This window comes from Neoarius graeffei, chromosome 5 (assembly GCF_027579695.1).
Source record: "Neoarius graeffei isolate fNeoGra1 chromosome 5, fNeoGra1.pri, whole genome shotgun sequence".
NCBI lineage: Eukaryota > Metazoa > Chordata > Actinopteri > Siluriformes > Ariidae > Neoarius > Neoarius graeffei.
This window is the reverse complement of record NC_083573.1, coordinates 94,257,947-94,330,035: the sequence shown is the minus strand read 5'-3', so window position 1 is coordinate 94,330,035 and position 72,089 is coordinate 94,257,947. Positions and strand designations below refer to the sequence as shown.

At 41.5% G+C, this 72,089-nt stretch overlaps 1 protein-coding gene across 1 annotated transcript; it reads right to left on the bottom strand.

The window, feature by feature from the left end:
- Positions 1–16,844: 16,844 nt before the first annotated feature.
- On the bottom strand, positions 16,845–66,576 carry si:ch73-206p6.1 (phospholipid scramblase 2). The gene is made up of 7 exons (XM_060920734.1): positions 66,444–66,576; positions 55,008–55,088; positions 53,288–53,330; positions 37,767–37,987; positions 31,034–31,195; positions 26,191–26,349; positions 16,845–17,097 (listed from the first exon to the last, which is right to left on the bottom strand). Exons 2-7 carry the CDS (start codon positions 55,077–55,079, stop codon positions 17,068–17,070), a joined length of 687 nt encoding a protein of 228 aa, XP_060776717.1. The 5' UTR covers positions 55,080–55,088; positions 66,444–66,576; the 3' UTR covers positions 16,845–17,067.
- Positions 66,577–72,089: the final 5,513 nt, after the last annotated feature.

Sequence of the window (72,089 nt, the reverse complement as noted above, 5' to 3'; positions counted from 1 at the left end):
CTTCTACCCGGCGTGAAGCACTGACAGTCATGTGGTTGTGACGTCATCGTAAACAAATCTGTTCTACTCATCCAGACACCGTCGCAACGGTGCCATTGCCAGATTTTTCCACTCTGGAACCCGTTCTCAAAAGATTTCGTTTTGGGGCACCCAAAACGCCGGTGCCGTGTGGACGCCAGGCCGAAACGATTAACAATTTTATCAGATTCACCTGAATTCGTTGCCGTGTGGACAGGGCCTTAGATGCTCTTTTTATACCCAGTCATGGTAATGACCTATTGCCAATTGACCTAATGAGTTGCAATTTGGTTCTCCAGCTGTTCCTTTTTTGTACCTTTAACTTTTCCAGTCTCTTATTGCCCCTGTCCCAACTTTTTTGAGATGTGTTGCTGTCATGAAATTTCCAATGAGCCAATATTTGGCATGAAATTTCAAAATGTCTCACTTTCGACATTTGATATGTTGTCTATGTTCTATTGTGAATACGATATCAGTTTTTGAGATTTGTAAATTATTGCATTCCGTTTTTATTTACAATTTGTACTTTGTCCCAACTTTTTTGGAATCGGGGTTGTATATAATTTTAAAGAACTCAAGTCGGTTCCCTGGTGCTGTGCTGTTTGTGGTTATGTGGTTCTTTAGCTGCTAAGCAGAGGTGCAATTGAATAGACCTCTGAACAGTTTTTCCCCCTCACTTCTAAAATGATGGCTGTGCCCCCTGCATATAATGCATCTCGTTGAATATCGCGGGAATCACATTATCAAATTCAATAGATGCGGCCACATTATCGCCCATTTAAACACGTGTTTTTGTTGTTGTTTACATCTACATCTGCCAAAGCTACGTTGTGATGTGATGAATTAAACTCGCACATTAAAACAGACCACTCGAAAATTGGAACGTAAATGGTGTCAAACAAAATTGGTAGTGTTCAAATTAGCATGGAAGGAGAGCTTCCTGAAGTATAGAAAAGCTCTTAGTGCTGCTAGATCAACATATCTCTCCTCCCTAATAGAAGATAACAAAAATAATCCTAGATTCCTATTTAATACTGTAGCAAAATTAACCAGGAATAAGTCCACTATAGACACATGCATACCTGTAGTATGTAGTCGTAACGATTTCATGATTTTTTTTTAATGACAAAATTGAGAATATCCGACAAAAAATTCAAACTACTAATTGAAGGTCAGACAATGCAAGTGACCCTGTAGTTAACAATATAACTATCAGATCATCAATTAGAATGTTTTACTCCCCTAAAAGAAACTGAATTACTTTCATTAATTTTGGCATCAAAAGCCTCAACTTGCGTACTAGATCCCTTACCTACACATCTATTCAAACAGATAATACCTGAAGTAATTGAACCGCTTCTAAAAATAATACATTATTCTCTTACGATTGGCTATGTACCCAAATCCTTTAAACTAGCAGTTATCAAACTCCTGATTAAAAAAACCTGACCTTGATCCCTGTCAGCTGTCCAATTATCGGCCAATATCAAACCTCCCCTTTATCTCCAAGATCCTTGAAAAAGCTGTGGCACAGCAGTTATGCTTATATTTACATAGGAATAACATCCATGAAATGTATCAGTCAGGATTTAGACCTAATCACAGCACAGAGACAGCACTGGTTAAAGTAGTAAACGACCTACTGTTGGCATCTGATTAGGGCTGTGTCTCGCTACTTGTGTTGCTTGACCTTAGTGCAGCATTTGATACCATTGATCATTCCATTCTTCTGGATAGACTAGAAAATGTTGTGGGAGTTAAGGGAACGGCCCTCTCTTGGCTCAGCTCTTATTTAACTGATCGTTATCAGTATGTTGATATAAATGGTGATATTTCTATACATACTGAGGTAAAGTTTGGTGTTCCACAAGGTTCTGTCTTGGGTCCACTGCTTTTTTCTCTATATATGTTACCTCTGGGTGATATTATTCGTAAACATTGTATTAGTTTCCACTGTTATGGCGATGACACACAGTTGTATGTTTCTGCAAAACCTGATGAGAGACACCAGCTTAATAGAATTGAGGAATGTGTGAAGGATATTAAGCACTGGATGCTTATTAATTTCCTTCTACTTAACTCTGACAAGACTGAAGTACTTGTACTAGGACCACATGCAGCTAGAAGTAAGTTTTCTGATTACACAGTAACTCTGGATGGCCTTTCTGTTTCTTCATGTGCAGCAGTAAAAGACCTCTGAGTTATTACTGACCCCAGTCATTCATTTGAAACTCACATTGATAACATTACCTGGATAGCTTTGTTTCATCTCAGAAATATTGCTAAGATAAGAAATTTAATGTCACTACATGACGCGGAAAAACTAGTTCATGCTTTCGTTACCTCCAGGTTGGATTATTGTAATGCCTTACTGTCTGGATGTTCCAATAAGTGCATAAACAAGCTCCAGTAAGTTCAAAATGCAGCAGCAAGAGTCCTTACTAGAACTAGAAAATATGACCACATCACCCCTGTCTTATCCACACTGCATTGGCCTCCAATCAAATTTCGTATTGATTATAAAATACTACTATTGACCTTTAAAGCACTGAATGGTCTCGCACCACAGTACCTGAGTGAACTTCTGGTCCTCTATGACCCGCCACGCCTACTTAGATCAAAAGGTGCAGGCTATCTGCTGGTACCTCGTATAGTGAAGGCTACATCAGGGGGCAGAGCCTTTTCTTACAAAGCCCCACAGTTATGGAACAGCCTTCCAAGTAGTGTTTGGGAATCAGACACAGTCTCAGCGTTTAAGTCTAGGCTGAAAACATATCTGTTTAGTCAAGCCTTTTGTTAATGGTGTTTATGAGGTAAAGGTGTACCGGTAGATCTGGAGGGTCCTCAGACAGAGTGTTTTGGTAAACTGGGATGCTGTCAGTCCCCACTCGCTTGCTCACTCGAGTTTGTTGACGGTGTAGTGGCTGCTGCTTTATGTCCTGGGGCTCCCTCATGCCCGTGTTACCTTCTGGCTCTCCCCTTTTAGTTATGCTGTCATAGTTAGTTGCCGGAGTCCCTGCTTGTACTCAGTGCAACATGTATACTGTTCCTACTTATTCAGGTGACATTGGGCATACCTAACAACCTGTGTTTTCTCTCCCTCTCTTTCTCCCCCCTCCCCCAAATCTGTCCCACTGAGTTACATGTTGGTCCTGGGATCAAGATGCTGACCTCTTCTGCTCCTCAGACCTGCCTGATCCATCCTGGTGCCCTGTGTCTGGTTGGAGCCTCATCGCATCGCTCCTGTGGAGGACGGCCCCATGAGGACAGTTGAAAGTCACACTTGGAGGATGCTCTGAACTCTTACAGTCATGCTTTTATGGCTGAGGACTGCAGTTGTCATGAACAGTTTAGCACTCACATTTCCATCAATTAAGAGTTTATACCATCAACAAAACTGACTTCTTGTTAAAACTGTTAATGTTATAGTCATGTTGTCTGTTGTTGCCCAAATGAGATGGGTTCCCTTTTGAGTCTGGTTCCTCCCGAGGTTTCTTCCTCATGTCATCTGAAGGAGTTTTTCCTTGCCACCACCGCCATAGGCTTGCTCACTGGGGATAGATTAGGGATAAAATTAGCTCATGTTTTAAGTTGTTCAAATTCTGTAAAGCTGCTTTGTGACAATGTTTATTGTTAAAAGTGCTATACAAATAAACTTGACTTGACCTTGAGCAGATAGCCCTCAAAATGTTGGCGGTTCCATCTGAGACCAATGCCCATCTGTCCTGAAAGTTTCTGTCCTGAAGACTGATCGAGCCATTTTTCCGTAATATCATTTACAAACAAACAAACCCGACCATGTCAGCCCTGCGATGACCTGGCAACTTGTCCAGGGTGTACCCCACCTTTCGCCCGCAGTCAGCTGGGATAGGCTCCAGCTTGCCTGCGACCCTGTAGAACAGGATAAAGCAGCTAGAGATAATGAGATGAGACGAGACGAGACAAACCCAACCAAAAACAATACCTCGCCCCCGGTGGACTCCGTCCCGGGTGAGGTAAAAAGCCACAGAGCCATAAAGACCTTAAACCCTTTGGTGACTGACCCCTTGAAAATGGTTCCTCCAGGAACGATGACATTTCAGTTGTCAAGACAACGGAAAAACTAAAATACAAGAGCATTTTGTTTTGTGCACAAGAGCATTGTGACGTATCTTTCTGTTTTTGTATTTTAGTTTTTCCGTTGTCTTGACAACTGAAAAGTCATCGTTCCTGGAGGAACCATTTTCAAGGGGTCAGTCACCAAAGGGTTAAACATCCTTGTCAGTACAATCAGTTCAATAGTACAGTATGCAGGGTGAAAGTTCATTTAATCTGCAAGATTTCACAACACACTCTCAGACTCTTGGTAATGAAGAGAAAAGTTGGGAGTCACTTGAAGAGTTGCATGATGACTTGAAAGCAGCAGGAACACCAGTTACACCAATAACAATAAGCAATAAACTGCAGCTCCATCATCTCCATTCCTCCACCTCATACAAAACTCTTCCTAAAAAAAAGAAGCACAGGGGCGCACAGCTAAAATTTAGACAAGACATTTCAACAAATCAGAATTAGAAATGAAGGAAAAATAGAACTTAAACACATCTTTGGCAATAATTCAGCTTTTCATGTTTGGAGAAAGAAGGGCTTGGACATATGATCCCAAAAACACCATACTCGCAGTGAAGCATGGTGGTGGAAGCATCATGATATGTTTGGAGCTGCTTGTCTGCAAACGACACCGGGGCATGACATGTCAGTTATCGAAGGAAACATGCTGGAGTGACGTACTAGGATATAGAGGAGAATTTAATCTCTTCAGACAAGAAACTAAATCTGAGGAAATGAAGTATCTGCTGAGGATTTTAAAATTGTGAGTTGAACTTCGGGACCCCTGGGGAATTGTGTACCTTTGGAGAATTTTTAGAAGTACTTGTACAAAGTCAAATTCAGTGAATATACAGTATGCACTGGGTACATGAAATAAAGTGCCTGAATATTTATTTTCACTCATTGTGCATTACAGTTTCAGGATAGTTATAGCATGTTTGTTTTGGCTTCATGGTTCATTTCAAATTATATACACTCGCTGGCCACTTTAAGAGGAACTTGTTGATTCTAATGGCGTATTCACACCTACGTTGTTTGGTCCGGACCAAACAACCAAACGAACCAAATTTCCCTTGGTCCGGACCTTTTGGGTTGGTCTGAATACAAACCACCGAACTCTGGTCCGGACCAAACAAGCGGACCGAGACCGAGCTGCAAGGTCGGACTCGGTCCGGACCAAAGGAACCCTGGTGCGGATCTTTTGGAGGTGTGAAAGCAGACCGGACCTAATCCGACAGTTTTGCTTTTTTGTACCTCGGGAGCTTCCGTCGTTTGTCGAGCATTATGGGAAACAGAGTCTTGACACTCCACCGCAAAGTGCAAACACTGTTTCGGTTGTCAAGGGAACCTTAGAACAGTCGTTCAGTCATTCAGACCAGTGGTAGGCTAGACTACAGAGTACAAAAAATGAGTAGGGGGCAAACGTGGGCCGAGGAAGAAATGCGCACCCTTGTGGATATATGGGCAGATGTCCACATATCTGAGCTTTTGGAGAGAACACACAAAAATGCCGACGTGTTTGCTGTATTCAGTGAGAAAATGAAGAAGGGGTTCACGCGCTCCCCAGAACAATGTCGGCTAAAAGTGAAGAAACTCCGTCAGACCTACATTAAAATCAGGGACATTCTTTCAAAAAATGGCAGTACTAGTGATGCAAAAAAGAAATTCATCTATTGCGTGAAGAGCCAGAACGGTCACAACATGATGTGCGCTCATCAGCGCTATCCTCCGTAGCCGCCTTGCCCTTTGTCGTCGTCGTTGATAAATTACTTGTACAACAGCATAGTAATCGCACAATTGTGAAAACAGTAAAAACTGGAAAAAACATATAGCTTTGATGACATTAAAAAGAATAACAGCATGGAAAGCCTCCATGACTACTTTTGAACTTAACGCTTTGTGCACGTGTCGTCTCTGACCAATAGCTGAACGACCTCAGGGCGCGTGGCTTTGTTGACAGATTTTGGTCCGCTTACTAAAATGTACAGTGTGAAAGCAAACCGCACCAAAATGAAAAAATAAAAAAAACATTTGGTTCGGACCAAAGCAAGTGAACTATCGAACTATCCTGGTCTGAATACACCCCAAGACTCCTGTTCTTGGCTGCAGGAGTGGAACCCAATGTGGTCTTCTGTTCCACTGTTGCATGCGGAGATGCTTTTCTGCTCACCACAGTGTAAAGAGTGATATGAGTTACTATATCCTTCCTGGCAAAAAAAAAAAAAAAAAAAAAAAAAAAAAAAAAAAGCTCGAACCAATCTGTGCTGAGTTTCCCAAAAGCATCGGAGGACAAAGATCATTGTTAAATGGTAGCGCGAGCAGTACAATGCACACTCTCTCCCCTAGTTAAGATGCTCTTCGCGTTAAGAGGCTTTTGGGAAACCCACCCCTGGCCATTTTCCTCTGACCTCTCTTATCAACAAGGCGTTTGTTTCCACCCACAGAACGGTCACTCACTCGATGATGTTTTTTGTTTTTCGCACCATTCTATCTGTGTAAACTCCAGAGACTGTTGTGTGTGAAAACCCCAGGAGATCAGCGGTTTCTGAAATACCAGTCCATCTGGCTCAAACCAAACACCCACGCCACAGTGAAAGAAAGTCACACTTTGAGATCACAACTTTTCCCATTCTGATGTTTGAACATTGTGAACATTAACTGAAGCTCTTGATTTGTATCTGCATGATTTGATGCATTGTGTGGCTGTCAAGGGATCGGCTGATTAGAGAACTGCACAAAACTGCAGGTGGTTGTATGGGTGTTCCTAATAAAGTGGCCAGTGAATGTATTCTTCTCGCAAATCAAATCAATACAGCTGTGATGGGTGAAATTAGCTGCGGTCAGAGGTGGACAAAGTACCCAACTTCATTGCTCGAGTCAAAGTACAGATCCCACTGGTCAAATGTGATTCCGATACAAGTGAAAGTTGTACAGTCATTTTTTTTTTTTACTGAAGTTAAAGTACTGAAGTACTTGCTTTTAAAAATACTTAAGTATTAAAAGTGGCGGCACGGTGGTGTAGTGGTTAGCGCTGTCGCCTCACAGCAAGAAGGTCCGGGTTCGAGCCCCGTGGCCGGCGAGGGCCTTTCTGTGTGGAGTTTGCATGTTCTCCCCGTGTCCACATGGGTTTCCTCCGGGTGCTCCAGTTTCCCCCACAGTCCAAAGACATGCAGGTTAGGTTAACTGGTGACTAAATTGACCGTAGGTGTGAATGAGAGTGTGAATGGTTGTCTGTGTCTATGTGTCAGCCCTGTGATGACCTGGCGACTTGTCCAGGGTGTACCCCGCCTTTCGCCCGTAGTCGGCTGGGATAGGCTCCAGCTTGCCTGCGACCCTGTAGAACAGGATAAAGCGGCTAGAGATAATGAGACGAGATGAGATTAAAAGTATATTTTCTGTCAACGCCTCATTGTATTATTGCCACAACGCTTACAAAACCTAATGCTGTTACCAAAGACAGAAATGTGAATTCACAAAATGAACACATGCTGTGCATCATGGTGGTTTAATGCGAAACTCCACCTGACATGCTAGCGTAGCAAACTCTTTTCAAACTCGAAATCATATTGGGTAGCTAATGCTACTAGAAAAGAAAAATTTCTATATTGTTTATTTGGCAAGATTATGCTAAAACATTCCTGAAAGGAATTCAGATAAGTTAACATTATTCATGTTGGTGTAACTCCGTGTTTACATGCTAACTGTGTCCAAGTTAACTAGCTACGTGTTAACGTTAGCCGTGGACAAGGCTACGGCAACTTGGCAGGCAAATCCATAGAAAGTCATTTGATGAACCAGACTGCATAGCTATTGCAACGTTATCGCTAGCTCTAAAAGCACAGACAACTTTGTTGAAAACTTTCTCTTGGAATAAAATGTTTATATACCTCAATATGGACGGCGAATTTTTGTAGGCCGTGATGTCGTTCATTTTTGGTAAACAAAGCAAACATTTAAACCGAAACAAATCTTTAATCCTTTCAGAAAACTGAAATATGGGTTCATGGGCCATGAGTGCGTGCATTCTTCAGAGGAACTGCCTCCTTCCGTTCTGCCATCAACTGATCGTGTTCAAATAATGCTGTGGAGAAATAACTGAACTTGATTTTATACAGTCTATGGACGTGACGTGACCCTAGTGATTACTGATCAGCTGGCTCAGTGTCACCTGCGAAAAAACCAATCACGTTTTAGAAAAGAAAAGAATAAAAACATCCACTTTCAAAGCTGCTTCATAGTAACGAGTAATGAGGACGTTGATAGAAATGTAGTGGAGTGAAAAGTACGATATTTGCCTTTCAAATGTAATGAAGTTAAAGTCATAAGTTTAAAAAAAATAATCAATCAAGTAAAGTACAGATACTCAAAAAGTGTACTTAAGTACAGCACTCAAGTAAATGTACTTCATGACTGTCCATCTCTAGCTGCTGTTAAGGAAGTCTTACTGAAGTGGTGCAGATGTCAGGGTGCAAGTGATGGATGGACCTGGATTATTACTGTAAAACTTTTCTGGCGGTTTCAACTGGATCATTCAACATTACACAAACAATCTGCTTACTTCCATCTTTCCATCCTCTGTGGAGTGTATTAGTCCAGCATTTTGAAGCTGGAACAGCACTCACGGATCAGTCTTTAGAAAAATCAATCAATCAATCAATTACGGATCACGGTTATTTTTGCTATTTTTCTACCTGCCATTCTTCAGTGACTTTCTTCATGCCAGCTCTTTGACTATTAGTAACTGATCAGTCCAAGTAATTTCAGAGAAATCTAGGAGACAGTTCGGAAAATAAAGGGTACTTCGCAAATAAAGGCTATTTCTCAGTATTGTGGTGGTAAATATCAAGGGTACACTTTCGTCATTTATAGTACATCTTGTATCTGGGAAAAAAAAAATTTATATATATATTTCCAGCTGGGAGGTCCGTATCATGAAATACCGTGACCGAGGTCTTGAAAGTACTGAGCGAGGCCCTCTGGGCCGAGGTCAGCATTTAAGGCCGAGGTCACAGTATTTCACCACACGGACCGACCTTAAGCTGATAAATAATATATTTATTTTTCTCTTTACCAAATTCTAACAGAAAACAAGAGCGCCTGAAAGGGAAAACCGAGCCGAGCCGCCATTTTGAATCCTCATTCACGGCTGTAATGCAAATGGCTTCCTCCTCGGTATACAAGTGCACTTCCATGGCAGGGGAAAAAAAAAAAAAAAACCTACATTTTGCTGCCTATGTAGTCCCCTATTTATACAAATAGGAGTCATTCAGGATTCAGCCATGTTTTTGCTCAACCTTAGCAAGTTACAGATATTTAGCTTTGTCCTGAAATGTTTTCTTTTATTTCTTCTTCCTCAGGGTAGTAAAACTAGCTTTTGCTGTGAACACTGTCATTATCGCTATCCATGCTGTAAAATTAATGCTATTCTCCTGAGAAATGCAAAAATAAATGTTGACAAAAATTGCTACTATGTTTGTTGTTGTGAACGAGCGAGCCGCCAGAGATCCGTAACCAGAGTCCGTACCGTAGGATACAGATCTGCTCGCCAGCCAATCAGAGCGCAGGATTTGGACCGCGAAAAAAATAATTAACAGTTATTCCATGAAATCAAGTCGTGCATGAGCTGATGAGGCACGTAGCACTGAGCTGGCTATCAACCACGTACAACGAGATTGAGTGGAATAACTTTGATTCTATCCACATTCACTGGATTTTGCAAAATGGAGCATTTTTACTTTTTGTAAATTTGACAAATAGAAACTGTATACAAAACGTTTTATTTACATTTCACAGATATTCAGTGCAATTAAATTATTAAATGTTGTTACAGTTGCACTAAAAGTCCAAAGGGTGGTGGTAAATGCCTACAGAATAAGCCTTTTTCCCAGTAGTTAAGGGAGAACAGAGAAGGGTGGAGGGTAGTACGAGGTAGTATGAAGCAGAAGATGGAGTCCAGCATGTACATTGAGCTAGCAAGAGAAAAAAGAGGAAAACTTATTTTTAGTCGATGAAGTTCTGTGTTAATATTGTTCAGGAGATACTTGCCCTTTTCCAGGACGTTTTGGTTGCCGAGGGATAAGAGGAGGATCAATATTTGAAGTAGTTAAATTCTCCAGTGAGTGTAATTTTCTTTTTTTTGGCGTTAGCTAATGCTAACTTCACGCGTGTGTATGGAAAAAAATAAATAAATCGGAGAAGCGTGTATGACTGAAACAGAGGCACTGTAAAGCGTTGAATGATGTGAATTTCAGGAAATGTTGGGGTTTTTGTTTGTCACTTTCTGAAGAGGACGACAACAAGGATTTCCAGGGAGTGGGAGGTTTGCCTAGGATCCCTGCCATCACGTTTGGAGAGAGAGAGAGTCAAGCGGTGGTTCTGGGATGCTCTGGATCTCTACTTAAAGAATTAGATAAGCTCGAGAAAAAAAAATAATAAAAAGATAAAAAGGGGCCCCTAACTAAACTGAATCTGACTAGTCAACTTATATATATATATATATATATATATATATATATATATATATATATATATATATAAAAAGAGACATATTGGCCTGACTTAACAAAACTGGACTTCCAGGAAAGAAAAAAAAAAAGAATTATCTAAAAAGAGTGAATAAAGGACTATAAAGGGAACTGAATGCGATACTACCTAAAGAAAGAACTGAACAGGTGGACACTTAATTTTTTAATTACTTTGATCTAATATTGAATCGAAAATGTAATATTGAAATTGAAAAACTGCAAAGAAAGTAAAACGTTTCAGTTGGTTTATTTTAGTTTAAGTGAATCTAAGTTAACATCCAAAAAGAAAAAAAAAAAGAAAAGAAAGGAAAAATCTTGGTTTATTTATTTATTCTTTTGTGTAATAAATTTATCTTTCCTACTCCCACTAAATTGCATTTGTGTTTTGCTTACCATCCTCCTCATCGGGTGTACATATGTGACATCTATGTAATTTACTTAACAATTTGCCAATCTCATTACAAATAATGGTTACACGATGATAATTCTTGAAAAATAATAAAACAAACAAACAAAAAATCTTACCATCAAATACTTTCATTCCATATTTTGTTGTTTTTTTTTTTTGGTGGTTGGCAAACCAACTTAAAAGATGCATTACCACCACCTACTGGGCTGGAGTGTGGAACAGGTGATACTGGGGGTGGTGACTATTCTTTTAAATACTTAATAGCAATTTTCGGGGTTATGTTTTCGAGTAGAGTGTTTATTTCGTCCTCAGTTGGTTCAGCAACATGTGCCGCCATTTTGTTTTTTCTCTACTCACTGAAAACGAGCTGATATCCTAGTAGTAGAGTAGCCAATCAGAGCACGTGATTGCCCATATCCAGTGAATGTGGATAGACTGTGAATTACTCTTAAACGCTAATTCACAAACATTACTCCTTAAGGTCCAAAGTTGTACCTTAAATTATGCAAAAGTTTCACTTAACTTGTAAAAAGGCACACACTAAGAAGTACTCTTGTAGCTACCACTACTGACAAAAAAACCTCTCGTTTAGTACTGTACTTTTCCCACCTCCCCCTGTACAGATGTGTCCTGATGCTGTGCTTCTACTAGGAATGTTCTGGACTTGTGGATCGCTTTATTAAATGTTGTCAAAGGTTCAACCTTCTTGGTTCTTTAAAAAAAAAAAAAAAAAGTGTTTTTTTTAAGGAAACAGTTTAATTTCGAGTAATACTACCTACTAAAAACATTTTAAAACATACATTTTATTTCTGAATTAAAATGCATACATGGGCATTAAATTTACATTCATCTTTGGAACAAAGTTCAGTCATAAGCCTTTATCAAAATCTAAAAGAAAAATCATTTTGGCTTTGACTGGAAATCTACATACATATTTATTGACGCTAAACCATCCTAGACGGAATTTTCCATCAGTGGAATAATTACAGCTATATTTAGTGAGCTGAACATTGTCTATATTTAAACAGCTAGTTACACATTATCAGTAATCAGGCCCGCCGACAGGGGGGGACAAACGGGTATGTTGTCCCGGGCCCAGGAATGGGGGGGGGGGCCCAGAACTGGTCTCTCATGAAGTTGCGATTATTCTCATCTCATCTCATCTCATTATCTCTAGCCGCTTTATCCTGTTCTACAGGGTCGCAGGCAAGCTGGAGCCTATCCCAGCTGACTACGGGCGAAAGGCGGGGTACACCCTGGACAAGTCGCCAGGTCATCACAGGGCTGACACATAGACACAGACAACCATTCACACTCTCATTCACACCTACGGTCAATTTAGAGTCACCAGTTAACCTAACCTGCATGTCTTTGGACTGTGGGGGAAACCGGAGCACCCGGAGGAAACCCACGCGGACACGGGGAGAACATGCAAACTCCGCACAGAAAGGCCCTCGCCGGCCACTGGGCTCGAATCCGGACCCTCTTGCTGTGAGGTGACAGTGCTAACCACTACACCACCGTGCCGCCCAGGTGTAAAGTCTCAGAACATAATTAACTTAAGGCTTAATTGGTTCATTAGGATTTGATTCTCTGGTCAAGGAATAATACTTCGAGTGTAATCCTGACTCTGAACAGTGTGTTCACATTCAACAACCATGGATGGATGGATGGATGGATGCACGCATACATACATAACCCTTGAACATACTGGTAAACATTATTAGATCCATAATTAAAACCTGGAAAGAATGTGCTACTACTGCAACTCTGCCAAGATGAGAAAGTCCACCAAGTCAGTGAACGAGTAAAATGAGAGATGTAGCAAAGAAACAATTTCATTTCAAAAGGTGTGTGTGTCCATGTATAGGGACAAACAGACAATCTACTTGTTGCCTATAGACAGACACTCGGTTTGCATTCTCTCCAAATCATTACATTTAAAGAACCTAGCTGTTTTGTTGTGCTTTAATTAAACTATGTGAACAAAATAAAACGAACATAACCAGAGGGGAACAGTCATGGCCTTCTAGACCTTCAGAGAAGGCCCAAACATATCAGCATTTCAAATGTTCTATTTAATTTCTTTATAATTATTCTCTTCTAATTTGGCCTCATTTTCTATCAAATTTGCTTCAGAAATGAAAGGGTTACTGTCCTGAAAACATTAAAATCGAGTTATCCAATGAGGGTTTTTTTGTTTGCTATCTCTAGGCTGAGAAGAGTTTAGAGCTGCTCACTCATTGGTTAGGACTTCATTGTCGGGACAGAAGGCCATGGCAGTGCATGTTTATGTAGGAAGCGACAGATGACCGATTAACCAATCAGATTTTGATTTATAGTGGGAGGGACTAAAAATGTAAATCACTCTCAGCCTCCTCGAAGGCCAACATGAGCTTAACCGTGAGTCGGTGCCGTCAGTGCAGCCTTCCAGCCGGTGTAGTATTCATCCTATGTTAGCGAATGCTAATAAAGCGGTCAAGCCAGTGCTATCTATCGAGAGCAAGTAGCACAGGCTAACAACCGAGAAACTAAGATTTCTGTCTCCAGACTCTTCTTCCACACTGCACACTTGCTACAGTATTTTTCACTCTGACTTAAGTATTCATTTCACTGTGTAATTTACAGAGTTACTTTTAAAATCAACATCGACAACTACACACAACGGTGCGACCTGGCAGCCTGCCGCTAATCGCTTACAAAATCATCTGCTCTATTGCCATTTTGGTGTGTCTGGTTAAGTTTTGGCTGAGCTCAAGTCCCAGCTCTAATAGCAATGGTTTGCCACTGCATGTAACCCATTTCTTCCTTCCCATCAGAGTGCCAGCATTCAAACACCCCTGTCCATATTTACCTACACCAACTGTGTTGATGTTTTCGCCTTTTTTTTTTTTTTCTGTTCCCAATGCAACTCAAAAAGCAGTGAACGGATTTTGATGAAATTTGGTGTACAGCTTCAGTATTATCCTAGGTTCGAGTGATTTTGATAATGTGTTGCTTGGTGGAGGTATCGACTTTACCAAGTACACTTGTAGTTTAATAACTGATCTGACAACCACTGCAGCACTTTTTGCCATCACCACCACCGGACAAAAGTCTCAAAGACGTCTGAAAGTTGAAAATAAATTACTTTTTTAATAAAAACCTCTAGAACAGTGCGTAGGTAGTGCATGGACTACATTCTTTAAATCAACAAACACAACAGGGATCAATTGAACTACAGCTTCACAGACAAAAAGGACTTTTTTTTTTTTTTTTTAAGTATAAGCACAAGTTGCATGCATGTGTACCTGAGGTGAGAAAAAGCACTGTTGTACATTTGCACATGTATTTATTTTATTTTACAAGAAGAAGAAAAAAAAAAAAAGAACAAAAAGTGTAAAGGTGCACAGGGCAAAACAGGCTGCTGTTGCCCTCTACTGCAAATGTTTGGTACTTTAAAAAAAAAATCGTGTTTTGAATAAAGAGCTTGATGTTAATGCTAATTTAATGCTGATGTTAAACATTAACACAGACATGGTCAAATCCTAACCCACAGACACCAAATAAATGAAACATCAATACAGAAACAGATTTAAAATATCAGTTTTGTACGCACTGGATGGATAAATGGCTTTCCATTGATGTAGGATGATCAAAATAGAAATACATTTTAAAATAAATAATAATAATAAAAAAAACAACACACAACTGGATAATGTACATAAATGTTAAATATTTCAGTCTCAACAGCCAAGCGGAGTTCCTCTTACCTGCCTGAAGTTGATTATTTTCCAATAACAGCAACAGCACAGAAGTGATTCCTCTTCTACCAGAGCAGCTAGCCAATGATTACAATTTGTATTCAGTAAAGAACATGCCATGCTTTTTACATTTAAAAACGTTGAACATTTTTCACTTCCAGCTTGACCGCAAAGTGTAAACTTCTATCATGAAAACGCTGTTGGAAAATTTGCTGACGCTACAGACCTCTTCTACGGAAGCCGAGAGAGGCCCTTCATATAATCTTTTTTTTATTTCACCTTGTTATCCCGAGATAACGACATAATTAATTCGAGATCTCGAGAAAACAAAATTATTTCATGATCTCAGCTGGATCACTGTATCTCCGTCGGTAGAGACGAAGCTGGGCCAGTCTTCTGCGGAGGTGCCAAGACTTAATGCAATCTTTCCCTGTGTTAACCCCTGATCAAAATATTGCCTTATTAGGTGATCGATTATTCCAGACATTCTAATGAACAAAGTTGCGTCTATACAGAATGAGAAATAGCCCCAAAGTCAGCATATCACAAGTCTCTTGGCGCACCTGAATGAACCATTTCTCAGCTGTTTACTCGAGGTCATGAAATAATTGTTTTGTTTTCTCGAGATCACGGAATAACGGTTTTGTTTTCTCGAGATCTCGAATTAGTTGTGTTGTTTTCTTGAGATCTCAAATTAATTATGCCGTTATCTCAGGATCTCATCTCATCTCATTATCTGTAGCCGCTTTATCCTTCTACAGGGTTGCAGGCAAGCTGGAGCCTATCCCAGCTGACTACGGGTGAAAGGCGGGGTACACCCTGGACAAGTCGCCAGGTCATCACAGGGCTGACACAGACACAGACAACCATTCACACTCACAATCACTTCAATCACAATCAATTTAGAGTCACCAGTTAACCTAACCTGCATGTCTTTGGACTGTGGGGGAAACCGGAGCACCCGGAGGAAACCCACGCGGACACGGGGAGAACATGCAAACTCCACACAGAAAGGCCCTCGCCGGCCACGGGGCTCGAACCCGGACCGTCTTGCTGTGAGGCAACAGCGCTAACCACTACACCACCGTGCCACCCACTTATCTCGGGATAACAAGGTGAATAAAAAAAGATTATATGAAGGGCCTCTCTCGGCTTCCGTACTCTTCCATAAACATCTCCTTACAGAAAGCTTCACAACACACCATCAACAATTCCAAGTGGTTTCTTTGTTAAATCGCAGAACATTCAAGTTAATTTGCTGATACGACTCTCAGAGCTGCTGTTAAAGAAAATTAATCAAATCGCTTCAACAAGGCTGTGGTATAATAAAAGAATAAAGTCTAGTCATGTACTTTTAGTCAGTCGTATCAGCATTAGAGCAAACCTGTACTAGATATGTTAAAGCGTCGTCCGTCATAACTATTCCATTTTACAGTGTAGGTTGCATTTGGAGATTTTCTGTTAAGCAACAATACAAACCAAAGTCACTACACGTCACAATACACACGAGTTTTGGATATCTACAAGTAGTTCAGTCTGAGGCAGGCAGGGTGTTTGAGTTAGCTCAAAAGCATCATTGCACATAGACTAGGATGGAGGTTAGTGAAATCCCTTAACCTTCAATGGCTCTAGTTGAGAACAGAGAGAGTCAGGACATCTCAGGGGGATCTAGTCCAATGTATACTGGCTTTTCAAAAAAAAAAAATCCTATGATTCACGTTTGATCAGTGTTGTAAAAATGCTGTTTTTCACCAAATGTCTTCTTGACACAGCATCTTTTCACACGGGGGAAAAAATAACCCACAAACATCCTTTGAGATGCCCATCTTAAACCTCACAATCTAATAAAACTTTCACGTGTTAATTTTGTGCACGGGCCTTAACTTCTTTCCATTAAACACGAATTGGATACATTTTTAGACCTAAAATATGATCAGAAAAGTAACCCTGCCTGACTTGAAATTAAATTTGTTGCCAAGCACATTTAATTTTACCAAGGTTTAAACTAATCCTTAATCATAAATACTGAATGCAATAAAGCTACAGATCCTGGATTTTTTTTTTTTTTGATGCAAAATGCATCTTTTGTTTTGTTGATCAGAATCCCCACCTTCACATTTTCACGATCGTGACCAAGCGGACACATGATCATCAGGATTAGCTGATCTGTTTATTTGTAATCAATAAACCTCCTGGTACAATATTTAACACGTTCATCCCAGTCCTCTTTCTGGAAAAGACCCTTACTCTTGTCCTTTCGGCTTCTTTCTGTTTCTCTCAGCCGCTAGTTGTTCGCCTCGAAAAACATGAAGTCCTGTAAAAAGAAGTATGAGAAACACAAATTACAGAATTAGATAAAAAGCACGTGACCCATCATAATTACGGAAGCTGAGAGAGGCCCTTCATATAATCCTTTTTTTTTTTATTCACCTTGTTATCCTGAGATAACGACATAATTAATTCAGGATCTCGAGAAAACACCACAACTAATTCGAGATCTCGAGAAAACAAAACCGTTATTTCGAGATCTCGAGAAAACAAAACAATTATTCCGTGATCTCGAGAAAACAGCTGAGATTTCCAGCAGAGCTGCGCCCCCTGTGGGTCACACAATGAAGATTTAGAAATTGGTGGACATGTAACGGAGCAGAAATGGCTTTTTATGATGCCTTGAGAGAGAGAGAGGGGCCAGTCTTCTGCGGAGGTGCCGCAGACTAATTTTGAAATTATCCCTTATTAAAAGACTTAATGCAATCTCTCCCTGTGTCAACCCCTGATCAAAATATTGCCTTATTAGGTGATCGATTATTCCAAACATTCTAATGACCAAAGTTGCGTCTATACAGAATGAGAAATAGCCCCAAAGTCAGCATATCACAAGTCTCTTGGCGCACCTGAATGAACCATTTCTCAGCTGTTTACTCGAGATCATGAAATAATTGTTCTGTTTTCTCGATCACGGAATAATTGTTTTGCTTTCTCGAGATCTCGAAATAACGGTTTTGTTTTCTCGAGATCTCGAATTAGTTGTGTTGTTTTCTTGAGATCCTGAATTAATTATGTCGTTATCTCGGGATAACAAGGTGAATTAAAAAAAAAGGATTATATGAAGGGCCTCTCTCGGCTTCTGTACATAATGCAAGTGACAGCTTAGTTATTATTTTCGATTAAACTAGTTTGTTGATGTATGTAAAGCAGAGGTGGACAGTAACAAAGTACGTTTACTTCAGTACTGTACTTGTGTACACTGAGTATCTGTACTTAAAGTGCCATTCCACCATTGGATGTATTCTTTGGCATAAAATACAATATATTTTGACAACATATATAAATGGTATCACTAGATAGAGAAATCTTTTAGCTTCAAAATGATATATCAAACATAATTTTTTGACAACGACAAGTATATTAATTTTGCGACCAAAGTCACCTACCCTTTTAATTTCCGCGCGTGATGTCATCGGCAGGTTCCCCTTCTTGTGTACCACGTGATGTGTGACGTGGCACATATCAGCAATGGCGGATAGAACGCGATAAAAATAATACCAATAAATCTAGCTAACTGAAAGATTAACTCAATTTTTCGCAATTTTTTTGGCCCCCATATACAAGGAGAAATGACTCTCTCACTTTGGGGGTTTCCTGGTCTAAAAATAGACCGACACGTGGTACACAAGAAGGGGAACCTGCCGATGACATCACGTTTCACTCCCGCGTGGAAATTAAAAGGGTAGGTGACTTTGGTTGCGGACGGCATGGTGGTATACTGGTTAGCGCTGTCGCCTCACAGCAAGAAGGTCCGGGTTCGAACCCCATGGCCGGCGAGGGCCTTTCTGTGCAGAGTTTGCATGTTCTCCCCGTGTCCGCGTGGGTTTCCTCCGGGTGCTCCGGTTTCCCCCACAGTCCAAAGACATGCAGGTTAGGTTAACTGGTGACTCTAAATTGACCGTAGGTGTGAATGTGAGTGTGAATGGTTGTCTGTGTCTATGTGTCAGCCCTGTGATGACCTGGCGACTTGTCCAGGGTGTACCCCGCCTTTCACCCGTAGTCAGCTGGGATAGGCTCCAGCTTGCCTGCGACCCTGTAGAAGGATAAAGCGGCTAGAGATGATGAGATGAGACTTTGGTCGCAAAATTAATATACTTGTCGTTGTCAAAAAATTATGTTTGATATCATTTTGAAGCTAAAAGATTTCTCTGTCTAGTCATGTTGTCATAAAATATATTGTATTTTATGCCAAAGAATACATCCAATGGTGGAATGGCACTTTAAGGTTTTTTTTTTTTTGGGGAAACTTGTGACTTTAATGTCACTACATTTGAAAGACAAATATCATACTTTTTACTCCACTACATTTCTATCAAGGTCCTCGTTCCTCTGAAGCGGCTTTGAAAGTGGAGGTTTTTTTTTTCTTTTCTAAAACGTGTTTGATTTTTTCGCAGGTGACACTGAGAGCCGATCAGTAATCACTCGGGTCACGTCACGTCCATAGACTGTATAAAATCAAGTTCAGTGATTTCTCAGCCGCGTTATTTGAACTTGATCAGTTGATGGCAGAATGGAAGGAGGCGGTTCTTCCAGGGAATGTACGCACCCATGGCTTTACCTAGAACTCATGTTTCAGTTTTCTGAAAGGACTAAAGATTCATTTCGTTTTAAATGTTTGCTTTGTTTACCTAAAATTAACCACATCACAGCCTACAAAAACTCACCGTCCAGCCTGCGGAAGCATATTGAGGGATGTAAACGTTTTATTCCAAGAGAAAGCTTGCAACGAAGCTGTCTGTGCTCTTTTAGAGCTAGCGAGAATGTTGCAAACATTGCTATGCAGTCTGGTTAGTCAAATCAAATGATTTCCTATGGATTTGCCCGCCAAGTTGCCATCGCCTTGTCCACGACTAACGTTAACACATAGCTAGTTAACTTGGACACTGTTAGTTAGCATGTAAAAACGGCGTTACACTAACATGAATAACGTTAACTTATCTGAAGTCCTTTCAGAAATATGTTTTAGCATAATCTTGCCAAATAAACAATGTAGAAGTCTTTCTTTTCTAGTAGTGTTAGCTACCCAATACGATTTTGAGTTTGAAAAGAGTTTGCTAGCATGTCAGGTGGAGTTTCACTGACTAGCTAGCTTAACGTTAAACCACCATGATGGCACAGCATGCGTTCATTTTGTGAATTCACAAAATAATCCAGTAGGTTGTTACAGAGGCATGAGGTATTATAAACGTTGTGTCAACAATACGTTGACAGAAATCGTACTTTTAATACTTAAGTATTTTTTAAAGCAAGTACTTCAGCACTTTAACTTAAGTAAAAAAAAAAAAAAAACTGACTGTCCAACTTTCATTTGTATTGGAGTAACATTTGACCAGTGGGATCTGTACTTTGACTTGAGTAATGAAGTTGGGTACTTTGTCCACTTCTGATGTAAATACGCTTTCTATTCTGTCCCTGATGATGAACTGTAGGTTCGAAAGCTCGGAATAAAACTTCATAAATTTATGTGGAAGACACGTTTTTATTGACTTAAAGGAACAGTCCACCGTACTTCCATAATGAAATATGCTCTTATCTGAATTGAGACGAGCTGCTCCGTACCTCTCCGAGCTTTGCGCGACCTCCCAGTCAGTCAGACGCAGTCAGACGCGCTGTCACTCCTGTTAGCAATGTAGCTAGGCTCAGCATGGCCAACGGTATTTTTTGGGGCTGTAGTTAGATGCGACCAAACTCTTCCGCGTTTTTCCTGTTTACATAGGTTTATATGACCAGTGATATGAAACAAGTTCAGTTACACAAATTGAAACGTAGCGATTTTCTATGCTATGGAAAGTCCGCACTATAATGACAGGCGTACTAACACCTGCTTCGGCAGCGCATTTATATCTGAGCTCCGTATCAATGCGCTGTCGAAGCGCGCAGAAGGTGTTAGTACGCCTGTCATTATAGTGCAGACTTTCCATAGCATAGAAAATCGCCACGTTTCAATTTGTGTACCTGAACTTGTTTCATATCACTGGTCATATAAACCTATGTAAACAGGAAAAACGCGGAAGAGTTTGGTCGCATCTAACTACAGCCCCAAAAAATACCGTTGGCCATACTGAGCCTAGCTACATTGCTAACAGGAGTGACAGCGCGTCTGACTGCGTCTGACTGACTGGGAGGTCGCGCAAAGCTCGGAGAGGTACGGAGCAGCTCGTCTCAATTCAGATAAGAGCATATTTCATTATGGAAGTACGGTGGACTGTTGCTTTAATATTATTCCCGCATACAAACACCCACCCTTTGGAAACAAGATCAAATGTTTAGCAAAAACCCATACAGCTTCCAATGGAGTTGATTAAAATGCAAGAGGATGGAAATAAACCAAAACGTGACATTTAAACATTATTTGAAGATGACACAGTGTGTGTATTTCATACATTTACAAATAATATAATCATTAGAAGTATGGCTGGATAATTATCATTTTGTTCTGAGTTTTATCATTTAATCATTTAAATAGCCATTTTCTTTACTTCAGCCCAATTTATTATTCTGTGACAGTATTTTGTATTTTTTTTTTTTGCTCAGATACCCCAAAACATCAAGAGGATTTTGTCAATAAAGCAGAAGAGCAAGTTATTCAAAAGTATGCCCATAAAAAATATTACTGAAGGTTTCATTGGAATACAAATGTATTAAGTGTCAAAATTGTCCATAACATTGGGAGAAAAATGTACTTAAATGAGCCAAAAAAAAAAAAAAGGTAGAAAATGTGTGTCCTGAACATGCTACTGTGACATACTGCTGTATCAATGACAATGTGGTGAGATTTCTAGTGTTCCTGTGAGATTTTCATCTACCTGCCTGTAAGTCACTTCCAGGGTTAAACACCGAGATGGAAGCCATACTCCTCCCCCCCCACAAGTTAGAATAATAGTTCGTTTCTACATTAAGTTCTGGGGTTTAAAAGGCGCGTTCACACCAATAAGTCCATTTGCAGAGTTGAAATCTGAGTGAAATTGATCCATTTTGATTTGGTTTCATACAGCACAACCAAGAGCAAAGACCTAGGGGTACAGTAGGAGTCCATTTCTGTCCCCCAAGGTACAGTCTACACTAACATACTGCCTAGGGCTCATCATTGGACCTCGAGGTAACTATCGCTACGTTCACACTGCAAGGCTTAATGCTCAATTCCGATTTTTTTGTGACATCCGATTTTTTTGTGAGGTCGTTCACATTAACAAATATATGCGACTTGTATGTGATCCTCAGTATGAACAAAAAGCGACCTAAAAGTGTTCCGCATGCGCATTGCAGGATACGACGACGTCACACGCAGTGAGCATGGCCAGTGTTTACGGAAGTAAAACCGCCCGGTTGCGGTATGACCCATCCAATCTAGCTTGAATAGCTGCATCCCCCCAAATGGAAATCAGCTCCCTAACCTCTGCGTCCTTCCATTGAGAAGATTCAGAACCTTCACAGCCCGAAGCGTCCCTCGCATTGATGTCATGTGCAGGGGCGCAGATACGTTTTTTGAACTGGGGGGGACAAAAAACTGGGGGGGGGGGGGGGGACAAAGCTGCCAGCAAACCAACCCCAACCCCGATATGCCTGTCAAACTTGTGGGTTACCATAGCAACCAAGCTCGAGCTCGCAACCTGTGCAGTCTGCGCAGCTCAACCAACCGAATATCAGTCTTTGTTTTGTTTTATGTGAGTTGTTGCAACTATGTATACACTGCTGTGCACCTCAATAAACCGAATGGTAATTAGTCTTTTGATTTTTCCGTGAGGTTTGCCTTATGCAAAGAAAGACAGCATAGACGTTTTTTCCTCCCTATAAGTGGGGGGGACCGAGCGAGGTGAATTTAAATCTGGGTGGGACGAGTCCCACCCTCTATCTGCGCCCGTGATTATGCGCCATGTTGTTGTAACTTTTTTTGAGAGACCCGCCGCCTACTTCAGCGCAGAATAGTGACGTTTGTGGCTTGTTGATGACGTGTAAGTCGGATGAATGCGACCTGGCGGTTCAGACTGAAGTCGCATATGAAAAGAGCGGATAGGAATCGGAATTAGGACCACATATCCAAACGGCCTGGGTCGGATTTGAAAAAATCGGATCTGTGTCGTTCATATTGTCAATAAAAGATCGGATACAGGTCACATATGGGCGAAAAGATCGGATTTGGGTCACTTCAGCCTGCAGTGTGAACGTAGCCTAGGTGTACCATTTTAGAGCCAAAAACTTGCATGTTCTCTAGCAGTATACAAAGGATACAAATAAGTACTGTAGAGGGTACAGCCCCAATGACAAGCCACTGTATCCCTAAAGGTACAATAATGTACTTTATTTTCTGAGAGTGTAGGGTTGAAAATGGGATTGCACAAATATAGCACTGGGAGGGGAAAAAAGTAGGGGAGACTTGGGACAGTTTGTATTCTCATAAATTAATTTCAACCAATCAGGTTTTAGATTCCATCAGAAGTTAGATGTTGCCCCTTAGGGTGACCTACATACTTTGGGTCTATGAAGCTGGACACTGCAGTAAGGTTTGTGTGGGTAAATATTTTTAAAAAATCAACCAAACCTTGTATTTTCTACTTCACCTCTACTTCCATCCTATGGTGTAATGCAGCGGTTCCCAAACTTTTTTGGCCGCGCACCCCCTTCTATACTCCAACCAGGTTGACGCACCCCCAGTTCCCCGGTTTCAAAAAACACACGCTTTCTTATAAAGGCAGCATCTTTAATCGTGCTAAAATGATAAACATCGTTTGCCACACCTGCAGGAAACCACAAAAGTGAAAAAACAAACAAACAAACAAAAAAAAAAAAAAAAACCAAAGCTTTCTTACAAAGGCAGCACATCGTGCTCGAATGAGAACATCGAATCACATTAACATATTATGCGCTCTCGTATTTGAATTAGATAGAATTTGATTGAAATGTAAGAGTTTTAAAACGTTGCAACACGGTAAATGCGCAAATTCATTACAAAGGGAGATCACATCGAGGCATGTAGTCTACCAGCCAGATATGGGGAAATCTAGTATTATTTATTCAAGTTCAGTTCTGCAGAAAACATTTAAGGATCCCCCCCCCCCCCCCCAACAAAAATGGTCAGATGGGGAGAGTTGGGACAGTTCATCATGTTGGAGGTTTTTTCTTGCGGTTCACAAATATAAAATTGTTTAAAAATGTTTGTTAAATGTAGGCATGTCTCTGCATAAGGATTAATCTTATTTCATTCCTTCTTGAGAATGGATCTGTTTTGTCGAATCAGATTTTGGGTAAACTGGCATTGTTCTAATCGCTGGACCAGTATTGTGTTCATAGAGTTCATATGTTACAAGTTTTGATAATAAATAAAAATTAAGCATGTAGGATTAAGCTGGGTATTTTATTTTTGTTCCCTTCTGCCCACTATTGCCGCTTTTCCACTACCAACGCAGCTGAGTTGGGCTGAGCCGTGCTGAGTTGGGCTGAGTCGAGCTGAGTGGGGCTGTTGGAGTTGCAGTTTGACTACAACCGCGCTGAACTGTGCTGGCTGGAAGTGGGTGGACACATTGGGTGGAGTTAGCGAAAGTGGGTGGACGTCACGTGATGTCGTTAAGCGGCGCAAACAGTGACATCAGTGGTCTTTTAAGCGGTAGTCTCACGACCCGGATAGTAAACAATAAACATGGAGGACATGGAGTCGTTAGTGTTTCTGGTCTTGGTGCTGTGGCTTGTTGTCACCGACAACGCCAACAGATACTGGCAAGAGCGTATAGATGAGGCGAGGCGCATAAGGCTTCAGAAATTCTTTTAATTTGTAATTCTTCTTCTTCTGGGTTTACAGATCCCAGCGTGCTCGCGGGGCGTGTGTGGGCATGTGAGGACACTCCTCCTCACCAATCAGTGCACAGGGGAGTGTCTCCTCACGCCCCCAGCCTCACTCAGCTCGGTTTGGCTCGCTTCAGCCCTACTCCAAAACCGTGCGAGTTTTGGGTGCTGATCAGGGCTGAAGCGAGCTGAGTCATGCTGCTCTAAGGTAGTCGAAACGCGAGCCGTGTGGGGCTGAAGTGAGCCGAAAAAGGGTAGTGGAAAAGGCCCATATGTCCCAAGTCTCCCCTCAATGTCCCATATCTTCCTGCAAAAATGATGACAGAAAAAGTGAAGCCTGAAGGCCGGTATATGTGACAAGCTGAGAAACTAAATGTTGTGGTAAGAGGGTATAGTAAATACTCTCTCATGCAATATGACTGATGCTACCTGCAAAGAATTTCACACAATCTACAAAAGCTGAAAACTTGTCCCAAGTCTCTCTGCCCTGACTTATGGGACTGTGTGTAGAAATCACAAGGGGGGGGGGGGGGGGGGCAACAACAACAAAAAAAAACCCACAAACAGACACCATCTTACGGAAGCCGCGAGAGGCCCTTCATATAATCTTTTTTTATTCACCTTGTTATCCCGAGATAACAATTCGAGATCTCGAGAAAACAAAACCGTTATTCCGAGATAACGACATAATTAATTCAGGATGTCGAGAAAAACACCACAACTAATTCAAGATCTCGAGAAAACAAAACAATTATTCCGTGATCTCGAAAAAACAAATTTATTTCATGATCTCGAGAAAACAGCTGAGATTTCTAGCAGAGCTGCGCCCCCTGTGGGTCAGACAAGGAAGACTTAGAAATTGGCAGACATGTAACGGAGCAGAAATGGCTTTTTATGATGCCTTGAGAGAGAGGGGGGCCAGTCTTCTGCGGAGGTGCCGCGGACTAATTTTAAAATTATCCCTTATTAAAAGACTTAATGCAATCTCTCCCTGTGTCAACCCCTGATCAAAATATTGCCTTATTAGGTGATCGATTATTCCAGACATTCTAATGACCAAAGTTGCGTCTATACAGAATGAGAAATAGCCCCAAAGTCAGCATATCACAAGTCTCTTGGCGCACCTGAATGAACCATTTCTCAGCTGTTTACTCGAGATCATGAAATAATTGTTTTGCTTTCTTGAGATCACAGAATAATTGTTTTGTTTTCTCGAGATCTCGAAATAACGGTTTTGTTTTCTCGAGATCTCGAATTAGTTGTGTTGTTTTCTCGAGATCCTGAATTAATTATGTCGTTATCTCAGGATAACAAGGTGAATAAAAAAAAGGATTATATGAAGGGCCTCTCGCGGCTTCCGTACCATCTTGCTGGGATTCTTTAGGACCAAGTGTTTTTCTAAATACCTTTCAAAAATCATATTAAAAAAAAAAGTGCAGATATGACCAGTGTCTTAAAGCATTTGGTGATTGTCCTGTCCAAGTTTAGTTAATGTGTTCATTAAAGTCTGTTAGATAAATTCAAACTATACATGTTAATAGATTCCCAGGACTGGACCCGAGAGTCTCATCACTGTACTCACAATGAGGAAGCAGAGTCCGATCATCACCGCTTTCATTCGGACATCGAGGTCCATGGGGAACTGGATCCCAAAGTTATCACTGTCTGTAAAGACCTCTCGGAGAAGCCCTGACCATTGTTTACTGATTCTTCCGATGCTCACTTCATCCATGGTCAAAATCTGTCAGAGGATATTAACACAGACGATATTTATTCATGAAAATATTCAACTTGTTTTACTCGTCTGCACATAAGGAATGAATATATAGGGCTTCCTTTGATGCTCATTAAAATATACACTATATTACTGGAATAAGTTTCCTGCTGATTAGTTATATGAAGCATATTTCATCCTGTGGCCTCAATGGATTTAGCAAAAAAACAAACAAAAAAAATCCTACTGTGGCTATATTTGTGTTTGCGTATGTAACTTTCCAGTATCTGAGATCATAATAATAAATCACTGAGGTCTCAGTCAGAAACTTACCCACAATTAAGGCTTATGTGTTAACCCCAGCCTCAAGCATTCAAGATCACAGTGATCTCCCAGTGTGTCAAGTTATTTCACCAAATACTTTGGATAAATTTGGGGGGAAAAAAAAAAACCCTGTCTTTTTTACTCACTAAAATCATGCATTTGTAAAGCCACTAGGAGACGTTTTAGCTTTGGGTCAAGTCAAGTCAATTTTACATGTACCGCACTTTTAACAATAGGACATTGTCCCAAAGCAGCTTTACAGACCTGTATCCCTAATGAGTAAGCCTGAGGTGGCTTCAAGTGGAAGTCTTTACAGTATGGGTAAACCGGCACCAAGAAGCCAGTGCAAGCATGCTGAGAATACATGCCCAATTCCCAAACTTTTGAGGTCATATTATGACACTTAGCACTTGCTAACTGAAGTTAATAAACTTGGTTGCAGCAGAAGTGTACAAGGATATAATGTGTAACCATCCTCAGTCAGTCATTCCATTTATACCCCCCAGCACTTCCCAATCATACAACTGGGGAGGGAGAAAGCAAACACATACTTCAGGACAGGACAGCATAATACACTTAGAAGAAAGCCTTATCTACCATCTTCTGCATACATGAGCTCACAGATGCCCTTGATTGGCCAGTATCTCTGTGATTGACCGGGGGAGGATGCCCTGCCCAATGCCATGAAAGTCTGTACCTCAAAAGTAGTATTATATTCATTCATCTCATTATCTCTAGCTGCTTTATCCTGTTCTACAGGGTCGCAGGCAAGCTGGAGCCTATCCCAGCTGACTACGGGCGAAAGGCGGGGTACACCCTGGACAAGTCACCAGCTGATTGCAGGGCTGAGACTTAGGCCCTGTCCACACGGCAACAGATTCAGGTGAATCTGATAAAATTGATTATCGTTTCGGCCTGGCGTCCACACGGCACCGGCGTTTTGGGTGCCCCAAAAACGAAATCTTTTGAGAATGGGTTCCAGAGTGAAAAAATCTGGCAACGGCGCCGTTGCGAAGTCGTCTGGATGAGTAGAACGGATTTGTTTACGATGATGTCACAACCACATAACTGTCAGGTGCTTCATGCCGGGTAGAAGTGTAACGAACTTGATGCGAGTTGTCAACAAATCCTATAACTTGGTTCATGAAACGTGCTTACAAAATATTTTCACTGTGAATATTTATTGTATAATGGTGCAAAGTGAGAGAGAGAGAGAGAGAGAGAGAGAGAGAGAGAGAGAGAGAGAGAGAGAGAGAGAGAGAATAGCCCTTAGGGCAGAGTCTTTAGTCCAAACACTGCAGAAGCAGTACCAAACTGCGCACCGCCCGTGCACTTTCCAAAAACAAAAACAATCCCGCCAGCAAAAATAGGAAAAAAAAAAAAAAAAGGAGCGATCTCACCTCTTCAGATGTTGGTTTAAGTCTGACAATACATTCCTCAAAAAGGGCGTAGAAGAACAAAGTAATCCATCAATGTGTAGCATTCAATTTATTCCGGACCATTAAAGAATTCTGGAAGAGATCAGAATGTTGGCGTACCGGCTTCCATCTACCCCCATTCATTCCTCTTTCCGCGTCTTTCGTTTTACGCTACTGATTAATAATCAAAACTTTATGTGGCTAATGCTACAGAAGAAGGGGTTTATGTGCATGCGTCTACGTCTTCTATTGTTCTGGTGTCTCCGATGGGACTGTCTTACAGCGCACGTAGAGGTGTGGCATGTGTATTGCATCATTTTCAGCAAGCGTTGCATTGCCATATGTGACTGAAATTTTACTGATCCTTTGCCCATGTGGACGCGATATTTAAAAAAATAAAAATAATAAATCTTGTTGCCGTTGTCGTGTGGATATAGCCTTAGAGACAACCAACCATTCACTCACATTCATACCTATGGTCAATTTAGAGCCACCAATTAGCCTAATCTGCATGTCTTTGGACTGTGGAGGAAACCGGAGCACCCAGAGGAAACCCACACAGATACAGGGAGAACATGCAAACTCCACACAGAAAGGCCCCCTGTGAGCCACTGGGCTCAAACCCAGAACCTTCTTGCTGCGAGGTGACCATGCTAACCACTACACCACTGTGCCACCCTCCTCCCAAGTATAACAATCACGAATGCATGCTAAATAATACAATTTCATCATAATCTCAAAAATAATTGTAGCAAGCTAAAACAGTTGTGTTCATGTTTGTGTGGCCCATAAAATACTGAAATGGGAGAGTAGACTTTCTAAAGTAGCTAACAATGGATCAAAGGGAAGATTTCACAGCCTGACCAGACAGTACATTACAAGCATTTAACAGATGTTCTTATCCAGAGTGACGTACAACATACCCAGAGCAGCCTGGGGAGTAGTTGAGGGTTAGGTACCTTGCTCAAGGGCACTTTAGCCATTCTTGCTGGTCCAGGGAATCAACCCAGCAACCTTTTGGTCCCAAACCTGCTTCTCTAGCCATTTGGCAATGGCTTCCCCAAAAGGTATTTCACAGCTTGACCTAACTATGGCTACAGAGACAGGAATCCTAACACATTCTGATGCCCCAGTTATCAGGATAAATAGAAATGAATCACAGATACAGAGCAGCAATAACATAGGGACTGACTTACCGTATTTAAAAATTGTACACATCTGCAGTGCATTCCTGATTTAACGATTAAAGGCATTCATTTTATTTATATATAACATTTGTAATCTCCTTAATGAACAAGTTATACAGTGTGTTACTGGCTCCCTCTTGTGGACAATTGTTTACTTGACAAATCTGAGAGTGAGTGAAACACTTCATATACACCGATAGCCATGAAATTAAAAACACTGACAGGTAAAGTGAATTAGATTATGTTGTTACAATGGCGGCACGGTGGTGTAGTGGTTAGCGCTGTCGCCTCACAGCAAGAAGGTCCGGGTTCGAGCCCCGTGGCCGGCGAGGGCCTTTCTGTGTGGAGTTTGCATGTTTTCCCCGTGTCCGCGTGGGTTTCCTCCGGGTGCTCCGGTTTCCCCCACAGTCCAAAGACATGCAGGTTAGGTTAACTGGTGACTCTAAATTGACCGTAGGTGTGAATGTGAGTGTGAATGGTTGTCTGTGTCTATGTGTCAGCCCTGTGATGACCTGGCGACTGTATAGGGTGTACCCCGCCTTTCGCCCGTAGTCAGCTGGGATAGGCTCCAGCTTTCCGCAACCCTGTAGAACAGGATAAAGTGGCTAGAGATAATGAGATGAGAATGAGATGTTACAATAGCACCTGTCAAGGGGTGGGATATATTAGGCAGCAAGAAAAGTTGTCAGTCAGTTCTTGAAGTTGATGTGTTGGAAACAGGAAAAATGGGCAAGTGTAAGATTTGGGCAACTTTGACACGGGCCAAATTGTGATGGCAAGATGACTGGGCATCTTTGAGCATGTCCAAAATGGCACATGGGTGGCACGGTGGTGTAGTGGTTAGCGCTGTCGCCTCACAGCAAGAAGGTCCAGGTTCAAGCCCTGTGGCCAGCGAGGGCCTTTCTGTGTGGAGTTTGCATGTTCTCCCCGTGTCCGCGTGGGTTTCCTCCGGGTGCTCCGGTTTCCCCCACAGTCCAAAGACATGCAGGTTAGGTTAACTGGTGACTCTAAATTGACCGTAGGTGTGAATGTGAGTGTGAACGGTTGTCTGTGTCTATGTGTCAGCCCTGTGATGACCTGGCGACTTGTCCAGGGTGTACCCCACCTTTCGCCCGTAGTCAGCTGGGATAGGCTCCAGCTTGCCTGCGACCCTGTAGAAGGATAAAGCGGCTAGAGATAACGAGATGAGAAAATGGCACATCTTGTGGGGTGTTCCTGGTATGCAGTGGTTAGTACCTATTAAAAGTAGTCCAAGGAAGGACAACCAGTGAACCAGTGACAGGGTCATGGGTGTTGAAGGCTCACTGACTCGCATGGGGCACGAAGGCTAGCCCATATGGTCCAATCCCATAGAAGAGCTACTGTAGCACAAACTGTAGAAAAAGTTAACATGGACACCTTTCTGTTTTAGCCAGAGTTAACTTTTTCAGCAGTTTGTTTTCCCCCCCGTTTTTCCTGCTCCCAACACATCAACTTCAAGAACTGACCATTCTCTTGCTGCCCAAGATATCCCACCCCTTGACAAGTGCCACAGTAATGAGATAATCAATGTAATTCACTTCTTCACTGGTCAGTGTTTTTAATTTTATGCCTAATCAGTGTATAAACCTAGCAGTAACTAGTTTGTTGCTGTTGAAATGACACAACCACTTTTAGGGCGCAGAACTCCAGAATTCTCATATTTGAAATGCATTTCAGCACAATCTGCAATACTCATTAATTAATCCCATAACGCATCTCCTGCAGTGTCAGAGATGAGAGCTCTGGGCAGAGACACAGTACCTCAAAGTCAACGTCTGGAAGGCAGCTCCAGCCACAGAAGGGTCCCTGCAGCTTCAGCACAGGCTCCTTATGCTCATTGTGAATGGTGAACTTGGGAATGAAAGGATGCCACTCTTGTTGCACATAACCTACAATATTTCCTGGTGGAGACTGAACCTCCAGCTGAGGGGTGGTGGGGGGAGGGACAGACAAAGAGAGAGAGAGGACAGATTTATTCAAAACCCAACTGGAAGGTTTTCGGGAAACACATCTGGATTTCCATTCAGCAAAAACGTTGCCTGCCAAAACATCAGAGCGAGCTGGGATTGTTTGCCTGTCTGCCAAGCCGTGAACATCAGTACCGATCCATACTTCGGTTTTTGCCAGGACAGAAACATCATGGGTGATGAAACAAGATCTTGGCTCAAATACTAGAATGGCTTCTGCTTCTATAATCTGAGCATCACTGATACAGCGTTCTCATCATCATTCATTGTACGCGTGCTGTTTTCTGTTCAAAGTGAAGTGGACTGAATTGTTTTGTGGTGACGTTATAGCATAAAACATTGCTGTGGAACCCAAAACAGCTGCAAGTCAAGCTGATGGAGAAAGAATGCAGGCGCTGTTAACATGACCAAACACCTTTTTTAGGTTTGATCTGAACTTCGATTTTTAAATATGTACAATCTGCCTTCTTTTTTATGTTACAGTGGTGCTTGAAAGTTTGTGAACCCTTTAGAATTGTCTATACATTTCTGCATAAATATGACCCAAAACATCAGATTTTCACACAAGTCCTAAAAGTACAGTGGCAAGCAAAAGTTTGGGCACCCTTACTAAAAATGTCTGTTACTGTGAATAGTTAAGTGAGCAGAACTCAGAATTCTTTTTTTTTTAAACTCAGAATTCATTTATTTGGATCTTCAACAAACATACATAAAGCATAAAAAACCAAAAATACTTGAAATAGGAAATATGAGAGATCCAGGGGACCTACATTAAGGTAATAAAAATAAAACCGCTATCATGCAGGCCACCATAGGCTCCCTGCAGGAACATAAAATATTTGTAGTTAACTTTTTTTAAATTTTCATAATATGATGTTTAGGTTTGTGATAAAATTTACATTTGACTTATCTTGATAAGTTTACACATAGCAATGTCACTTTTGAACAATCTTACATGTATAACATACTTAAGCATTATACATAGTAATAGGCATGCAGTCAGTGGTGTATAAACAATATATATATATATATATATATATATATATATATATATATATATATATATATATATATGTATGAAGAACATCTATCTGGAACATGTATAACAATTCACAATATTACAGCTCACACTATAGTTCTGAATGATATGGCATTTAACATATGAAGAGAACCCTTGAAGACTATGTGTATGAACCTTTTCTAGAATTATTTTTGGTGTGGATTTAATAGTTTGAGGTAGATCATATCGAACACATTTTTCAGCAAATTTGTGTTTCGTTCTTGGTTGATAAATTTGACTTGATGAGCGTGTATTATGAATTGGAGTTACAATATTAAAAGGTAAAGATTGAAAATAGCTGGGAAGAGTGCCTTCATGATATTTGAAATAAAATTTAAGTTTCTGTAGATAGAAAATATCTTCAAGCTTCAACAAATGGAGGTTCTTAAACAAGGGTTCTGTATGACAATTATATTTAGCACATGAAATGACTCAATTTTCTTCTGAATCTTAAAAATCCGTTCACAATTAAATCCCCAAAGTAAGATACCAAAGTTTAGATGTGATAACACAAGAGAATTGTAAATCTTTATTTTTGCATCAAGGGGTCGAATATTTTAAGTCTGTTTAGTATGCCTAAAGTTTTAGAAATTTTGTTTGCAATTTTGTCAACATGATCTTTCCAATTGAGGTTTTCATTTATTGTTAAGCCAAGAAAATTGAATGTACTGACTCTTTCAATAGAAATATTTATTTGGAGATCAATGTGTCCAACTGATCACCAAAAGGCATAAAGGAAAAGACGGCACATTTCTTTTCAGTGTTTTCTGCAAGATTTGTTTATTATTTTTGTTTTGTACAATTGGAGAGTGAAAAAAAGAAAAGGAACACCAATGCAAAAGTTTGGGCACCCCAATACATTTGAGTTCTCAGGTAACTTTTACCAAGGTTCCAGACCTTAATTAGCTTATTGAGCTGTGGTTTGTTCAAATTCTTTGTTAGGAAAGGTCAGATGATGCAGATTTCAAAGCTGTATAAATTCTCTGACTCCTCAAACTTGTCCCGAAAATCAACAGCCATGGGCTCCTCTAAGCAACTTCCTCGCATTCTGAATAATAAAATAATTGATGCTCACAAAGCAGGAGAAGGCTACAAGAACATAGCAAAGTGTTTTCAGGTAGCTGTTTCCTCAGATTGTAATGTTAAGAAATGGCAGTGAACAGAAACAGTGGAGATCAAGGTGAGGTCTGGAAGATGAAGAAAATTTTCTGAAAGAACTGCTCGTTGGATTGCTAGAAAGGCAAATAAAAACCCGTTTGACTGCAAAAGACCTTCAGAAAGATTTAGCAGACCCTGGAGTGGTGGTGCACTGTTCTACTATGCAGTGACACCTGAACAAATACGACCTTCATGGAAGAGTCATTAGAAGAAAACCTTTCCTGTGTCCTAGCCACAAAATTCAGTGTCTGAAGTTTGCAAATGAACATCTAAATAAGCCTGATGCATTTTGGAAGCAAGTCCTGTGGACTGATAATCAAAATAGAACTTTTTGGCCACAATGTGCAAAGGTATGTTTAGAGAAGAAAGGGTGCCAATTTCCAGGAAAAGAACACCTCTCCAACTCTGAAGCATGGGTGTGGATCGATCATGTTTTGGGGTTGTGTTGCAGCCAGTGGCACAGGGCACATTTCATTGGTCGAGGGAAGCATGGACTCGAATAAATACCAGCAAATTCTGGAAGCAAACATCACACCATCTGTAAAAATGTTGAAGTTAAAAAGAAGATGGGTCCTACAATAAGACGATGATCCAAAACACACCTCAAAATCTACAATGGAATACAACCCAGATTCCAAAAAAGTTGGGACAAAGTACAAATTGTAAATAAAAATGGAATGCAATAATTTACAAATCTCAAAAACTGATATTGTATTCACAATAGAACATAAACAACATATCAAATGTCAAAAGTGAGACATTTTGAAATTTCATGCAAAATATTGGCTCATTTGAAATTTCATGACAGCAACACATCTCAAAAAAGTTGGGACGGGGCAATAAGAGGCTGGAAAAGTTAAAGGTACAAAAAAAGGAACAGCTGGAGGACCAAATTGCAACTCATTAGGTCAATTGGCAATAGGTCATTAACATGACTGGGTATAAAAAGAGCATCTTGGAGTGGCAGCGGCTCTCAGAAATAAAGATGGGAAGAGGATCACCAATCCCCCTAATTCTGCGTCGACAAATAGCGGAGCAATATCAGAAAGGAGTTCGACAGTGTAAAATTGCAAAGAGTTTGAACATATCATCTACAGTGCATAATATCAAAAGATTCAGAGAACCTGGAAGAATCTCTGTGCGTAAGGGTCAAGGCCGGAAAACCATACTGGGTGCCCGTGATCTTCGGGCCCTTAGACGGCACTGCATCACATACAGGCATGCTTCTGTATTGGAAATCACAAAATGGGCTCAGGAATATATTTCCAGAGAACATTATCTGTGAACACAATTCACCGTGCCATCCGCCGTTGCCAGCTAAAACTCTATAGTTCAAAGAAGCCGTATCTAAACATGATCCAGAAGCGCAGACGTCTTCTCTGGGCCAAGGCTCATTTAAAATGGACTGTGGCAAAGTGGAAAACTGTTCTGTGGTCAGACAAATCAAAATTTGAAGTTCTTTATGGAAATCAGGGACGCCGTGTCATTCGGACTAAAGAGGAGAAGGACGACCCAAGTTGTTATCAGCGCTCAGTTCAGAAGTCTGCATCTCTGATGGTATGGGGTTGCATTAGTGCGTGTGGCATGGGCAGCTTACACATCTGGAAAGACACCATCAATGCTGAAAGGTATATCCAGGTTCTAGAGCAACATATGCTCCCATCCAGACGACGTCTCTTTCAGGGAAGACCTTGCATTTTCCAACATGACAATGCCAAACCACATACTGCATCAATTACAGCATCATGGCTGCGTAGAAGAAGGGTCCGGGTACTGAACTGGCCAGCCTGCAGTCCAGATCTTTCACCCATAGAAAACATTTGGCGCATCATAAAACAGAAGATACAACAAAAAAGACCTAAGACAGTTGAGCAACTAGAATCCTACATTAGACAAGAATGGGTTAACATTCCTATCCCTAAACTTGAGCAACTTGTCTCCTCAGTCCCCAGACGTTTACAGACTGTTGTAAAGAGAAAAGGGGATGTCTCACAGTGGGAAACATGGCCTTGTCCCAAGTTTTTTGAGGTGTTGTCATGAAATAAAAAAAATAAATAAAATCACCTAATTTTTCTCTTTAAATGATACATTTTCTCAGTTTAAACATTTGATATGTCATCTATGTTCTATTCTGAATAAAATATGGAATTTTGAAACTTCCACATCATTGCATTCCGTTTTTATTTACAATTTGTACTTTGTCCCAACTTTTTTGGAATCGGGGTTGTACCTCAAGAGGCACAATCTGAAGGTTTTGCCCTGGCCCTCACAGTCACCTGACCTCCAAAGTGAAAATTCTTCCAAGCCGGTGTGCAGGACTGATCAACAGTTACCAGAAATGTTTAGTTGCATTGATTGCTGCACAAGGGGGTCACACCAGATACTGAAAGCAAAGGTTCACATACTTTTGCCACTCACAGATATGTAATATTGGGTCATTTATTGAGGAAAATGACCAAGTATAATATTTATGTCTCGTTTGTTTAACTGGGTTCTCTTTATCAACTTTTAGGACTTGTGTGAAAATCCGATGATGTTTTAGGTCATATTTATGCAGAAATATAGAAAATTCTAAAGGGTTCACAAACGTTCAAGCACCACTGTATTTTCAAGAAAGACGGGGAAGCAGTGGTTCAACAGATTAAGGCTCTGGGTTACAATTGGAGGGTCAGGGGTTCGAGCCCCAGCACCACCAAGCTGCCATTCAACCCATCCTACACAGAAGTATGAAAAACCATCAAGGACATTGTTGTTTTGATGGCAGGCCAGATGAGCTACTATGACTACCGAAACATGAAACAGAACTGAAATGTGACAATGAGAGAGAGGACCAACCTCCACATCTAATTGTTTACAACAGGAAACTCAACAAAGGATTAAATTTTATTCCCCAAGGGAAAAGCTTCCAAAAACATTAATCAGAACTGAACTTGTATGATAAGAGAGGAGATGCAATTCTAGTCAGAAGAATATGTATTTAGGTGATCTAATTACTAAGTTGTTAGCAAAAAATTGGCAATATAATGACCAAGTTTTATGCAGAAGGTCTAGTTCTTTGAAACTAAACAATCAGAACTGAAATCCATTGAGAACTGAGGGAGGAGACATGATTTAACTGAAAATAAACAAAGCTGTAAACAAATTGTTTACAACAGGAAAAAAAAAAATCACAAACAACCAAGTTTTGTTCCTCAAGGTAAAATCTACCCAAAACATCGATCAGAACTGGAATTGGATGAGAAATGAGAGAGGAGATACAATTCTAATGAGAGGCCTGGAAAATTCATTAATTTGGCCTAATTAGTAACTCATTAGCCAAAAAAAATTGACAAAACAATGACCAAGTTTTGTGCAGAGTGAAGAGTTCTTTCAAACTAAACAATGAGAACGGAAATATGTGGAGAACTGACGGAGGAGATATGATTTAACTGAATTGTGAATGACGGACAGGTGACGGATGTCACGCCATGGCAATAATTCGGCCTTATGGCCAGATGAGCTAAAGATTAACTTCAAGAAAGAGAAAAAAAAAAAAAAAAGTGCTCTGAGAGCACAATATCCCCTGCTGGAAACTATATCTTTGCTATAACTGCTTAATACACCCTCATGAAATTGTCAAAAAGTACAAGTTTGGTAATCAAGGGCCATAACTCTGGTAAAATGTGACTAAATTGAACGAAACTGCAATATGCGTATTACCGACATAGAGAATCCTGTCAAGTTTCATGAAGTTCCTCCAAAAATTGTGAGAGGAGTTGATTTCAGAAGGTGAATACCCTTCCCGGGACAGATGGACATCGCCATGACAATCCACCTTTGGGCCTTTCGGCCAGCGGGGGATAAAAAATTGTGAATGTTTCACAACATTAAAATGTAACCATAAACATATAAAACATCATTCATCATTGACAAATTATGGTGTAAAACATTTCAGGCCGTACTGTTATAGGCAAATAATCAAAACAGTAACTCTGATTCATTTGACCATGGCGTTGTTAATTATTTTCTGTGCACAGGATTCCCCTGAAATAACGAAGAGGATTGACTCAGAAAATGACTGCAGATCAATAGTGATAGTGCAATATACCTATTGCACTTGTAACTAAGCAAAGAATTGTTCAGTCTCTAATATACTTTCTAGATTTTCTAAAAAGACTTTGAAAAAGGCAAGCAGATGTCGATGCAATGTTTGTCCTTTCCACATAAAAACGGGCAAAACGCAACATTCAAGAAATGGAGGAGTACAAATTATACATTTCACTCCACAACACACTCATGAGCATTGAACCTTGGTGCCAAGTGTACTCACCTCCTGCAGACAACACGGGAAGAAGCAGGACATGCACTTGAGGGGCCGGCTGACGGTGATCACTTCCTGGCCGAAATTATCGAGGACGCGAATGGTGAACGAGCGCAGTGGGCCGCAGCACTGCCTTGTTAGACAGTCGTTCTCCTCCACTGCGTAGAACACATTCTGGCCCATTGAATTCTTTATTTCATACTTGTTATTGCTCTCAAATCCGACCAGAGCTACAAAACACAAATTCACACAAATGTGCATTGGGTAAATTCAACCAAACTTACTGTACACAGCAGTGTGAAATGGGGGTTAGAAATGTTCACTATGACAAACCATGGCTGATAGGTTAACATCAACAGAAATGGTCCAGGAAGGACTATTCATGCCTTCCTCATGGATGGAAGGCATCTAGAACAGCTATGCTCCTACGTTACCAAAGCAAGTTCAGGGACACTCCAATCACTCAATTTTCCCCAAAGAAAGAAAACTTGCTCATAATCCTTAAAAAAGATGACACATTGTATTTTAAGGTGCAGTCGTTTATTTTATTTTTACAGTCAATATTTCCAAAAATAAAGATCCATACTATTGCTTCGGGATAGTTTTCTTGTTTGGAGGTTTCAGTTACATTTTTCTGGCCCTGAAATAAGCGCCACGCCCAGCTACAAGAAAAGTTGCTCACCTCTACACCTGTACTCAAAAATCAACCCAAAAGTATTTTTTTTAATCTATCTATATTTAATCTATCCATATTCACTGGACAGGAGCAATCATGCGCTCTGATTGGCTATGCTACTACTAGTCTATCAGCTCATATACCGTCAGGAGAGAAAAACAATGGCGGAGCGTTTTGCTGAACCAACAGAGGACAAAATAAACTCTACTTGAAAACAACCCCCCCCCCCCAAAAAAAGGCAAAAAAATATGGAGTGAAAGTATTTGATGGTAAGAACGCATCTTTATTTTTCAAGCATTATCGCATTTTTCACAAATTGCTACTGTCATTTTGAACGGTTTGTTTACATTCTAAGCAGCCATTATTTTGCCAGATGTTTTGTATAAAGTTTTTATTTATCCAATTTGCTAAAAATAAAAACGTCCGGTTTCTCAAAATCCAGTGAATGTGGAAAGAATAAAACAGTTAGTCCGTTCAATCTAGTCGTACATGGCTTATAGCTAACTCGGTGCTACAGTATGTGCCTCGTCGGCTATCAGCTCATGTACGACTCGATTTCGTGGAAAAGCTGTTATATATATATATATATATATATATATATATATATATATATATATATATATATATATACACACACACACAGTGGGAAAAAAAAACTATTTAGTCAGTCACCAATTGTGCAACTTCTCCCACTTAAAAAGATGAGAGAGGCCTGTAATTTTCATCATAGGTATACCTCAACTATGAGAGACAAAATGAGAAAAAAAAATCCAGAAAATCACATTGTCTGATTTTTAAAGAATTTATTTGCAAATTATGGTGGAAAATAAGTATTTGGTCAATAACAAAAGTTCATCTCAATACTTTGTTATATATCCTTTGTTGGCAATGACAGAGGTCAAACGTTTTCTGTAAGTCTTCACAAGGTTTTCACACACTGTTGCTGGTATTTTGGCCCATTCCTCCATGCAGATCTCCTCTAGAGAAGTGATGTTTGGGGGCTGTCGCTGGGCAACACGGACTTTCAACTCCCTCCAAAGATTTTCTATGGGGTTGAGATCTGGAGACTGGCTAGGCCACTCCAGGACCTTGAAATGCTTCTTACGAAGCCACTCCTTCATTGCCTGGGCGGTGTGTTTGGGATCATTGTCATGCTGAAAGACCCAGCCATGTTTCATCTTCAATGCCCTTGCTGATGGAAGGAGGTTTTCACTCAAAATCTCACGATACATGGCCCCATTCATTCTTTCCTTTACACAGATCAGTCATCCTGGTCCCTTTGCAGAAAAACAGCCCCAAAGCATGATGGTTCCACCCCCATGCTTCACAGTAGGTATGGTGTTCTTTGGATGCAACTCAGCATTCTTTCTCCTCCAAACATGACAAGTTGAGTTTTTACCAAAAAGTTCTATTTTGGTTTCATCTGACCATATGACATTCTCCCAATCCTCTTCTGGATCATCCAAATGCTCTCTAGCAAACTTCAGACGGGCCTGGACATGTACTGGCTTAAGCAGGGGGACACGTCTGGCACTGCAGGATTTGAGTCCCTGGCGACGTAGTGTGTTACTGATGGTAGCCTTTATTACTTTGGTCCCAGTTCTCTGCAGGTCATTCACTAGGTCCCCCCGTGTGGTTCTGGGATTTTTGCTCACCGTTCTTGTGATCATTTTGACCCCACGGGGTGAGATCTTGCATGGAGCCCCAGATCGAGGGAGATTATCAGTGGTCTTGTATGTCTTCCATTTTTCTAATAATTGCTCCCACAGTTGATTTCTTCACACCAAGCTGCTTACCTATTGCAGATTCAGTCTTCCCAGCCTGGTGCAGGTCTACAATTTTGTTTCTGGTGTCCTTTGACAGCTCTTTGGTCTTGGCCATAGTGGAGTTTGGAGTGTGACTGTTTGAGGTTGTGGACAGGTGTCTTTTATACTGATAATGAGTTCAAACAGGTGCCATTAATACAGGTAACAAGTGGAGGACAGAGGAGCCTCTTAAAGAAGAAGTTACAGGTCTGTGAGAGCCAGAAATCTTACTTGTTTGTAGATGACCGAATACTTATTTTACCAAGGAATTTACCAATTAATTCATTAAAAATCCTACAATGTGATTGCCTGGATTCTTTCCCCCATTCTGTCTCTCATAGTTGAAGTGTACCTATGATGAAAATTACAGGCCTCTCTCATCTTTTTAAGTGGGAGAACTTGCACAATTGGTGGCTGACTAAATACTTTTTTGCCCCACTGTGTGTGTGTGTGTGTGTGTGTGTGTGTGTAATATATATATATATATATATATATATATATATATATATATATATATATATATATAGAGAGAGAGAGAGAGAGAGAGAGAGAGAGAGAGAGAGGAGGTGGGTTGGGTTAGGGGACATTTTACAAACAGCATAGTAGTTGAACTTTCCCTGTGCTAGCTATGTTACCTTTCCCATCTTCGCATTACTGTATTTATCCTACTGTCTTATTATATTTATCTGTTTGGTTGGTCAGATGTGGTCTTTCTGCCTGGTCAGTTTCCTAAACCCGATGGAGATGCTTCATTAATGATGAAGTTATTGTGTCATTTCATAAATCCTGAGGTGTTACCATTATCACCAAGAATTCTTTATTTTCTTACAATAGCATGATGAAGTGTTTTATTCCTCTTATTCCACAGTAATATACCAGTGATTACCAGAAGTCCTGCCTCAAGTGGAGGAGTTTAAGTATCTCGGGATCTTGTTCACGAGTGAGGGAAGGATGGAGCGTGAGATCGACAGGCGGATCGGTGCAGCCTCCGCAGTGATGCGGTCGCTTTACCGGTCCGTCGTGGTGAAGAAGGAGCCGAGCCAAAAGGCGAAGCTCTCAATTTACCGGTCGATCTATGTTCCGACTCTCACCTATGGTCATGAGCTTTGGGTAATGACCGAAAGAACAAGATCGCGGATACAAGTGGCCGAAATGAGTTTCCTTCGCAGGGTGGCTGGGCGCTCCCTTAGAGATAGGGTGAGAAGTACACTCACTCGGGAGGAGCTCGGAGTAGAGCCGCTGCTCCTCCACATTGAGAGGAACCAGCTGAGGTGGCTCGGGCATCTTTTTCGGATGCCTCCTGGACGCCTCCTTGGGGAGGTGTTCCAGGCATGTCCCCCCCGGGAGGAGGCCCCGGGGAAGACCCAGGACACGCTGGAGGGACTATGTCTCTCGGCTGGCCTGGGAACGCCTCGGTGTTCTTCCCGAGGAGCTGGCCGAGGTGTCTGGGGAGAGGGAAGTTTGGGCTTCCATGCTTAGACTGCTGCCTCCGCGACCCGGTCCCGGATAAAGCGGAAGAAGACGAAACGAGAATATACCAGTGATTATAATTTTAATATATTAATGAAATGATACATTGAACTTTTTAACCATATAAAATATTATTGAACATCCATAAACCAGAGTTTGTCAAAGACTTTTACAAAGCAATGACAGTGGAAAGTCAAGCTACAAAAGTTAAATATTCGCCTTACAGAAAACTCCACCCTGTCAACGGTTACAATATTTTATTTGTTAAAACAACATTAACTTAATATACATGTTTATCATCCTTAGATTACATGGCATGACAGCTGAAGGAGTCCCCGTACATGAGCCATAACTATAGAATTGATAACATGGAACAGCCTGAACTACAGCTGCTGTTACAGAAAATGAAGACCTTCTGATTAAAGAAAAATCAGCAGCGCTGTGGTACAACCCCAAATTAGAAAAACTTGGGACGGTATGCTGAAATTGAAACAGAAAACAATGATTTGTAAATAATCTTTGAGCTGTATTTTCATTCAAAACAATACAACAGCACATCATTTGATGTTTTACCTCATGAATATTATGTAAAAAAAAAAAAGCTGGGACGGTAAAATGTTTACCACTTCATAATGTTGCTGTTCCTTCTCACAACACTTAAGATGTTTATGGACTGAAGACTTCAAGTGATAGTGTTTCAGGTGTTCTTTTGTCCCATTCTTCCTGTAAACAGGTCTTAAGGTGTGCAACAGTATGGGGTCGTCATCATATTTTTCATTTACATACATTCTCTATTGGGGGACGGAGACCCTCTCCTTCCATAGCCATGCCTTTGTAACATAATGCAAAACCACATTTTGCACGTCTTGTTGAAATCTCCCTGGAAAAGATGTCATCTTGAAGGCAAAATGTGTTGCTCCAAAACCTCAGTGTACTTTTCTACATTAATACTCCATCACAGAAGCCCAAGTTACCGTTACCAAGGGCACCGACACAACCCCATACCATGACACACCCTGGATTTCAGACTTGTTGCTGGTAACAGTCTGGATGGTCCTTTTTGTCTTTGGTCCAGAGCACATGGTATCCATTTCTTACAAATAAATAAATAAATAAATAAACACACAAACACACTTCCACTGTGTGATGGTCCATCCCAATTGCCTCCAAGCCCAGAGAAGCCGTCGATGTCATTTCTGGACACAGTTAACATAAGGCTTCATTTTCGCACAGGAGCGTTTTAATTGGTATTTGTAGATGCAACTCCAGATTGTAGTGCTTGACAAACACTTACTAAAATAATCCTGAGATGAATATGATGGCTCTTGATGCAATGCTGTCTGAGGGATCAGAGCTCACAGGTGTTCAGATTAGGCTTGGGCCCTTGCCCATTACACACATTCTTCCAGATTCCTTGACTAATTAAATAGTATGCACCATAGAGGGTCAAATATCAAAATCCCTTCCTACCTTTCTTTCAGGAAAATCAAGTTTAAACATTTCAATGATTCTCATCCATTTGTTGATGAACTGGACATCCTCAGCTCATCTTTTCTCCTCAAATACTAGGCCTTTCTTTGATACTGATTTTGTACCAAGTCACGACTACAATTACATCATTATTTAATTGTTTTACTTCATTACTTGCCCTAAATTGCCCCATCCCAACTTTTTGTTTTGGAATGTGTTACAGGTCTGAAATGCAGGAATGAATGTAAATTAACAAATGAAATTAAGTTCAGGGTGGCACGGTGGTGTAGTGGTTAGCGCTGTCGCCTCACAGCAAGGAGGTCCGGGTTCGAGCCCCGTGGCCGGCGAGGGCCTTTCTGTGCGGAGTTTGCATGTTCTCCCCGTGTCCACGTGGGTTTCCTCCGGGTGCTCCGGTTTCCCCCACAGTCCAAAGACATGCAGGTTAGGTTAACTGGTGACTCTAAATTGACCGTGAGTGTGAATGGTTGTCTGTGTCTATGTGTCAGCCCTGTGATGACCTGGCGACTTGTCCAGGGTGTACCCCGCCTTTCGCCCGTAGTCAGCTGGGATAGGCTCCAGCTTGCCTGCGACCCTATAGAAGGATAAAGCGGCTAGAGATAATGAGAATGAGACGATGAGAATTAAGTTCACCAATAAAACATGAAATATCTTGGGTTCAATGAAATGCAAGTCAGTGTCAATTTAGAAATCACCGCTTGCTTTTTTTTTTTGCTTTCCACATTTTCCATTCCATCCCAACTTCTTCTGACTTGGGGGTTGTATAATATAAAGTAAATGACTGATAGATCATGGAGTGTTAAATATGAATTCACTACAAGATGATGACAAAATAGCTGAAGTTGAAGTCATGCGATATGACGTTAAAATAATGATATACTAAATGTTAAAATAGTGAGATCGTTATTTTGACTTACAGTATCTTGAAAATAACGTGATGTTATGTCAAAATGACAACTTGGCACATCAGCCCTTATTTTTCCCCCCACAGCTTGCAGTTCAGGGCTTTACTCTTCATGCCCATATTTCCACCGCATGTGCCCAAGATATGGGGGGAGGAGAAGAAAAAAAAAAAAAAAACCTTGGCCGTGTTTAAGGGCCTCTTAGACTTCCTTCATGTCTGCTCAGAGTGAGTCATAAGCTCTGGTAAGATAGAAGAGTACGTGACTGTTCTACATCAAGAGCACTTCTTACTCAGCAGCACACCGTCTCTTATCATCCTACCTCAGCTTTACTTTCAACTGCACCCACTTAGAAATATCTGATTAATTGCTCATAGACAGACTGTGATGCTGTGCATGCCTAATGAAGGGCGTTTTGCAAACCTCAGTCTAATCTCCAGACATAAAATGTACCTGTTTGATCCCCCTCGTTTGAGATATTTATTTATTTATTTATTTATTTGTGGTGTGGTGATGATAACTCCCATGCACTGGCTCCCCAGGTTGCGGATAGGGGAATGGCCTCTAGATATAGAGGTTGGCTGCGAATAGCCTTAATAAGCAGCACCGTACAAAATCACGGAATACCCTTTGGCAAGGCATTATATCCGTTTAGCCACCCACGCAGGGTTACGTGAAGACACCGGTGAGCAGGATGTCAGATTGGTAGATGAAGCAATGAACAAGTGAGTGAATTTGGTTCAATCTACTAGGTGGCAAGGCGCTTCACTTCAACACTGTTGGCTGTCGCGGTAAGGCACAATCACCCTTGACAGGGTACTGCACACGCTTGTATGGAGTAGTGACCGCAAGTGTTTATCCAGCTATCGAAAGCTAATCATGACGCATACCCCTAAACGACGTTCATCCCGCATCGCTCGTTGCGCAGTTAAACAAGGAGCGCGTCCTGCAGTGATGTCCCAGGCTGCAGTTGAAAAATCAGCTACTTTGAACAACACGATACCCAAGACACCCTATGCACGACTAATGAAGGGGAAGAAGGACATCTTTGTCAGTACACTCAATGTACAGACACTCCAGAAAGTCGAGAAAACCCCTGAAATGATCACCTCAGCTGAGGCCTCAAACCACGATATTGTCTGCATACAAGAACACAGATTCATGCATGAGGACCTACCAACAAAGATACACTCCTATGGAAACTGGAGACTGGTTACCTGCTTAGCTTGGAAAAACAGCGTGAATGCGACAAACGGAGGAACTGGGATGCTCGTCAGCCCTGAAGCCTTCAAAGCACTCACCAGTGTCAAAATGATAAACACCAAGGATAATGATATCCACTTTCAATGGCAATCCTCAAACCACTGTAATCTGCTGCTATAGTCCAACTAATGTGAGTGATGAGTCTGAAGTGGAACATTTTTATGAGGAACTGACATCAGTCACCAGACAAGTCCCGAAACACAACACTCATCATTGGTGGAGATTTCAACGCCCATCTTGGATATCATGATGGCTTTAAATTCGCATATCACTCAGTGACCCACCGAAATGGCCAAATGCTTAAAAGACTACCTCCATGAAAACAACCTTGCTTGCCTACACACCATCTTCCAGAAAAGATCAGGTCAGCAATGGACATACAGAGCTCCAAATGGAAACAAAGCCCAGCTGGACTACGTCATCATGAACTGGAAGTTGAGAAACAGCGCTAAAAATTGCAGAGCTTTCAATTCCTTTGTGAGTGTCGCATCCGATCACCGCATTGCCTCAGCCAGAATTCACCTGAGAGCCAACAAGAAGAAATTAAGCAGTGTTGCTCCATATGACTGGTCAACTCTAAATACGAACCCAGAGATCCACAAGACATTTGTTATTCAGCTGAACAACAGATTTGCTGCTCTTCAAGACTCCACACCGACGACTTCTGTAAATACCACCTCCAAAAACTTCAAAACGGCATGCAGAGAAACAGCCAAGAATACCATTCTGCTGAAACCCAAGGCAAAGAAACAAAAAACATGGGAAACTGAAGAGATATGCCAAAAACGCAAGGACCTACATATAGCTGCAAAGCTCAAACTCTGTACCATCTCCTGAAAATGTTAACAAATTCAAAGATGCTTGGATGGCGCTTAAAACTTCCTACGTAGTCGAGCAAACGGAATACCTTCAAAGCAAGATCAACCACATCAGAACTACTGCCAGCAATAAGTCTGCTGAAGCCTGGAAAACCATCAATGAAATCAGCAGCAGAAAAAACAGTAACCGTGGCACACTAAAAGCCTCCAGTCAGGAGGAGCGACTGCACCTATGGCAGCAACATTTTGAAGACCTGCTCGGTAAGCCACCCCAGACATCTGACGAAGTAATAACACCACTATTCACTGACGAGTTCAATATAAAAAGAAAGGCCCCCTTACAATGGAAGAACTCAAGGAAGCAGTAAGTTGCATTAAAAATGGCAAAGCTTGTGGGCTCGACGAAACACCTGCAGAAGTGTGGAAGATTTTTATCAGATCTTATTAGACATGCGCAACAACATCTATAACCAAGACCCTATTGAAAGATGGACCGAAGGCTGCTTACTTCCTTTCCCCAAAAAAGGCAATCTAGAGATCACGAAGAACTATCGAGGCATCACACCAACAGCAATCGTGGCAAAAATCTACAATCTGATGCTGCCAAACAGAGTACACCCCGAGGTCGACCCATTGCTGAGGAAAAATCAGAACGGTTTCCGAACAAACAGGTCTACCTCAGGACAGATACTGACCATCCAAAGAATCTTAGAGGGCAAAAGCCTCCCAGCTACCCTTCTATTTGTCGACTTCTCCAAGGCATTTGATTCCATACATCATGGAAAAATGGAGGAGATCCTAATTGCCTATGGAATACCGCAAGAAACAGTGAACGCCATCATGATGCCATATATATTATAAAAAAAATAAAAAAAAAACGCCCGGTCCATGGTATGCTCACCTGATGGAGACACTGATTTCTTTGACATCACCACTGGAGTTCTCCAAGGAGACACTCTGGCCCCATTCCTATTTATCATCTGCCTGGACTATGTACTAAGAAAAGCCGTCGACGGAAATCTGGAGCTTGGTTTTACTCTTACTGAACGTAGGAGCAGGCGACATGCAGCTCAGAAGATCACAGATGCCGACTACACCAATGACATTGCAATACTCGCTGACCACCTGAAGGATGCAACAACTCTCCTTCATAGCATTGAAAAACTAGCTAAAGAAATCGGGCTTTACGTCAACGCAGAGAAAACAGAGTTCATGTGCCTAAATCAAGACGCAGCTACTGGTATGAAAAGCCTGAGTGGTGAGATCAAGCAGGTGGACGATTTCAAGTACTTGGGTAGCTACATTGCTTCAACGGAACAGGATGTTAATATCAGACTTGGGGAAAGCTTGGGGAGCACTAAATGGCATGGAGAAAATCTGGAACTCAGACCTCCCAGACAAGCTCAAAAGAAACTTCTTTAGAGCGACCGTAGAATCTGTTCTTACGTATGGTTCTATCACATGGACCCCAACATCGAAATTGGAGAAGATTGACGGGACATATACCTGCATGCTTCGCGCCGCTCTCAATAGATCCTGGAGCGACCACCCAACCAACAAAGAACTTTACGGAAACATCCCTCCCAACAGCGACTCTATTGGACAACAGAGGCTGCTCTTCGCTGGTCACTGCTGGCACAGCAAAGAAGAACTGGCCGGGGACACCATTCTATGGTCTCCATCACATGGAAGATCTAAAGGCCACCCTAAAAGGACCTACATCGACCAACTGTGTGATGACACAGGATGTAGGTCCAAGGAACTACCAGCTCTGATGAGTGATAGGGCCGTTTGGAGGGAAAGGGTCATGCATAGCCGAGCTAGCTCGACCCGGCTGTGGCTGACAATGTCATCTTGATAGATAATCTTCACAAGATTGGCCTATTGGAGCAGGTTGTAAATTGGTTTGTAAGTGACTGGTCAGCTAGAACACAATGCGTTCAGTCTGCTGGTGATTCTTCCTCCTTCCTCCCTGTTTTAAAGGGTCCCCCCCCCCGGGTTCCATTTTAGGACCGCTGCTGTTTACCATTAATAATCAATAATCTTTGCGATAACCTGTCTAATGCTGAATACCATTTTTATGTAGTTCATCCCTTTCTGTAGTTCAGACTCTAGAACATGTGCAGTCTGCCTTTGATACTGTTCAGTTTTATCCGACTCAGCTTAAAAGGAGATACGCAGAACCTTTATTTTTAAATACATTTCTGAGTGGATAGTATCTCCATCCTTGACTCTTGGATGCTGCATAAATATCATCTCATCTCATTATCTCTAGCCGCTTTATCCTTCTACAGGGTCGCAGGCAAGCTGGAGCCTATCCCAGCTGACTACGGGCGAAAGGCGGGGTACACCCTGGACAAGTCGCCAGGTCATCACAGGGCTGACACATAGACACAGACAACCATTCACACTCACATTCACACCTACGGTCAATTTAGAGTCACCAGTTAACCTAACCTGCATGTCTTTGGACTGTGGGGGAAACCGGAGCACCCGGAGGAAACCCACACGGACACGGGGAGAACATGCAAACTCCACACAGAAAGGCCCTCGCCGGCCCCGGGGCTCGAACCCAGGACCTTCTTGCTGTGAGGCGACAGTGCTAACCACTACACCACCGTGCCGCCCGCTGCATAAATGGGAATTAAAAAAAAAAAAAAAAAAATTACATATACATCCACTTTTTTGAGAGTTAAAATCTACTGCAAAAGTTGCCATTCGAGCTGCCCTGCTGAGCCAGCCAGCCCTGGATGCGTGATGCCCCAGCAGGAATCAGTTTAAAGGCCGAGGCCTTTTACAGCTATAGACCAAAGTCATAAATAAAAATGAGAGTCGGAGCTTACCCAACGGTGTTCTTGCTTCTTGAAGGCCGACCTTGTGGCCGATCGTTTTGAAACAATCTGACTTTCAGTTCTTCGTTCAGTTATCTGTTCATTCCATGCAAGGGTGAGATATTGCTGCTGAGGCAAGCATATCCAGCGGAGAAATCAGACAGCTGCTCCATTCATTCTCCATACTGAGTACTCTGCCATTACTGCTTGGCTCAGGCAATTACTAAAACCCGGGACAGGATGTCACCGGTTTTAGCAACAACCGTGGGAAGGTCACTGTCCGAGCGATAGGTCCCATCCCAGGTTTTAGCAACAACCCTTGGCTCACACTGGGAGAACTGGTACAACTGAACTTACTTTCCTTTTCTTGTAGTTTTCTTTTCCTTTAATTGTTGGTACTGCACCCTCTTTCAATACGGGCTTATAGCGAACACTCAACAGATCAGAGGCTTCACACGAGTCTTCAGTAAAATGTGCAAAGCAGAGGAGAGACCACTTCGTAGGCGCCCAAGGTGCCCACGAACTTCGCACAAAATGCATCCAAATCTTTGCAGTTTGAACATTCTTGGGCCATGAATGCAATGCAAATCCACTTTCTGCTGTGTTGCTGCACCCACCAGCAACACATCTGCGTGGCATGGCGATAAATTAGTTCAAAATTGAAGCTCAAAATTGCAGTCAGCTCTGTGTTTTAGTATAGCGAAAATGGCAATGAGACTGATAGCCTTCCTGCAGTGATGTCACAGATGTCAAGGACATTCACTCAGACCGCTACCTATATGAATCATTTTAATGGGAAAAATTATTATATATTAGATTTATTGTTAATGCTTAAACTATTCCTATGCCATTCTTGAGGTCTCAAGGCATTTATAAACAAAAAGTAAAGCCATGGTTCTGCATATCTCCTTTAAGCTGGTTTTAAATGCCGACAAATCTAAATTCATTTCATTTCCTAACAGGAAACAGCTGCCATCGGTCCTTACTAAAATTTTAACAGCTCAAAGTGTTGAAGTTGAAAGGGTCACATCATAAGTACCTGACATTCAAGTTACACACTGATAAACTTGTATTAAAACTGAAACTTTAAAATCCGGCTTCCTTTTTAGAAATAAAACCCGCTTTTCACTCCAGGCTAGGAGACATCTGTTTTCAGCAAGTTTTTTGCCTTTATTGGACTCCAGGGATCCACTTTTTATAAATGCACCTGACCAGTACTTGAAAGTTGGACACCGTTTTTCACTGGCTGTGGCAATCATTGTGCTCTGTAGAATATAGCAAATTGTCCATCTTCGTCTGTTCACAGACTTTCACACTGATTGATTTTTGTTTATAAATCTGTTCTTGGGCTCCTTATCTTTCTTTATACTTGCGTCTGAAACAAAATCGGCACGGCCTAGGCTCTAATACGTTACAGATGTTGGTCCCTGGAGTGAGAACAGACTTAGGAAAAAGGCTTTTAAATATGCTGCTCCTTCATCCTGGAACAACTTGCAAAGGGAGTTGAAACTGTCAGAGCTAATGACCCTGGGTGAATTTAAAGGTAGGCTGAATTTCAGATTTTTCAAGTGTAGGTCATAAAAATAATTTTCCCCGACACCCAATTATTTTTGTTTAGTGGACTGAAAGCTACTGAATTTGAAATCACAGACTTCCAATTGTATTTATTTATTTTTTAATAAGTAGAACAATTAATGAATTTAGAGCCACATGGCCCTAAATTCTCTGCTATTTTTTTCCTGCTTCACCATGACCCAGTTCAAGATACTAAGTCATGCATTACCTGGTGGGCTTTCCCCGTTCGTGCAAGGTATTGTGGGATACAAATTTGAAACAGGAGGAGAGAAAAAGGAGGACGAGAGTGCGGGAATGAAACACGAAAGACAGTAACGGAAAGCGACAAAAGACATTATGTTGCAAAGGAAAGGAAACGCAGGACCAAACTAATAAATATTGGTGGTCAGTGAGCACCTCGGTGTGATCAGCTGTTCGTTTAGCGACAGAATGATGGAACCGTCAGTGCACGCTCAAAGGTAAATCTGCACATGCATACACACATGGACTTCCTCTGTCTGCTTGACTGCGCTAAGCAAGTGATTTCATGCACATTATTTGTCTGGGAATCCCCTCACATTAAATAACTTCAAAGCCAGAGAATGGCTTTTTTTTTTGGTAAGATATTGCAGAAATAAACATGCATCACAATGACCAAATTTCATAGGAAACTAAATTTCACCGATTTAAGGAAATCGAAAGGCCATCTAGCTTCAAATCCATTCTACAAGACAGAGAAAATACCTCTCTTGTACGTTGCACTTACTTTTAAAATTCTATTTGTTTTATTATTGAATTCTTAACCTTGAGCTTTTATGGCATTTTAACGGAATACCATTTTCTCTGTAATGTTGCACCAGGTGTATTTTTATTGTAATATTGTCTACACTGCCCTCTTGGCCAGGTCACTCTTGGAAAAGAGATTTTAATGTCAAGGAGCCTTTTGACCTGGTTAAATAAAGGATATTGATTAACTGATTGATATACATGCCAATTTATGGTCATTATGAAGTACACATAATGTGCTTGAAAGTTTGTGAACCCTTTAGAACCTTCTATATTTCTGTATAAATATGACCTAAAACATCAGATTTTCACACAAGTCCTAAAAGTAGATAAAGAGAACCCAGTTAAACAAATGAGACAAAAATAGGTCATTTATTTATTGAGGAAAATGATCCAATATTACATATCCGTGAGTGGCAAAAGTACGTGAACCTTTGCTTTCAGTATCTGGTGTGACCCCTTTGTGCAGCAATAACTGCAACTAAACGTTTGCGGTAACTGTTGATCAGTCCTGCACACCGGCTTGGAGGAATTTTAGCCCGTTCCTCCGTACAGAACAGCTTCAACTCTGGGATGTTGGTGGGTTTCCTCACATGAACTGCTCGCTTCAGGTCCTTCCACAACATTTCAGTTGGATTAAGGTCAGGACTTTGACTTGGCCATTCCAAAACATTAACTTTATTCTTCTTTAATGCTTCTCATTTAAACCAAAAAGAGTTCTATTTTGGTCTCATCCGTCCACAAAACATTTTTCCAATAGCCTTCTGGCTTGTCCACGTGATCTTTAGCAAACTGCAGACGAGCAGCAATGTTCTTTTTGGAGAGCAATGGCTTTCTCCTTGGAACCCTGCCATGCACACCATTGTTGTTCAGTGTTCTCCTGATGGTGGACTCATTAACATTAGCCAATGTGAGAGAGGCCATCAGTTGCTTAGAAGTTACCCTGGGGTCCTTTGTGACCTCGCCGACTATTACATGCCTTGCTCTTGGAGTGATCTTTGTTGGTCGACCACTCCTGGGGAGGGTAACAATGGTCTTGAATTTTCTCCATTTGTACACAATCTGTCTGACTGTGGATTGGTGGAGTCCAAACTCTTTAGAGATGGTTTTGTAACCTTTTCCAGCCTGATGAGCATCAACAACACTTTTTCTGAGGTCCTCAGAAATCTCCTTTGTTCGTGCCATGATACACTTCCACAAACATGTTGTGAAGATCAGACTTTGATAGATCGCTGTTCTTTAAATAAAACAGGGTGCCCACTCACACCTGATTGTCATCTCATTGATTGAAAACAACTGACTAATTTCACCTTCAAATTAACTGCTAATCCTAGAGGTTCACATACTTTTGCCACACACAGATATGTAATACTGGATCATTTTCCTCAATAAATAAATGACCAAGTATAATATTTTTGTCTTATTTGTTTAACTGGGTTCTCTTTATCTACTTTTAGGACTTGTGTGAAAATCTGATGGTGTTTTAAGTCATATTTATGCAGAAATATAGAAAATTCTAAAGGGTTCACAAACTTTCAAGCACCACTATTCCCCCCCCCCCCCACCTATAGTGACTTAAATTCCAATCTGATCATTCAGATTTCATTAAATCTCCTTCTCAGGCATATTCACTATGTAAACATACAAACATCTCACACACAGTGTAAATGGCCTAATACTCAATTTGAACATGGCAGTAAGTGTAAACTGAAGAGCCAACAAAATCATTCCTTTCATGGAGGATCACACGTGAGATTTGAGCATGTCTCTGGAGTTTACTCAGCTCGAGTCGGAAAGGGAGGAGATGTGCTAGTTTGACACGCGAACAGGCTCTGGAGGCTTCACATATGCAAAAAGGAAGCAGCCCAGTAACCTGATATCAAGAGCAAACCCCATGAGTGCCATTTCTGAACCATTACAAGACTGATTGAACTTACCCTCTACGAGCTCCACCTTCTGTTTCATCAGCAGCTGATCAACCTGTATTTGCAAGAATGGAGAAACGGTTCTCAAGTTCATGTTTTACCATCATGTGCACCAATAAAATGTACAGCATGCAGTGAAATATGCAATATACATGAGTGATTAGCATCAGAGTATTAAGATTTCCTCAACACACTTTAGGGTACATTTCGGATGCAAATGCTCACATAGTAAAATATCACTCAGTTGAAAGAGAACAGTCATAGAATATGTGGCAGATCACAGAATCCAGGGACACATGTCGGCCCGGGGGCATTTTGAGTTATTGACAGATTCAGAAAGTACAGTTTCTAAGCTTTCCAATGATGCCTTCCATGTGGAGATCTGACAATATTTGAAGAATGTGTGGCCTTTTGAAAGTGTATACTTCTTAAAACAGAAAAGGGAGAAAATCGCCCTCAAAGTTTTCCACCTCAGCTACTCTGGGTGTAGGGCAGGCACATAATGCTGCTCATTTGCATGACATTAAGGAAAGCCCTACCCCCTACTAGCTAGCACAATGCTACTTTCATGTAAACAAAGATCACCACGTCAATTTTCCTTCCATGCAAAGTATGCCCAACACAATTATGAAGTACAAAAATAAGTCCTAAAGTATACTTTAACGTTTTGTGGTTGAAAAATTACTCACACCGTAAGAAAGAAAGATAGCACGATGATGACACAACTAACACAACTAGTTTCATGTAAAGCCTCGGTCACAACCGGCCGTACCGTGCTCCTACGGCCGGTCTACATGCAAAAAACGCAAGAAACACACGGAGAGCGCGCGTGAAACGCACGAGAGCGCGCGTGTGATGTGCTGATTTTCAAGCCGCAGACCGGCCGCAGAGGTTCTTTGTCATGTCAAACAAACTCTACGGGCGCTTACGTTTTTTTCAGGTTGCAAGACAAACTTACGGCCAACGCGCGTCTTTCTCCGTGAACAAAAAAAAAAAAAAAAGCAGCGATTTGGGACACGCCAAAAATCACGCGGCCAAAAAATCGTACGTCCGGTTGTGACCTAGGCTTAACCAAACCACAACACTCTCCGTTACATGCAAAAATAACCACACAGACTGAGATTAATAAACTTACCCCATCAGAAAGAGAAACGGCGCCTTGCACACACCAATGCCTCCGATGGAATGTAATCCTAGAACGGTCCGTGTATCATCCAATCATTCAAGTATTCCATTCAATCTGGAAAACGAGGTTGCGTTTTTTTTTTGCTAGAAATGGTTATCTCCGATGTAAATACCGTGCGTCTGTTTGCTTTGCGGTGTTTCAGCTCCTCTGCGCTCTGTTTAGTAACTCATTCCATAGTGAAATCACACGCCTGTATGCAGTTAAGTAGCCATGCGCTCAGCTCGGATCATACAGCTGATTCGCGAAAAAAAAAAAAAAAGACTTAAATCATCATGTGAATGGCCCATATGGTAATTTACCCACACCCCCCAGCAGGCTACAGTCCTGACAAAAACGAGACAATTTGCAACAAAAAATTTATGCTTTTCCAACAAAACAATCTATTATCTGAAATACTGATTGCATTCTTCAAGATCTCAACTTGCACATGATGGAAAAAAAATAATCACAAATTTCGAAAAAAAAAATGCTTCTTTTGCAATTATCTCAGATTTGTTTCGGCCGACATGTGTCCCTGGATTCGGTGAGGGGTCACATAGTTCTTACCTGCGTCAGGTACTCAAGCCCAGGTGGGTAACTGGGCATCCCAGGGTTGGGCATCATGTACATATTCTCCATGTTTGTCTCCTGAGAAAAGAAAATCAGGTCAAAGTTAATTATTAATACTACCAGCATTTTTTTTTCAATTCTTCTATTTTTATTTATTGCATTGCCTGTTTGCACCGTGGGTCAGAGAGGACTGATATTTCATCTGTGCTGTATGTCGAGCATGTATAGCATATTTGACAAAGTTGACTTGACTTATTTCATCCTATGATGATCTCAAGCTCTCCTGAACTCATAAATAAGATAACAGGAAATACTCCTCCCCCCATCTTTAACTATCCAGTTTTGGGGATCCTGTGTTGATGTAGCTTCAAATTCCTGTTCTTGGTTGACAGGAGTAAAAACCCGATGTGGTCTTCTGCAGTTGGAGTCGAACTGTGAGGTTGATGGACATGTTCTACGTTTCGAGATGCTTTTCTGCTCACCACGGTTGTAGAGAGTGGTTATTTGAGTTGTAGCTTTCCTGTCGGCTTGAACAAGTCTGGTCAATTCTCCTTTAACCTCCATCAACAAGGCATTTCCAACTGCGGAGCTGCTGCTCACTGGAAGGTCCCCCCCAGCCGCACCATTGTGGAAACACTGCGTTTATGAAGCTTCAGAAAATGTTCAAACTAGCACATCTGAGATAAACAACCATGGTCGATGATTAAAAAGGTCATCAAGATCACATTTCCTCCCAGTGAACATGACCTGAATCTCTTAACCTGCATCTGCATCCACATGATTAGTTGATTGGATAGTCGTATGCCTATTCAGTGATCGAGGTGCATACAGTATATATGGGGGGGAGGGGGGGTTGTTATTACATAAATGATATCAGTTGGTCTTAAGATCAAATTTGTTAACGCCATACTAGTCTTTTTTTTCCCCCCTCTTTCATTCATTCATCTTCAGTAAGTGAAGATATCAGGGTGGCCGTGGATCTGGAGCACATACCGGGAACTCTGGGGATAAGACAAGAATACAAGACTATTTCTGGGACTTGGGATCAGGAAATTTCACACACGTCTGGAAAGAATCCCTCACCTTTTATCTACTAAAAACTGACCAGCAGAAATAGCCTTAGGCAGTGTATCCTGTCTGGACTGACATGTTGGTAAAGATTCCATTATATCCTGTGGGAAATGGTTCCCCCGATCAGTACAAGTACACTCCAGGAAGTGCTCCCTCTTTTTTTTCCATCACCTTCCACCAAAAAACAAACCATGTATTGGCCCAGAACAATAAAACAAATGACATTTAAAAAAAAAATTGTCAGAAGTGTTGCCTGTATGCATTTTAGGCAATTTACTGAGTTGCCAACAAAAGGTCCATCAACATGTTCTTGTAGTAAAAGTTCAAAGTAAGCAGGTAGCATTAACACAAAAGGTATACAAGTACATATAGAACATTTGGTATGCCAACAAGTGAACGTACTTTCAGCTCTGGGATTTACACAGCGATTAATTATCCCACATAGTTACTCCAGAAGTCCTCCAGCGGCATCACATAACCTTAACTAACGTCCAGACATCGTACCCCATTGGAATAGTACACTGGTGAATGGTGAGAAGGAGCGTGCATGAGACACGTAATGCTACAGACTGTCGTGTACAATGTTCAACTTTTCATGTATCATGGGTTTAAAAACATGGCCTGCACTATATGGACCAGAATTATTTTACATAATCATGTCATTTTGGGGCGGCACGGTGGTGTAGTGGTTAGCGCTGTCACCTCAGAGCAAGAAGGTCCGGGTTCGAGCCCCGTGGCCGGCAAGGGCCTTTCTGTGCGGAGTTTGCATGTTCTCCCCATGTCCACGTGGGTTTCCTCCGGGTGCTCCGGTTTCCCCCACAGTCCAAAGACATGCAGGTTAGGTTAACTGGTGACTCTAAATTGACCGTAGGTGTGAATGTGAGTGGTAATGGTTGTCTGTGTCTGTGTGTCAGCCCTGTGATGACCTGGCGACTTGTCCAGGTATCATGGGTTTAAAAACATGGCCTGCACTATATGGACCAGAATTATTTTACATAATCATGTCAGTTTGGGGTGGCACAGTGGTGTAGTGGTTAGCGCTGTCACCTCAGAGCAAGAAAGTCCGGGTTCGAGCCCCGTGACCGGCGAGTGCCTTTCTGTGCGGAGTTTGCATGTTCTCCCCATGTCCACGTGGGTTTCCTCCGGGTGCTCCGGTTTCCCCCACAGTCCAAAGACATGCAGGTTAGGTTAACTGGTGACTCTAAATTGACCGTAGGTGTGAGTGTGAATGGTTGTCTGTGTCTATGTGTCAGCCCTGTGATGACCTGGCGACTTGTCCAGGGTGTACCCTGCCTTTCGCCTGTAGTCAGCTGGGATAGGCTCCAGCTTGCCTGCGACCCTGTAGAAGGATAAAGCGGCTAGGGATAATGAGATGAGATGAGCAAGTTTAAAAATGACTTCTTCAGTTCTCGTTGAAGAAGCTCGGACAAATATGTAGACAAGGAATTATTTAAAGTATGGTATGTTTACTGTTTCCAAAGTTTGACAGCATCTGTGTTGGGTGGCATAGTGGTTAGCGCGTTCACAGGCTTCAGATGGGTTAAATGCAGAGGATGAATCTCACTGTACATGTGACAAATAAAGGTTTCTTTCATTAAAATGGTTAGCCGATGCTTCTCTGACTGAGCTTTTGCTTCTTGAGCCAATACAAGAGACATTACGGTACAGCGGGCTGGTAGAGTTCTACAACCCCGATTCCAAAAAAGTTGGGACAAAGTACAAATTGTAAATAAAAACGGAATGCAATGATGTGGAAGTTTCAAAATTCCATATTTTATTCAGAATAGAACATAGATGACATATCAAATGTTTAAACTGAGAAAATGTATCATTTAAAGAGAAAAATTAGGTGATTAAATTTCATGACAACAACACCTCAAAAAAGTTGAAACAAGGCCATGTTTACCTGTTATGGGGTTGTTGCTTTTTTTTTTTTTCCCCCTTTCTGTCTGCGTGCCTGTAGGTGGAGTTTGGGCATGGCTGACAGGTGGACTGCGTTTGCGGGGATTGGTCGTCTGGTATAAATACCGCCCCTCATCCAAGATGGCGGTCTCTCTCTCCCTCTCTCACCTGGACTTCCCAGGGGCAGATGCGCTGGCACACTCGCGCCGCATGTTTTTCTTTAGTATTATTCATATAGTTGAATTTGTTAGTGTTTCTTTTCGTTTTGTTATCTCTCGTCAAACCTGTTGTCCCAGGTGACTAATTTCTGCACGTTACTAGTGTCAGCTAGTAAGTGTAGGTAAGGAACAAAGCGGAAGACTCACATTTTGATTTGCGTCACTGCGCCTGTGCAGTGGGAGCACGGGAGCAAGGGCAGTGTAAACATCTAGCAAGTCAGTTGTAGGTTTTCTTTGATCTTTTTCCTATTTTTCTATCCTTAGTCACCTGGGTTTGTTTTAGGTTTTTTTTTGTGCTTGATGTTATGCTTCTAAACATCTTGAGTAAACGAAAAAGCTTTTTCCCCTACAACAGTGTTTGACTCTTTTATGATGTCCTAGATTTATTTGAGTTAAGGTTGGACTTTGTAACATTACCACTGTGAGACATCCCCTTTTCTCTTTACAACAGTCTGTAAACGTCTGGGGACTGAGGAGACAAGTTGCTCAAGTTTAGGGATAGGAATGTTAACCCATTCTTGTCTAATGTAGGATTCTAGTTGCTCAACTGTCTTAGGTCTTTGTCGTATCTTCCGTTTTATGATGCGCCAAATGTTTTCTATGGGTGAAAGATCTGGACTGCAGGCTGGCCAGTTCAGTACCCGGACCCTTCTTCTACGCAGCCATGATGCTGTAATTGATGCAGTATGTGGTTTGGCATTGTCATGTTGGAAAATGCAAGGTCTTCCCTGAAAGAGACGTCGTCTGGATGGGAGCATATGTTGCTCTAGAACCTGGATATACCTTTCAGCATTGATGGTGTCTTTCCAGATGTGTAAGCTGCCCATGCCACACACACTAATGCAACCCCATACCATCAGAGATGCAGGCTTCTGAACTGAGCGCTGAGAACAACTTGGGTCGTCCTTCTCCTCTTTAGTCCGAATGACACGGCGTCCCTGATTTCTATAAAGAACTTCAAATTTTGATTCGTCTGACCACAGAACAGTTTTCCACTTTGCCATATTCCATTTTAAATGAGCCTTGGCCCAGAGAAGACGTCTGCGCTTCTGGATCACGTTTAGATACGGCTTCTTCTTTGAACTATAGAGTTTTAGCTGGCAACGGCGGATGGCACGGTGAATTGTTTTCACAGATAAAAGTTCTCTGGAAATATTCCTGAGCCCATTTTGTGATTTCCAATACAGAAGCATGCCTGTATGTGATGCAGTGCCGTCTAAGGGCCCGAAGATCACGGGCACCCAGTATGGTTTTCCGGCCTTGACCCTTACGCACAGAGATTCTTCCCGATTCTCTGAATCTTTTGATGATATTATGCACTGTAGATGATGATATGTTCAAACTCTTTGCAATTTTACACTGTGGAATTCCTTTCTGATATTGCTCCACTATTTGTCGGCGCAGAATTAGGGGGATTGGTGATCCTCTTCCCATCTTTACTTCTGAGAGCCACTGCCACTCCAAGATGCTCTTTTTATACCCAGTCATGTTAATGACCTATTGTCAATTGACCTAATGAGTTGCAATTTGGTCCTCCAGCTGTTCCTTTTTTGTACCTTTAACTTTTCCAGCCTCTTATTGCCCCTGTCCCAACTTTTTTGAGATGTGTTGCTGTCATGAAATTTCAAATGAGCCAATATTTGGCATGAAATTTCAAAATGTCTCACTTTCGACATTTGATATGTTGTCTATGTTCTATTATGAATACAATATCAGTTTAAGATTTGTAAATTATTGCATTCTGTTTTTATTTACAATTTGTACTTTGTCCCAATTTTTTTGGAATCGGGGTTGTATTAGACTAGAGTTCGGTTCTTATGGTTCTGGTATTTGGCAGACGCTTTTGTCCAAAGTGACTTACAATAATATAAACACTACATTATTAGTAAACCAAGACAATAATACACTCTCTCTACTCTGACACAGCCTACCTTCCAGACGTTAGCTGCTGCATGACTGCAAGATTTCCCTTTTTTTGCTCTGGCTCGGCTCACCCTCAGCCTTTAAACAAACAAACAAACAAACTGCCTCTCTTTTACATATAAATTTTGCCAATTTTATTACTGTGCAGAGAATTGTACTCCTCCGTACTTTTGTAGTTCCTTAGCTCCTTGCCATCAATGATCTCACTAAGAATAAAATAATTGACAATGTCAACGTAGCTGACGTCGGGCCACAACTTCATGTTGTCTATCCATTCTGTGAGGGAAGACGGACGGGACAATCTAATCGTATCACCAGAGCACCTAAGAAAATCAGACCCATGTACCCATCTTTGATCTTACCTACCTAGCAGTTAGCGTTAGCTACAAACGTCAACACAGTGGAGCGGAAGAAAGATCCCGGCTTCCGCTATGACTCAGCAATGGATCATGGGAAAAGTCAGAGTGCGGGAAAGTTGTCGATTCAGTGTTACTGTGAATGGATCACTATATGCAGTCAGGTTCATAAATATTTGGACACTGGCGCAGCTGCTGCTATTCTAGCCGTCTACCACAGTATACTGGAGACGAAATTAAATTACGAATTTAAGACTTTTAATTTGAGGAAATTTCAATCCAAATCATGTGCACTGCTTTTTAAGGGACCAAACGTAATTAGAAAATTGGTGTATTATTCTTTCATTAGTTGGAAGCAGATAAATGGTCTAGAGGCGATGTCAAGTGAGACATTTACATTTGGAATCTTCACACAATTATGAAGAACAAGGAACAGTCATGGTCAGTGAAGCAAGCCATCATGAGGCTGTAAAATGTCAAAACAAACTCCGATAAAAATATTAGGGGTAGCTAAGTCAATGATCTGATGCATTCTTAAAGAGAAAGAACACATCAGTGAGCTTAGGGACACCAAACCTCCTGGAAGACCACGGAATATAGCTGTGCTGGATGACAATTTTTTTTTCCCCTTCCCTTTAATACAGTCAACAATATAAGTGTTTCAAGCCTTGAAAAATCCAGTCCGACAACTTGGTCACTGATGGGACAAATTGAAACAAATTGCCCCCCATTTAACCTTCTATAACTCCACACTTAAATAAGATGTACTATCTGGCCAAAGGTTTGGTGACACCTGACCATCAGACTCATATGTGCTTTCTGAACATCCCATTTCAAATTTAGTCTGTTATAATAATAAGCTCCACTCTCCTGGGAAGGCTTTCCACCAGATTCTGGGGCATGGCTGTTGGGATTTGTGATCATTCACGTACAAGAGCTTTAGTGAGATCAGGCACTAATATCTGATGAGGAGGTCTGAGGTGCAGTCAGTGTTCCAGTTCATCCCAAAGGTGTTCAGTGGGGTTGGGGTCAGGACTCTGTTCCTCCATTCCAACCTGAACACACCAGGTTTTCAGGGAGCTCTCTTTTACCCAGTTTCGTCCACAAGCACTGGCGGTTTTCTCCACCTACACAGATGGTCTGCACCAGCTACTCAATCCCCCCCCCCCCCCCCCCCGGGGGGGGGGGGGGGGGGGGGGCTTGCCTTTCAGCGTTCAAATGATTTCTCATCTCCGCTGCCCATAATTTGCTGCAAATCCAATTATTTCACCATGAAATTGTCTTTCACTCAGATCTAGCAAAACCGGAAGCAACACCATATTTGTTGATCGATTCTCATACTCTGATTGGCTGAGCCAGATCACATGACCACACCGCAAGTTACGTTGCATCATGTAGTTATGTTACAGAGCCAGGCAGCGTACTACAGAGGGGAAGTGAGAAAGCCAAGCACGCATACATCTGGAGGGAAATTTCATACATATTTTGCAAGTATTTTACAGTGAAATGGGGAGTAATTTATTAGCTGAGAATGCACCAGAAGGCATGTAAAGTTCAAAATGTTCTTGGGGGGGATGCCCCCAGACCCCCCCCTCGCAATAGCAGGCCTTTGGCCTCAAATTCCAAGGCCACCTACTACTCTTTCTTTAGCTGGCTACTTCAGATTTTCTGGAGAACCTATTTACCCCTTTTCAACCAACAGGGAATGGGTTCCATTCATGTTCGCACACAACATTTTAATCTTTCATAGCATTTCAACCAAAAATAAATTGGTTCGGAACCTCAGAAGTTGGTTCCCAGCTAAAATCCCCAGTACGAACCGTGATGACATCAGTAGGCATGTCATTAGTTTGGGCAGGAAGCGGAGCACAGCAATGGAGAACGCAACAGAAAAGGAGACATGTTCAGGAAAAGAAAAAAAAGGGACAAAACCAAATATCTGCAATAACAGAACAAAAGCTCACAGGTAATTGATGTGTAGTGCCATCTTGCTACTACTGTTGACTCCCATTGTGCAACACTCTCCATTCACGACACATCCTTGATTACAAAGGGGTTCCACTCAAAACTGGTAAAAACATGAGCTGATTCGCTAGCTGGCACCAATGTTCAAAGAATCCTCAAAGGCCCGGTCCCACTGGCCGATGGACACAAAACGTATGCAAAAAGGACACAGCGGACGAGCAAAATTTCGGGGGTGGCTCTATCCGTTTTCATCCGCTCCAGAAATGGACAAAATTGGCGAAAATTTGCGAAAACAGAACGGAAAAGAACGGACGTGGGTAGTATATAGCGGGGATGTTAAACGCATGTTCATAGGAAGCCTAGTGGATGAAAGCGGATGGAAGTGGATGACAGCTCCGAAGGGGTTACCGGTGATAACTGAGAAGCGGACGCATAGCAGAATGAGCGGATGCATAGCGGATGAAGGGGATGCATCACGTACGCCTAACGGAAACAAAGGGGATGTTGCGCGGATGTATATCGGATGCAGACCGTTCACTGCACATGCGGGGGGTATGAATTGCGTCTGCTCCGCGGATATAAAGGGATGCAGCATGCACGCCGTCAGCATAAAGCGGAAAGACGTGCTGGCGGCTACATCGATACATCTCTACTACATCTCGTTTTTGAAGAAGGCTACATTGATACATCTCTACTACATCTTGTATCAACACCATGGTGCGCCAGTCAGGCAAGAAAAGGAAGTCCGTGCCTACTCGTTCAAGCCCTGGCAAGGTGAAGGTCAGAACCAGCACCCCACCCCCTGACAGTGATGATGAGACTGCTGCTAGGTGTCCTTCTGCATACTCTAGACATACTCCAGACATCCTAAATATACGAGATACATCCCAGATATAAACGCTTTGTCCGTTTTGAATACTTTATATACGAGATGCATACGCTTACATCCTTTCTATTTCCGTGCTACTAACGATGAATAGACGTTTCATGTACCTTATCTTTCCTCCCTCTTTCCGTTTTCAGCTGCAGCGGATGTGAGTTGCGAGGATGCCCAGAGGATGCAGAGAGGATACAGCAGACGTTTAACGGATGATAACGGACATAGAATGTTTGTTGCTCGTATATGTCGTGGATTTACATCGTACACGGTGGAAAGTTCATCCGTTCTAAAAGTTTTGTGCAGCTCAAAACTTTTTGCGCGGATGAAATCACAGTGGACGGATGCTTGATGGATAGAGCATATGAAGCACGTATGCAATGAGTACACAATGGATTCATAGCGTTTTCCAACGGATAGCAAAGATTTTTTTACGTTTTACATCCTCTTTGCATCCGTAAGTGCAGTGGGACCGGGCCTTAATGGAACTGACTCAAGAACCCATTCCCTGTTGGTTGTGAAAGGGTATTTGTGCACAGGGGTATTGTCGTGCTGGAACAGGTTTGGGCCTTTTATTTCCAGTGAAGGGAAATTGTACTTAATGGGGGAAGCCATGGCCCAATGGTAAGAGAAGCAGCTTTGAGACCAAAAGGTTGCTAGTTCAATTCCATGGACCAGTAGGAATGGCTAAAGTGCCCTTGAGTAAGGCACCTAACCTGCAACAGCTCCCCAGTTTGCTCTGGGCATGTTGTACAAGGGGCTTCAAAAAATATTTGATATTTCACAATCTAATAACTTTGCCAATTCTCGTTCAATCGACCTCAAATTTTAACAGCATGTGTGGAAACAGGTCAAAATTTTAATGTTTTTGTTTATCTTTTTAGGTATAGAAATGCCATTCACTGGAAAAGAAAAGGCATTTTGTGTGTTAGAGTGCACTCGAACAAGACTGTGCAGCATGCATTTCTGACAGCATTCTCTAAAAATGCACCAACTGCAATGCAGATTTGGACAGGACACAAAAAGTTCAAAGATGAAGGCTGTCTGCATGTGTCAGTGTTTGCGTCTCAGGCGGCACGCATATTAAATGTGTTCATGGAATCCACATACCCTTGAATTTCTCATTCAAATGTTGAGGAATAAATCTTGTATTGCTCAACATTAAGCCTGTTCAGTTTCATTTGCCTGGACTATGTAGTTGCTGGGATATTTCCATCTCAAATTGGTCCTGGGCATGACTATAAACTGCATCTGATGGTAAGGCTCCACCTTGGGAAAGAAGGAGCTGTAGTGAGAGTGGAGTGACCTTTAGTTGCCATCACTCCAAGAAGTCTGAAACCGGCAGAGAGGGCGGAGGAAACAAACCGTGGTTCAATGGCCTTGACGGCAGGGACAGCAAAGTGCTGTGGAGCGCTCAGAGCAAGATGAACACTGAGGACATCTTGATCATCCACTGCGCCTGGATCCATCTCCAATTGTTTTGGCTGTGCCTTGATTGATTGATTCCGAACAGTAAAGAAGATAGATATTAAAAAAAAAAAAAAAAAATTAAAATGCAATAATCAAAACATCGTCATAAACAAACAGAATAGCGGAGCCACAAGGCAGTAACATAATAATGTAATGTTCCATCTGGGCCACTGGGCCCAGATGGAACATGGGAAGAGAGAGAGTGAGGCCGACAACGTGCAACTCCCTTTCACTTTAATTAAAATCCAGCACAATCTCATCTCATGATTTCTAGCCACTTTATCCTGTTCTACAGGGTAGCAGGCAAGCTGGAGCCTATCCCAGCTGACTACGGGCAAAAGGCGGGGTACACCCTGGACAAGTCGCCAGGTCATCACAGGGCTGACACAGACAACCATTCACACTCACGGTCAATTTAGAGTCACCAGTTAACCTAACCTGCATGTCTTTGGACTGTGGGGGAAACCGGAGCACCCGGAGGAAACCCACGCGGACACGGGGAGAACATGCAAACTCCACACAGAAAGGCCCTCGCCGGCCATGGGGCTCGAACCCGGACCTTCTTGTCCAGCACAATCATCATCTCAAATAATATCAAGTTTTTTTGAAACACCCTGTATATCGCTCTGGATAAGAGTGTCTGCTAAATGACAATGTTTGTTATGGAATACTTTTTCAGCATACAAAGACAAAGGTATTCTATATAATTGTGCGTTTCCAATTTTGTGGTAACGGTTTTAGGAAAGAACCACCGAGGAGGATGGTAAGGTGTCAACATATTTTTGGCCACCTGAGACTTCCTTCCTAAATTTGGTATGACCTTGTTCTGCCCCATTGGAAGCATGGAACAACACAAACAAACAAACAAACAAACAAACAAACAAAAAAAAAACTGAAGTGTGACAACATGCCCCACTCTCCCCCATTTATTATTATTATTATAAGGGTGGCACGGTGGTGTAGTGGTTAGCGCTGTCGCCTCACAGCAAGAAGGTCCGGGTTCGAGCCCCGTGGCCAGCGAGGGCCTTTCTGTGTGGAGTTTACACGTTCTCCCCGTGTCCGCGTGGGTTTCCTCCGGGTGCTCCGGTTTCCCCCACAGTCCAAAGACATGCAGGTTAGGTTAACTGGTGACTCTAAATTGACCGTAGGTGTGAATGTGAGTGTGAATGGTTGTCTGTGTCTATGTGTCAGCCCTGTGATGACCTGGCGACTTGTCCAGGGTGTACCCCGCCTTTCGCCCGTAGTCAGCTGGGATAGGCTCCAGCTTGCCTGCGACCCTGTAGAACAGGATAAAGCAGCTACAGATAATGAGATGAGATTAAATTATTATTATTTATTTATTTATTTATCATCCATTTAGTATTTGTTCCCCTCTTTCTTCAACCTAGTATCTTTGGCAGAGAATAATATCGTGATGGCTGTTACACTGATATATTCTTCAGCCACTAGGAGGCATCGTTTCACACCAACATCAAAGCAAATTTATTCATACAAGAATAAACTCAGTCCTACATCTAAACACACTAATGCAGACTGTTTACTATGATGGATATTATACATTATTTCAGTGTGCAATCAGGAAATAAGGAATAAATCCATGCATTTGTTTGATTTCAGGATTAAAAACATCCCAGTGTAAACAAATCCTTACCGTTTATTGTAGGCGTCACCAAAGCAGAATAAACCCAGAGAGCTGGAGAGACTCAACCCCTGAGCGGCATGCTGGCTCTGGAACACCAGCCTCTCCAACAACGCTTCTTTTACTTTTCTACAACCAACTTAATAAATTAATCCCCTTACAAACCCACCATAACTGTCTTTTTAAAAGAAACGGGGTGGATCAAGCGCGCTGGTCCCCCATATATAAACCCACGCATGTGATTGGCTCTGAGCGATGTATCGTTCAGAAGGGAGTCGACTCTTTGAATGATGGATTGATGGAGTCGGCTCTTTTAGGTGAATGCTGACTCACATGCACTTTTTTTTCCCTTCTCCTCTCCAAGCAGGAAAATGAATTCATATTAAACTTGAAATGCACTCGGGCATACCTCTGCCAAGCAACATATCAGAATATCCACAAACAAACAAACAAACAAACAATCCTGGATCTGCATGCATATCTGGATTTGCATCAAAATCTAATCAATTGTTCCTTGGCCCATGACCCACTTTTCCTCCAAATTTAATCAAAACCTGTTCATTACTTTTTGAGTTACATTGGGAACAAGCAAAAAAAAAAAAAAAAATCCTGCATTCTCATACATTTCTACACCCTGAATCTGCATGCATATCTGGATTTGCATCAAAACCTAATCAATTGTTCCTTGGCTCATGGCTCAGTTTTCCTCCAAATTTCATCAAAATCCATTCACTACTTTATGAGTATTGTTGGCAACGGTAAAAAAAAAAAAAAAATCCTGGATCTACATACATATTCGGATTTGCATCAAAATCTAATCAATTGTTCCTTGGCTCATGGCTCACTTTTCCTCCAAATTGCATCAAAATCCGTTCACTACTTTACGAGTTATGTTGGCAAAGGTAAAAAAAAAAATGTTCATTACTTTTTGAGTTACATTGGGAACAGGCAAAACAAAAATTAAAAAAAAAAATCTGCATCCTCATACATTTCTACACCCTGGATCTGCATACATACCTGGATTTGCATCAAAATCTAATCAACTGTTCCTTGGCCCATGACCCACTTTTCCTCCAAATTTAATCAAAATCCGTTCACTACTTTATGAGTTATGTTGGCAACGGTCAAAAAAAAAAAATCCTGGATCTACATACATGTCCGGATTTGCATCAAAATCTAATCAATTGTTCCTTGGCCCATGACCCACTTTTCCTCCAAATTTCATCAAAATCCGTTCATTACTTTTTGAGTTACATTGGGAACAGGCAAAACAAAAATTAAAAAAAAAAATCTGCATCCTCCTACATTTCTATACCCTGGATCTGCATACATACCTGGATTTGCATCAAAATCTAATCAACTGTTGCTTGGCCCATCCCACTTTTCCTCCCAATTTCATCAAAATCCATTCACTACTTTATGAGTTATGTTAGCAACGGTTAAAAAAAAAATCCTGGATCTACATACATATTCAGATTTGCATCAAAATCTAATCAATTGTTCCTTGGCCCATGACCCACTTTTCCTCCAAATTTCATCAAAATCTGTTCATTACTTTTTGAGTTACATTGGGCAGGACCACGTTAACTCTTGCCAAGGCCCTGGGCAGACACACCACCGAGGCCCCACCCCCACCTGTTGTCAACTGCGCTCAGCAAATTCACCCCCTCAGACGTGCCTGTCTAACTAGACACAGAAACTTAAATAATGACAGTGGCACAATTAGAAATACTATTGAACGATAAAACTTTATATCCATCAACACCTATTTAATCGAGAAAAAGCAATGGTGAAATATGCAATTGCATGGTGAAAAAAATCCATCAGACATCACGGTTAACAAGTCTGGTTAACTAAAGTTTAGCCTCAAGAAGCCTTTGAATGAGTGAGTCAATGAACAACATGTCAAGAACATAACCTCGGCCTACAACAGTTTCTTTAGTATTCAGAACAAGAACATTCATTTGGTATATAACCGTGCGTTTTCATTTTGGAATCCAGGCAACTTTTAACTTGTGAAAACAAAGAACGATAACAAAGAAAGAAAAATATCTTGCTTCTCAGAAATAAATCTCAAAATGTTAGGCTATGTGAAACATTTCATCCTTTCACACACGTAATGTCCCAAACAGCAGTGGCACACAGCTTTGCACATTCAGTTTGACAGCCATGGGTCAACTTACAAGGGCACTTTCCTACTTTTCTGGAAAGCGAAGTCATTAATTAAATCATTGAACTCAAGCTGGCGTAGCATGTGAAGACATGGTGGATGGACAGTGATCGTATTGACAATGACAGGTGATTTATGCGACGGGACAAGGTGGGCTTCCTTACGGGTGGTGAAATGCATCAAAAATGTTATCAATATGATCAAAACTTCTGAAAATATCGTTTCATATTTTCCGATCTCGCTACCTCCGAGGCCCCCTAGTGGCCGAGGCCCTGGGCAGCTGCCCATGAAGCCCATTAGGATAATGCGTCCTTGACATTGGGAACAGGCAAAACAAAACAAAAAAAATCCTGCATCCTCATACATTTCTACACCCTGGATCTGCATGCATATCTGGATTTGCATCAAAATCTAATCAATTGTTCCTTGGCTCATGGCCCACTTTTCCTCTGAATTTCATCAAAATCCGTTCACTACTTTATGAGTTATGTTGGGAACGGTCAAAAAAAAATCCTAGATCTACATCCATATCCAGATTTACATCAAAATCTAATCAATTGTTCCTTGGCCCATGACCCACTTATCCTCCAAATTTAATCAAAATCTGATCACGACTTTATGAGTTATGTTGGGAATGGTAAAAAAAAAAAAATCCTGGATCTACATACATATCTGGATTTGCATCAAAATCTAATCAATTGTTCCTTGGCCCATGGCTCACTTTTCCTCCAAATTTCATCAAAATCCATTCACTACTTTATGAGTTATGTTGGGAACGGTCAACCCCCCCCCGCATCCTCATACATTTCTACACCCTGGATCTGCATACATATCTGGATTTGCATCAAAATGTAACCAACTGTTCCGTGGCCCATGACCCACTTTTCCTCCAAATTTCATCAAAATCCGTTCATTACTTTTTGAGTTACATTGGGAACAGGCAAAACAAAACAAAACAAAAAAATCTGCATCCTCATACGTTTCTACACCCTGGATCTGCATACATATCTGGACTTGCATCAAAATCTAATCAATTGTTCCTTGGCCCATGACCCACTTTTCATCCAAATTTAATCAAAATCCATTTACTACTTTCTGAGTTATGTTGGGAACAGTCAAAAAAAATCCTGGATGCACATATCCGGATTTGCATCAAAATCTAATCAATTGTTCCTTGGTCCATGGCTCACCTTTCCTCCAAATTTTATCTAAATTGGTTCATTACTTTTTGAGTTACATTGGGAAAAGGCAAAACAAAAATAAAAAAAATCCTGCATCCTCATACATTTCTACACCCTGGATCCGCATATGTATCCAGATTTGTATCAAAATCTAATCAATTGTTCCGTGGCCCATGGCTCACCTTTCCTCCAAAAAGAGTTTATTACTTTTTGAGTTATGTTCGGAACAGCCAAAAAATAAATACTACTAATAATTTTTTTTAAAAAATTCTGGACCACGTACATATGTAGACCCTGAATCCACATACATATCTGGATTTGCATCAAAATCTCATCAATTGTTTCTTGGCCCATGGCCCACCTTTCCTCCAAATTTAATCAAAATCCATTCACTATTTTTTTTAGTTACATTGGGAAAAAACACATTCTAGATCAACATACATTACTAGACCCTGGATTCGCATATGTATCCAGATTTGTATCAAAATCTAACCAATTGTTCCTTGGTCCATGACCCACCTTTCCTTCAAATTTCATCAAAATTTGTTCACTACTTTGAGTTATATTGGGAACAGACAAAAAAAAAAAATCCTGGATCCACGTACATATGTAGGCCCTGAATTCACATACATATCCAGATTTGCATCAAAATCTAATCAATTGTTCCTTGGCCCCTGGCTCACCTTTCGTCCAAATGTCATCAAAATCCATTCACTAATTTGAGTTATGTTGGGAATGGTCAAACAAACGGAGGCAAAAACATAACCTCCTCCAACAAAGTTGGTGGAGGTAACAATAGAGTTGATCTTTCACCGTTGATGCATCATCTATAATTTCTGGTTGTTGTAAATTATAAATTTGAGATGTTCATTGCAGGGCAGCATTGTGGTGTAGTGGTTAACACTATCACCTCACAGCAAGAAGGTCCTGGGTTCTAGTCCAGCGGCTGACGGGGGTCTTTCTGTGTGGAGTTTGCATGTTCTCCCCGTGTCTGCACGGGTTTCATCTGGGTGCTCCGGTTTCCCCCACAGTCCAAAGACATGTGGTTAGGGTAATTAACATTGGGCATCCATGGCCTGAGGTTGGGCTGAAGTGCTCTTGAGCAAGGCACCTAACCCCCAACTGCTCCCCAGGTGCTGTAGCATAGCTGCCTACTGCTCTGGGTATGTATGTGTGCTCATTACTCACTTGCGTATGTGCATGCATGTGTTCACTGCTTCAGATGGGTTAAATGCAAGGTCGAATTTCACTGTGCTTGAGTGTGCACATGACAAATAAAGGGTTCTTCTTCTTCTTCCAATCATATCTCACTACACCACACTCTTGAATGTGGATATATACTCATGTTTGTCCTACAATAAGCTGAGAAACATCTCTGAACATCTGTGTAAGTGATTGTGGCTTACGGATCCATGAAAATGGTGAACTTGACCAATACGCAGATGACAGCATGGTTCAGACAGCAGGATGTACAGTGAACGACATCAGAACAAAAACTGAAGCCGGCCTAGAGAATGTCGCGAAATGGTCCGACAACAACTTGCTTAAGTTGAACAATGGGAAAACAAAATCGATGCTAGTGGGAACAACCAAGCGAACAGGGAAAATACCACCGCTAGAACTAGAGCTCAGGGGACAACAGTTGGAGCAGGTCCCAGCCGTAAAGCTATTAGGAGTATATGTAGATCAGCACCTGACCTGGGACTGTCACATAAATCACTTAGTGAAGAAGTGTAATGCAAGCATGACTCAACTAAACAGGATTAGAAACAAACTGCCTCCTAGGATAAGAAAGGACCTGGCACAAACCCTGGTACTCTCTCACTTGGATTACTGCTCTCCCGTATGGGGAAACACAACAGCTAAAAACATCAAACGTCTCCAAGTAGTGCAAAATAGAGCAGCAAGGTTTGCCCTAGGATATGATACCAAGACAGACAGTGCAACAATGCTACACATCTTAGGCTGGTTACCGGTGAGCGAGAGAATCCAACACAGAAGCTTTGCCACATTTCGTAGGATACTACACACTGGAGTGCCGAAAACATTGTACAACCAACTCACCTTCCAGTCAAACAACAGTCGGTACCAAACTCGATCAACAACAACAAACTCTATCAAACTGCCAAAACCTAAAACCAATGCTGAAAGGAAACGCTTCCTCTACCGTATGTCTCATCAATGGAATACAACACACGACAGGACAGTTAATGAATGAACTTGTATTTTTCCTTTATTTCTGCAGTATGATTATGTATTTTATGTATTTTAGTGTGATTGTTCTGTAGTTTCCCTGTCTGCCATGTG

What these genes read in the sequence shown, in the direction of transcription:
- si:ch73-206p6.1 (XM_060920734.1), bottom strand. Translation starts at nt 55,079, where the DNA reads ATGGAGAATATGTACATGATGCCCAACCCTGGGATGCCCAGTTACCCA. An exon ending in TCCCGTGTTGTCTGCAGGAG is followed by an intron (nt 31,196 to 37,766) that starts GTGAGTACACTT and finishes ACCACCCCTCAG; the next exon opens with CTGGAGGTTCAGTCTCCACC. An exon ending in TCGGACTCTGCTTCCTCATT is followed by an intron (nt 17,098 to 26,190) that starts GTGAGTACAGTG and finishes TTCTTTTTACAG; the next exon opens with GACTTCATGTTTTTCGAGGC.